This window comes from Microtus pennsylvanicus, chromosome 21, assembly GCF_037038515.1.
Source record: "Microtus pennsylvanicus isolate mMicPen1 chromosome 21, mMicPen1.hap1, whole genome shotgun sequence".
Lineage (NCBI taxonomy): Eukaryota > Metazoa > Chordata > Mammalia > Rodentia > Cricetidae > Microtus > Microtus pennsylvanicus.
This window is the reverse complement of record NC_134599.1, coordinates 7,535,458-7,606,052: the sequence shown is the minus strand read 5'-3', so window position 1 is coordinate 7,606,052 and position 70,595 is coordinate 7,535,458. Positions and strand designations below refer to the sequence as shown.

Sequence of the window (70,595 nt, the reverse complement as noted above, 5' to 3'; positions counted from 1 at the left end):
GCCCTTCTCTTCCCTTTCTGCCCCTCTCTTCCTCCAGCTACTGCCTCCTGTCTGAACAAATCATCCTTTCTCTCATCCCTGGTGTCCAGCGCCATCATTCCCATCAGGTCTGCTGCTCTGGGCACAAACACTGACTATTCATGTGCTTTCTGGGTGCTCCTCACCCACCTTCTATGCCATGAGCTATTTGGGAAAAAAACTGCATAGAGGAAGACTGTATGTTTCACTCTAAGACTGTGTGGTCTAGAGGATCCCCCAGCCATCTGAGTCCGTCCTTGCTAAGCAGTATCTACAGATGGCACCCTCTGCCACGCCATCTATTTCCAGCCTGGATAGTTATCACAGAGTTGTTGTAGAACATGTGCGGGTACGTCTATTCTCTGAATTCTCTTTTGAACGAGTTAGAACATCTGCCAATTTCCCTCACTGCATAAGTTAAATAAAATCTTTAATACATATTCATTATAACTGCACAAGAATCGTGATTTACTCTTTCTAAAACATTATGTTTTAACACATTCTCTTCCCATTTTCTCATACCACACAGTACTTAGGTCGGAGCCATTCTAGGCAGGGCCTGGTGCTGTAAATGCCCACGACACTGGGTAAGCGGGCCACTGGGCTCACTACTGCCTTTGAGGAATGACTTCCAGCACTCATGGTTTTTCTTATTATTACTTTTTCATCGCAGTGAAAGCACATATCTCTGTAAGTTGTTGAACCTTTAGTTGTTTTAACAATTTTACATGTAAGTTTACAAAACTTACACAGTGAAGTCATGACTTGGTTTTCAGAATGTTCGCAGAGTTGTATAGCTACCACTACAATCAGCTCTAGAAGATTCTCATTCACCACACACACAAAAAAAAAAAGTCCATTCTAAATCACCCTTCTGAGACACGCTCAATCACCAGCTACCCAGCCCTTGGAAAGCACTAATCTACCGCCTGTCTCTCTGGATCCCCTTTCTATAGACATGTCATATAAAGTGAATTGTTCACTTCTTTAACTTAATGTATTTTTAAAGTTAGTCCATGTTGTTATAAGTATATGCCCCTCTTTTCTTTTTTAAAATAACCAATTTAATCCCACTTTTGGATTACTGCATTTAGTTATTCATTAATCAATTGATGAATACTTGGGTTTTCCCACTATTTAGCTCTTATGAGTAATGCTGATGTGAATATTCAGACACAAATTCCTCTGCAAATATTTTATTTCTCTTGAACATGTAGCTTCCCTGCCAGGCTGTTTTCCAAGGTTACTGTTTATCTTCATTTTCAGCACACACAAAGAAACGAGGACTCTAAATTACCCGTGTCTCTGTCAACACTTGTGATTATTTGCCTTGTTTGTCACGGCCATTTTGGTGGTTTGTTTTGACTGGTGTTTCACGGTTTACAGGATCAGTTCATTTTTTCCCCAACCATGACTTTAAGCACGTTCCTTGTCAGCACAGTTTTTGAAAGGCTTTCTGGAACATTTGCGGAAGGGAGTTGAAGGTGTTCTGGGGCACTCCTTTGTGGGGGCTGGTGCTAGTATCTTTCCTCCTCCTTTCTTGCTTCTTATAAAGATGCCACCCTCTGTCACTACCAAGACCACCATTATCTATAGAGGGTCCGTGCCTTCTACCTTCGTGTGCGACAGTGAGGGGAGGGAATTGGCCTCATGCTCATTTATAACACCATTTTAGAATCATAGAATTGACATGTATCTGATTTCTTCCTCTGTGTCAGCTACACAGGATCCTCCAGCTTAAGAATATTATCTCATGTCTCCATACCCATGAATACACGCAGTCCATTTTATTCAGTATGTTGGAAGGAGGTGGAAAGGCATGGATGTCGGGAGAATTAGGGGAAGAGTAGAATGATTATGATCAAAATACAGGGTATGTGTATGAGAAATTCTTAAGGAATTAATATGTATTTTTTGAAAGAGCACATTCCCAGTCTCAAAAGAAAAATGTGTACACTTCTTTTTCTTCCTCCTCTTTCCTCAGATGCGATCACCTATCACTAAACCATCATCTAATGCACTGATAAGGGCATAACCCACGCATGACTGAGAAGCTTGAGACACCTGAGAATCGCTGACACCAAGACCTGCCTTAGCAACAACGCTACACTGTATTTATGATCAGATTGCCATGTGAGAGAGGAAACCTTTGTCTTAACTCTGGGTAGTATAGCTTGTGATAACTGACCTCGGTCCCCAAACACACCACACACACACACACACACACACACACACACACACACACAACTTCCTGGCCCACTTCTGAACTCCCTAAGTGAAGTTCTGCCCACCATTCCAGTTTTGGAGACATCTTCAATGTTCGCACAGACTGGATCCTCCTTACCCTCGATCGTTGTTTTCAATTCTTTTTCTATTGTTTGATGTGGTAGTTTTCACTAAGGCAAACTGACTTTTTGTCTTTCTTGAAGCATTTCATGAATATTTTTCTTCCATGAGGATTTCTTTCAAAGGTGTTTTCCTGTCTCCCAAAGTGACTAGTAAAAGACAATATTCAGGACACTGAGTGACTTAGCATATGTACTAGGTCAACTGGTTTTCTTGAGCCAGGCTCTTAGCTTGGATGACCTGGAACTAGCTATGTAGATGAGACATCACTTAGGTGCATTGATAAATAAGACAGGAATTCATAGCAAGCCTCATGAGAGCTCAGTTTACTGATGTGTGACACACACACTATACATACAAACACCACACACATGTAGACTACACATGTACACAGATTACACACTCTCCAGGACTGTATTTGAAAACGTTTATTAAAATAAAAAAAGACAAATCCTTCAAATGTTCTGTCAAAATGTTCCTTTTTCCAGAAGTTTATAACAAACATGAGGAGCTGGGTAGCATGAGCTAAAGCCCCCTTTGGCCCTCACAAGTGATGATACTTCTCTCCTTCCACTCAGCGCTGATAATGGAGAGTGAAGGAAAAAGCTAACACACATAAATGCAGTCCCTACTTTCCCTTAAATTGATGTAAGCATTAACTGGCCTTCTACTCAAGCCAGTACTGGAAATCCTATATTTTCTGTTAAATTTACTTACTAACTCTATAGAAAAGGGCCCAGCAATGGCCTTCGCCTGAAAAACTCCCTTCAATGAGAAACTACTTCCATTAAAAGGACTGTGTCTCCTAAATACAGTATTTTAATTGAATGAAAATCAAACACGCACAGATAAATTAACATTTATTTCCTCAAATGTATAGTGAATGTGCCAGTGATTCAAGAAAACCATCTTCACAACTAAAAATAGCAAATGCCTCAAAAAGCAGCCGATCAGGCTGAGAGCTGAGACAGGAACAATCTGGGGTATGGAGACAAGCCTTCCAAGCCACTTCAAAGCCGGGAGAATTCTACATTTCATCCTCACGGTCAACAGGCTTATACTGAAATAGTGGAATTATACTTCACAGTGGACTCGCTCCTCAACCAAGAAAGCCTTGGGGAGGGTTGATGGCTCCAAACCACTCACATTCGTGAGAGATGCTGCTTAGACCCCAGCACACAGAGAAAGCGGTTTCTTATCTACTAATTCTACAGCTGTGCCCTGTCTTACATCACACCAGGGCTTTCCAGGATGAAGATCCACTAGCTTTAAGATCTTCAGCATCCATCCTTATCCTATACATTATCATTTTTAAAGAAAGCTGTTTAAAACGTATATGCCTCGTATGTATGTGTGTCTGTGTGTATTCATGTGTATGCACCCATGTGTGCAAGTATCCATGGAGAACAGGAGAGGGAGTTAGATCCCTGGAAACAGAGTTGCAGACAGTCACAAGTCACCCAGTGTGGATTTCCTATATATACACACACTGAATTATATACATGATTTCCAACATAACAAATGTGATTCACGCCAAGATTCTCTTATTGCAGGGCTGGAGAGATGGCTCAGCAGTTAAGATCTCTTGCTGCTCTCACAGAGGTCCCAGGCCGGGTTCCCAGAATCCACACGGTGGCTCCCAACCATTGCTAACTCCAGTTCTCGGCGATGTGATGCCCTCTAGTCTTCTGCAGACACTGCGCGTGTGTGACATGCTTATATGCAATGAAGGCAAAGCATACACCACACACATACTCTCTCTTACACACACACACACACACACACACACTCACATACACACCCACACACTCACACATACACACACCCACACTCTCTCTCTGTCTCTGTCTGTCTGTCTGTCTCTCTCTCTCTCTCTCTCTCTCTCTCTCTCTCACACACACACACACACACACTCACATACACACCCACACACTCACACATACACACACCCACACTCTCTCTCTGTCTCTGTCTGTCTGTCTGTCTCTCTCTCTCTCTCTCTCTCTCTCTCTCTCTCTCACACACACACACACACACACACACTCACATACACACCCACACACCCACACTCTCTCTCTGTCTCTGTCTCTCTCTCTCTCTCCCTCTCTCTCTCTCTCTCTCTCTCACACACCCACACACTCACACATACACACACCCACACTCTCTCTCTGTCTCTCTGTCTCTGTCTCTCTCTCCCTCTCTCTCTCTCTCTCTCTCTCTCTCTCACACACACACACACACACTCACATACACACCCACACACCCACACTCTCTCTCTGTCTCTGTCTCTCTCTCTCTCTCTCTCTCTCTCTCTCTCTCACACCCACACACTCACACATACACACACCCACACCCTCTCTCTGTCTCTCTGTCTCTCTCTCTCTCACACACACACACACACACTCACATACACACCCACACACTCACACATACACACACCCACACTCTCTCTCTGTCTCTCTCTCCCTCTCTCTCTCTCTCTCTCTCTCTCTCTCTCACACACACACACACACACACACACACACACACACACACACGGTTAAAAGGGTCTTGTATCTCACACCTCACTCTTCTCCCTCCATTTAAAGAGACAGCGGCACTTTGCTGAGCTGTTGTGAGCAGCCGGCGACAAGCTGCAAGGGAGTCTGGTCTCCATCCCATTGTGTACTCCGGACCACTCAGCCCTATGCAGCCTTAACTGGGAAGTGGAGAACATCACAGACTTTAAGTTCTAACACTGGAAGCAGGAGACTAGGCAGAGATAGCTAATAGAGGTGCGTGTCCTTGACTCTGCCACAGGCAAGAGCCAGGGAAACCAAGGAAAGACTCAGCTCCGAGAAGAGCGCTGGGAGGAGGGCTGTGAACCAGCAAGTAAAGAGGGACGGCAAGGAGAGGCAGAAGGGCAGCCGAGAGAAGGAACTCCAGCCCGCCTCCTCTGCAATCCATCCTTTCAGGAACAGCTAAGAGAAGAAGGCCACCAGGAACCCTCATCCTAACAGCAGAACAGGCATATTCCCTGGTCCTCATGGGCCTGACATCCACTTTGGGGGAGCTGCCTGGTCTGAGAGCAACAGCTCAGCTGCAAACAAGGAGCTCACACCATGCCACTCCCAGACCCAAGAATCTAATCCGCAGCAACAACCACCAAAGGTGTTATCTTGCCTTCGGGGCTGGTAGCTGTCCCTCTCATGTCGTCAGAAGCCTTTGGGCCTGTACATGCCTCCTTCCGCTTCCAGAATAAAGGCTGAGTCATGCCTGCTCTTGACCATCATCCCCAGACCTCAGCTGGAGCTACAGCTCCTAGTGAAAGTCTGGTTCCACTTGGACCTATCCATCAGAAGCTGGTTGAGGTCCTAGTTGCATCCCATGGCGCTGGGATGGTGAGTGTCAAGCACTGCAAGCCTCACCCCATCCGTGCTTTCTTCTGTGCGCATTTCCACCCACATCTTAAAATCCCAGGACCACAGACACCGAAGACACAAGACACAGCACAAACCATATCCAACCTGATATGTCCCCCACCTCCAGGAGTGGACATTCCAGCCCATAAGGGCAAGTGCTAGCTACATGTGTCACGAGAGACAGAGGGAAAGTTTTTTTAAGTCCCACACAGTTGGACCAATAGCTGTTGCTGCTACCCAAAACCCTGACACACGTGATTTATCCCTTTAAGACTGGAAAAGGCGTCATCTGGGTCCCACAGATCTGGGAAAGTGGCTTCCAGGGCTATAAAACCCAAAGCTTAGAACTGTCCCTGTGGGACCTAAGCCAAGTTTTTCCCCCTACATTATATAATCTTGAGAGTTCATGATTAATGATGCCATAGACTCCAGTATTACCTGTGCTCATTCATGGAAATCCACCCTGTAGCTACCGAACTATGTTATGGGGTCTCCATCTCCCTATCACAGGGTCCCAGGGAAGGTTTCCCTTGCATTCTGTGGTTCAGAGAGCCCGACTGCTGGTGTATCAAATTACCATAATATAACCCACAAAGGAGCAGATATCAGGTCCCAAATAAATGAGTTTTTAAGAAGTTAAACTAACACCCAGGTATGTTTGGTTTGATTTTGCTTATTGTTTGGTATGAGGATCTAACCCAGCTCTTCGAACATCCTAGGCAAATAACCACTGAGCATATCCCCCGCCTCCAAAACACACTTGAAAATCAACTATTGTATCAGAGCCCGAGGTATTTAACTGGGTTAAAGCTACATATGGCCCTTCAGGTTCAGATCTCCATCGAAAACCACATCCTTTCCCAACTTGTAAAACCTCAATGGACTATTGTCCTGATTACTACTTAGTAGTCACTTTGACAAACCCTTTAAGAATGGCTTTAAACAAGCTCTAAAAACAGGGCAAAGGTGATTCATTAATACAGATAAAGATTGTTGTTTAAAGTTTTCCGAACCTTTCATAGCAGCGCACCGGAAATTACTTAGGTTTTCTACTAAAACCAAGTGCCATTCCTTCTGTATCACCATAGTGTAGCTTAGGTGGGAGGTTAGAGAGGATGCGAGGGAATCACAAATCAGGCTGCAGTTGCTGATGCAAGCTGTGACTCAGGCAAGTACCAGCATCGCAACAAGACCACACTTCTTGTATGCAGCTCGTCAAGGCAATTGTGAGATGAAGTTACCAGCTGATTGCCATAAACGGAGCTGGTATCAGATAAAAATGAATCAGGATGTTCAAGGAAGGAAAAGCAAATATCAAAACAATCTGCTGGGAGTTATGAAAGCATGCTGGTAGTAAGTAAAACAGACACACACATGCTGACATATGTTTTTGGTTACAACAGGTATTCATGATATAGTTTATGTCCCCAGAATACCTGTTGTAACCAAAAACATATGTTAGCATCAATTTTCTTTAAAATAAGCAGATGTGGCCAAAAGAGAGAAGGAGAAGGGAAGAGAGAAACCAGGAAGGATGATCTGGGATTCATGAGGCAAGTAAGGCGATGCCTGTCTCTGAAGGGAAGAAAATGTCTCCGGCACAGCCCTGCTGGCCAGCATTTCTGGATCCAGGAGCATTGTAACTGCAGCAGGGCCACCCAGAATCGCGCTGGTCTCCACTGTGAACTCACTGCCCAGAATTCGCTTCCGCAGAGCAGCAGAGCCCCCAGTGTTTGGTTCTCGTCCTCACCCTTGTCTTCCGGTTCACCAAACTCTTAGGGAAAAGTATTTCTTCAGCTTGTGCCCAAACCCTGAACTTTGGCTGTGAACCGCTCCGTGTTACAGGAAACCCAACTCCAATTGACATCTGAGCACCACAACGCCTGCACCTGAGGCTCAGGGAACGCTGCACTAGAGGGAGAGAGAGGGCTGTGAGAGGCGGCGGACCAGGACCTCTTCCGGGATACACGCAGCAGAGAAGCCGTGGAAATCTCAACAGTACAGTTGCCTAAACAAGACCTAGGCACGGATAACACCAGTTGACGTGTTGACACAAGATGGATGGGGGAACCTCAGAGGACCCCATCCCTAGATGAAGAACTACAGACAATTAGTGACTGGTCAAAGACGGAGAATGAGGCTTCTTCTAGGATGAGCACCCTCATTTGGTATCCAATCCCAAGCCATCAGCCCTAAAAACATACACACGCAGGCAACGCTGAATAAACTCAGCATGTTGTATTTATGTGTTGATTTGCTCATATATAAATAAACAATAATAACTTAAAAGAGGCCATGAAGCAAGGGGGAAACTATGAAAATACAATACACATATATGAAATGTTTAAATAAGATAAGAATAAAAACTATTTTTAAAACTAAAAAAAAAAGTAAGTTTAAGGCTATTTTTAAACCATTACCTTTATTAAATTGATGGCATATTCATTAAAAATAAAATAAAGAAGGGACAAGATCATTCTTAAGGGCATTTAACAAGTGTTACAAAATAGCCTTTAGTCAAAATTTTAAATTATTCTTCCAACTTATTCATTTAAAAAACAAAAACTATTACCGAATGCCTTCTTACAAACAGGCTCAACAGAGATGGTGTTAACCATATAATCATCACACTAAAGAAAAACTAGTTGTAATGAGTTTTGAGTGTACGAAAAAGTCTGAAACCTGCATTCCATAACTAAGCTAAATCTTCCTGGAAGTTTTGAAAATCATTTCAAACAGCAATACAGATATTGCTGCATAACTTTTTTCACAGTTGAGGCAAGAGAATGTCGTAGAGAATTTTGAACAAAAAAGAAAATAAATAAACAAAGCATAAATCCTTAGAGATTCTTCCCAGGCACAATGTTTGATTCTATATTCCTTTAGATCTTAATGAAGGATACGTTTTCTGCACTCCAAAAAACAGATCAAGTCTGCTTTCACGCAGAAACCCTCCGCTTAAACATTCCTGGCCATAACAGAACCGATACCGCGGGTGTAGAGCGACATCTCGTGGCCATCTGCAAATTTACACATACCCGTTCTACACCTCAACAAATGCTGTTAACTCTCAAAGGAATTAGCACATGAGAACAGAAGACACGGAGCAACCTTGAAGCGGGAAAGGATCGTCTCCAGAGAACAGTCTGGAGAAAGCTGACAAGAGCTAAGAGAAAAACACTGGGCACCCCAAAGGGGGGGGGGGGGAGTGATGGCGCGCTGCATGTTTATGGGGGTGTGGAAGAGGGGGGTGACTCAATACCCAGGACAATGCTGGCAATAGCAGAAGCTAGAAAAAAACCTTGGTTCTGGGTGTTCAGCCCCGGCAAGCAACAGAGAAGATGCAAGAAAACATTGCAAAATGATTTCTGTTGTTACATCGTCTTGGCAGCCTGAGACCTCTTGGGAATGGCAAACCAAAAATCGTGGGTGATATGCACCGAAGCCTGATAAACAGATCTCGAGAGACTGCATAAAAGAATTTCTGCAAGTTGAAAAGCTAGTGGGAACCAAAATATAGACAGTACCTTTCCCAAGGACTCCAAACAGCAAGCAAGACATCGGCAAGATCTGCATAGGGGCGGGCCAGCAGCTACCCAAACCTTAAAGGTAATCAATCGCAAGTGTGACCAGCTGCTGGGGCTGCCTGCACAGCACTGCCTGTCTGCCAATACAGCAGTGGTTTGTTTGTTTTTCAAGACAGGGTTTCTCTCTGTAGCCTTGGCTGCTCTGGAAGTTGCTCTGTAGACTAGGCTGGTCTTGAACTCAGAGATCCACCACCACGGGTATTTGAACTACAAAGACACAGAGGGGAGAATGGGACTCTGAGAAGGACGCTGGGTTCTAAGAGGTTGGAAGGAATAGTGGAATCAGAAAGAAACACAGGAATTAGGCCAGTCAGTTCGTTTCCACAGCCTGCATCTCCACCCAGATCTGTCCATCTTCCTCTCAGGGACCTACATCAAAAAAAAAAAATCAACTAAACTACTTAATGATGTAGATTAGGGGTCTTAGGAAAACAAGACCATGCCAAACACAAAAGCAGTAGATATAAATAAATAACCCAAGAATTGGGAGCTACAAAAGAAATATACCAACTGGTTTACAAACACAAGCTAATCAGAATGGCAGGAGACCTTTCCTAAGAAATCCTAAAGCCAGGAAATTCACTGCTGTTTCAAGCTCTCAAAAGAAATAACAGCCAGCCAAGATCGATTGATTGATTGATTTTTGGTTTTTCAAAACAATGTTTTTCTGTGTAGCCATAGCTATTCTGGAAGTCACTATGTAGACCAGGCTGGCCTTGAATTCACAGAAATCCACCTGCCTCTGCCTCCCAAGTGTTGGGATTAAAGGTGTGCGCGACCACAGCCTAGTCAAAATTTCTATATCTAATAAAAATATCTTTTAAAACCAATGAAGATCTAAGACCTTCTAAGATAGGGACAAGGAAAATGCTAAGACGACTCATGATCACTAGACCAGCCTCAAGACATGCCTAAAGAACTCCTATACAAACAAGAGGAAGAAACCCAGAACTCCTATACAAACATGAAACCCACACACAGTGTTAAGGAAAGAATAAAATCCATGGGAAGGAGTCGATGAACAAACTGAGAAATAGGAAAAGACCAGATATGCTCAACTCAGTAAGGGAGCCAATTCTTAAGATAAATAAGGATGAAGAAGAACAAATACTATTCAAAATAACCATGAGAAAACACAAGAAAACTGCAAAACTCGGAGCCGTCAATAACTGAATGACATCATAAACACTAATGGTCCACCGTTACTATGAACGGGGAAGTCTAGTAATAGATTGAAAAACACAGTCCGACTGCTGGTTGTCGGCAAGAAACCACCTTGTGACAGAGGCGCATGTGAACAGAAAGGAACAGTGAGTGAAATGGTTTAACAAGGAGGTGGAAGCTGAAACTGATCAGAAGCAGACTCGTCTCTCACCATGTAGACTTCAACTCAAAATTCATCAAAGAAGATAAAGACACTGAGAAAAGGAACGACCCATACATATTTACAATTTTTATATATTCTTGGTGGGAAAATTCAGAAACAAACACACAGTGTTACGTCCATATTATCATCTTCTTTTCTATGTCTACCGTTAATGGTTTCTTTTCCATGTTTACTGTGTGTATGGGGACACATGAACGCCATCATGCAAGTCTGGAGGCCAGAGGACAACTTTGAACAGTCAGTTCCCTCCTGCCATCATTAGGGTCGCCCGACTCGAACTCAGGCTGTCTGGCTTGGTGGCAAGCACCCTTTCCCTTTGAGCTACCTGGCCAGCCTCCCTGGATCTATTTATCTGTTTGCGATGATAAAAGAAGGTTTGGAAAGGGGGCTGGGGTATGTCTCACGCTTGTAATTCCAGCACTGTGGGATCCAGCCTATTCTTGAAAAAGGAGCCAAAAACATATATTGGAAACAAGAAAACCTCATGACAAACAATACTGACCAAACTAGATATCCACATATAGAATAATGAACCCATATTCCTGTCCCACATCCTGTACAAATGTCAATTCAAAGGGGATCAAAGTACGTAAGGTCAAAAACCTTGAGACTTCTTAAGGAAAGCATAAGAAGACACCTCGAACATGTACATAGGCGATGACTTTCTAAATAGGACTTTCACTGCTTAGGGAACTCTAGCAACAATTGACAGGTGGGGCTGTGGGGAAATTAAACGGCGTAGCACAAGACAACTAACAGAGAGAAGAGCCAGCCAGAAGAAGGAGAGACACGCTTTGCCCGCTCCTCATCTGGGAAGGGACCGATATCCAGAGCACATAAAGAACTCAACAATAAACAACGGAACAGAGAACCGAGCCAACAAATGAGCACATGGATTAAACAAACAGTTCTGAGAAGAAGTACAAGTGGGGACTGGGGAAATGGTTACTCTCTGTTGCTCTGTTGAAAATACCAGCACAAAAGCAGCTTATAGAGGGGAGCGTTATTGGGGCTTACAGTCCAGAACGCTAGCAGTGCATCAGAGCAGGCATGGTGGCTGGAGCAGGAAGCTGAGAAACCACACCTTCAATACCAAGCAAAGAGTGATCTGGAATTTGGGCACCGCTATGAACTCTCAAAGCCCACCTCCAATGCATATGTCCGGCAGGACTGCACTTGCTAGACTGCCCCAGATAGCACTACCAGCTGTGAACCACATGTTACTACCCGAGTTTATACGGAACATTTCTCATCCGAACTCACATGCAGTCAAGGGCCTGCTGTGCAAGCAGGAGAACATGAGCTTGAGTTCTGGGCCCTGCAGAAGAAGCCAGGGGTAGGAAACATACTCCTGGAATCTCTCCACAGGGGAAATGGGAGGAAAGAAGCCTCAAGCTCACTAGCTAGCCAGCCTATGCGAGATAATGAGCATCAGGTTCAGTGAGTGGCCCTGCCTCAAATAGAAGTAAACCAAGAAATAAGGAAAGCAGTTGAGGAAATACACCTGCTGGGGACCTCAGGGTCTCCAAGATAACATGCAAATGGATAACACATGCACATACACACACACACAAAAAAAAAACCACTACAAATAGCTAATAAACACATCTAAAATCTTTAGCCATAAAGCATATGCAAGTCACTGATATTCTACCATGGCACAGCCAGTATGGGTATCAGTAAGAAACTCCAAATTCTGGCCAGGACACTGGAGGAAGAAGACTTCATACACTGTTGGTGGGGGCATAAGTGGTCGCTGTACACATAAGGATGGAGGTTCTTTAGAGCAAAAATAGAACAGGCATGCAGTCTATTGGCTGTATATGTTAAGGCCTCAAAGTGGGTATTTGGGGAATGTCAAGAAATTAGCTGGAGCTGGGGAGAGGGTTCGGCTGCACAAGCATGGGGACCTGAGATCAAACAGCCAGAAAAGAAGTAAAAAGCCAGGTGTGGCCTCTTGAGTCCATAACCTATAGCCTCAGGATGAGGTGTGGCCTCATGAGTCTATAACCTATAGCCTCAGGATGAGGTGTGACCTCTTGAGTCTATAACCTATAGCCTCAGGATGAGGTGTGACCTCTTGAGTCTATAACCTATAGCCTCAGGATGAGGTGTGGCCTCATGAGTCTATAACCTATAGCCTCAGGATGAGGTGTGGCCTCATGAGTCTATAACCTATAGCCTCATGATGACGGAGCCAGGAGGATGCTAGAGCTTGATCCAGGTTCAGTGAGAGACTCTGGCTCAAGAAAATGGGGCAATGGTATAGAGGAGGACACTGTAAGACTTTAAGACAATCCTGAAGCCATTTTTGACAATTCTGAATCCTCTCAGCCTCTGTGCCATAGTGCTTCCCCTCCTCCCCTGGGAACCAAGGACCTAACAGCTACACTCGCAGGTACTCAGTTCCTGAACAATTACCCATATTTGTATGCTTTGATTCAGTCCCCTGGGAAACGGGGTCAAAATGACCTCTTACCTCATCTGATCTGGCAACAGCTCTCCAGTCAATTATTGGTAATAGCCCTTTCGAATAAGCCAATCAGAATAGTCAAAGAACAACCCCCCTTGCTTCTGTGGCCCCTTTAAAAGTAGACTGTACCAGCTATTCGAGGTCCCTCGGCTTCCCGAATGCTGGAGGATCCTGTCATGACAGAATTAATAAAATCCTCATGCTTTTGCATTGGCTGTGGTGTGTGAGATGGTCTCTGGGGGCGACTCCTTCTCAGTGCTCGGACGCTAGAGTCCAACAACACCAAATGCCCATCCCTCACATCTACTACATGTGTGCATGGCTGTGTGTACTCATGCATCTGTGCACATACACCACACTCATATCACACACACAAAGATTTTTAAATGAAAAAATACGTATTTTTTAAAAGTATGCAGACAAAGGAATGTTAGAAATGATGGCATTAAAATGCATGCCAAGATGACTTAGTGGTGACACTTTGGCATGGACCCGAGGTCTCCCTCTGACAGACTCGGAGCTGTTGGATACTCTTAGTCTTCTCATAGACAGAAGGACCTCCCACAGAACCCAGGCATGTTGCCATTCATTAAATCTAAATGTCTTGTAATTCGGTCTGACCTGGTCTAATTTGGATTATTGCATTGGTGGTGGAGAGGGTTGTCGGTCAAAAAATACTTAACAGAGTCTAGAACCGAATGTACAGATGTTTACAGATGCCAAATTCTAAATCTCCACTTCAGTGCTCTAATTCCTGACTGTGTTAGGGTAGCTTTTAGGCAGCATAGCATCTGAGAACAGCACTGCCCAAGTCCACTGTTGCGGTTCATTAAGAACACAGAAAGGAAGACAAGGTCCCTGGAGAGGCAAGCAGAAGCTCTGCTGGATTCTCCCTGCACTTGGTCCCCAAGTCCTGAGCATGGCTCTTACCACTCTCGTCCCCTGGGAAACGGGGTCAAAATGACCTCTTACCTCATCTGATCTGGCAACAGCTCTCCAGTCAATTATTGGTAATAGCCCTTTCGAATAAGCCAATCAGAATAGTCAAAGAACAACCCCCCTTGCTTCTGTGTCCTGGTTAGTTTTTATTGTCAAGTTGATACAACAAAGAGTGTCCTGGGAAGAGGGACTCTCAACTGAAAACCAACCTTCAGTTGGTCAGATTTACCTGTGCGCATGTCTGTGAGGCAATCTGCTAGACGGATAAGGATGGAGGGGAGTCCAGGCCACTGTGGGGGCCACCATCCTGAGCTGCATAAGGAAGCTAACAAAGTGGAAGTCAGGAGCAAGCTAGCATTGTGTAATCCCCTTGGGTCCTGTGAGGGATCCAGAGTCTGGGGGATTAGAAATCGATGCCACTTCAATTTCACCGACTCTTCTCCGAGTGACAGATCTGGGATGGTCCTACAGAAAAGAAAGCTCTGCCTTTGGGGGCTCTTTCAGAACATGCAACCCCAAATGTGCTACTTCGGCATAAGAAGTATTTCAAGCTGAAGCCATGAAACAAACAGCAGGTTCAAGAAGATCGCTCTGATACGTGCTGCTTCCAAAAGACAAAAATGGAATTCCCTTTCAGAAGACAACCCACCCCACCTAACCCTTATTAAGAAGACAATGGTGTTCTTGTCGTGACGAACAAACCCTTATGTTCTTGCTCACTTCTCTGCCTAATTGTCTTTGCTTGCTGTCTTATTTAGGGTTTCTATTGCCATGAAGAGACACCATGACCACAGCAACTCTTACAAAGAAAGCATTTAATTGGTTTGGTTCACTTACAGTTTAGAGATTCAATTCATTATCATCATGACAGGGAGCATGGCAGCACGCAGGCGGACTTGGTGCTGGAGCTGAGAATGTTACATCTTGTAAGTAATGGGGAAAGTCAGTTGATACACTGGGCAGTATCCTGAGCATAGGAAACCTCAAAGCCCGCCTACACAGTGACGTATTTCCTCTAACACGGCCACACCCACTTCAACAAAGCCACACCTCCTAATAGTGCCACTCCCTATGAGATCATGGGGGCCAATTACATTCAAAATACCACACTTGCCTTATCACAGTTTCACAGATCACTACTTCCCATCCAAGCCAGCGTATGTGGATTGATGCTTCTTTAAGCTCCTCAGGAAGGCGCCCTCTAGGTAAAACTTGCATTAACTACATTTGTATCATTTTCCTCTGCTGAGCTATCTTATGTCACTTTAATTCAGGTCCAGCTGTGTGAGGGAGGTCTGAGGTAAAGATTTGCCTCCCTTTGTACAGGTTCTTTGGACACATCCCCTTCTTTTTCGATCTGTTTATTTTTTCCTTACTTTCTGCACATTAATCTATTCTACGGTCGTTGTGTATTGGTTTCCCCTCATCTCTTAGTTCTCCACAGAGTGGACTTCAGGTACCAAGACCTGAGCGTGGGCTGTGTTCGCTATTGCAGGACATCTCTTCCCGGAGTCAGTAGACGGAGCTCGGAAATGCATGAAGACCATGTGCGGGCAGCCACACACACAAACCCTGCATTACTTTCTCTCCAGGGCAACAGAACCAAGAGAATATGATCAAAACCATGGGTTTATTAGCATGATCAGAGGAGAGATGATCCCACGGAAGCTGCCTACAGGTTACAGCTACAGGAAAACCAGAATAACTGTGGCCAAGAATGCAGCGCCAGACCCAGGCAAAGCCTGACATCTCTAGGGAGATGATGATGCAAGGCCACAGCCAACAGCTGAGGAGTCTGGGTCACAACAGCATCAAAACTGTCCAAGGGCCCCAGTTGAGTCGATGCCAACTTTCTGCTTCTGCTTTCTTGCTCCACTGTGGCCCTGCCCTGCTGGATGGCTCCGCTCACTGAGAGTTTGTGCCAAGGACCTACTGCAAACACCTTCACAGACATGCCTAGAAAGAGGGCTTAGCTCATTTCCAGATGTCCCTTGGTCCAGTCAAGATGACAACCAAAACACATCTATATTTCTCTACAAAAAAAGATGCCACGAGAAAATGTTGACACATATGCTCCAGCCCAGTGCCAGAATTGGTCCTAACATTAGCCCTTTGCTCATGAATGACTTCTTTCTCTGGCGGGGAGAAGCTCAGATCCATTATCTGAAATATGCTGGCTTAGATTTGGGGCCCTAGCATGTGATAGTTCTGCAAGTTTGTGAGAATCAACCTACCAACTAGAATTTGGTATTTTATATAAAGTTCTTTTTCCTCTCCAGCCATTTAATCTCCAAATCTGGGCAAACTGACCCGGATTAGCTCCTCCCTCTTCGTTATACATCTATTTAATTTTTACATTCCCATTGACTGTGGGTGACAATTCTACTTACTGTCTCATCTCTGTTAGTCAGCCTTCCATCACTGGAAAAGAACGCCTGAGGTAGTCAACTTAAACAAAGGAAAGGGTTTTTTGTTTTGTTTTGTTTTTTCTCACCACTTAGGAAGCTCTGATCTATGGCCACTGCCTTTGAAGCGATGTCAGGGCAGGACAGCATGGCAGGGCCCTGTGAGGGAGGAAATCTGTTTCCGCATAGACAGTGTGAAAAAGAGAGAGGAGAAGGGGGGGACTCACAACCCACTTGAAAGGAATGTCCTCACGACCTGCTGATGTCCCACAAGGCCCTGCCTCTTAACAGCTCTGCCATCTCCCCTGTTGTTTGCAAACATGACACAATTTCTGATCTCTCTTATTTGTGGAAGTTCATTTTATTGCCCTGAATAGGTTCTGTTCGGTTGAAAATTCCATGGGAAGAGAGTGTTCTGGCCGGGCTGTCTCATAAACACTAGTAAGTCAAACTGTCGCTAGTATTGCTCAAGCCATCTGCATACAAATTTGATTGTTTTCTTCCTGATTGCTCTACCCATCACTGAGAAAGTGTTAAGATCTCCGACTACTACAGAGTATTTTCATGTTTGTGACCTTCCAGCACTTTCTGTTTTCCTCCATGTGTTTTGAGAAACTTTTGTTTACTGCATCATCTTTGGGAAGTGGCTTCTCCATCCCTTGAGCCCTGGTGACAGCCTTTGAGTTGAAGTTTACTTTTCTAATGCTAACATAGATTCCTCTGATGTTATTTGATGCTCGTGTTCTCTTATTTTTAACCTACTTCTATTTTTATTTTTAAAGTGGAAGTTCAGAGGCATCATATAAATGGGTTTCATTTCTTAATACTCTAACACACTATGTTTTTAAATATTTTGACCATTTATTTAATGTAGTTATTGCCACTGCTGAATTAAAACCATTATCCTGTAGCTCTTTTAATCTTTCTAGGTTTGTCTAGCGGGGTTTTTTTTTTGCCTTATTTTCCATTTATTAAGTATTTTTGTGATTTCATTTTGTCACTTCTCTTGAATTGCTATTATTAATTTATGGTGGTGGTGGTGGTGGTGGTAGTAGTGGTGGTGACAAAATCCCACTGTTCAGCTCTGGCTGGCCTAGAGCTCACTATGTAAACCAGGCTGGGCACAAGCTCATAAATGTCTCCCTGCCTCTGCCTCTCTAGGATTAAAGGCCTAGTGTGTTGACTTATTTGTATCTCTTTAAAAAATTTTAAACATCATTCGTATAAGAGCTATACATTTTAATTGGTAGGTATGTTATTAAGTAACACTGAACACATAATTTAAGGCTCCAAAAACATCCAAACCCCACTTTTCTGCTGCTATGTATATTACATTTATTTCTGTGAAATGTATCTCTCATTATATTATATATCTAACCTATTTATCATCTGCCTGCCATCTGTCTGCCTCTGAATTAAATGGGAGATTAGAGGAGCTAGAGCCAGGTTTTATAAACAACAATAAATCCAAGTAACCAGATGAAGAGCACAGTGTTAGGAGAGTGACGGGGAGGTAAAAGCCTTCACTCCGACATAAGCCACAGGGGGCAGCAACGGGAAGAAACATCAGTGTCTTATGCTAGAGCGGCCTTTGTGGTCTTTTAAGACTAATTCATGGAGCTGGGGAGATGGCTGAGGGGTTAAGAGTGCTTTCTGCTCTTCCCCAGGAACCAAGTTTGGTCCTTAGCCCCCACATCAGCCCACAACCTCCTGCAGCTCCAGCTCCAGGTGATCTAATGCCTTCCTCTGGCTTCCTCTGGTCCCTTCCGTCACGTGCACAGAATCTCACAGATATACATTGCTGTGGTTTGAAAGAAAATGGCCCCCAAAGGCCATGGCACTATTAGGAGGTGTGGCCCTGTTGGAGTAGGTGTGGCCTTGCTAGAGGAAGTGTGTCACTGTGGTGGTGGGCTTTGAGGGCTCATAATATGCTTAAGCCACGCCCCCGTGAGGCAGACCACTTCCTGTTGCCTGCTGGTCAAGATGTAGAATTCTCAGCCACCATGTCCCACGATGATGATAACAGACTGAGCCTCTGAACAATAAGCCACCCCAATTAAGTGTTTTCCTTTATAAGAGTTGCCATAGAAACCCCAATTATGACAGACACACGCATAACAAAGATAACCTTTCATGAGAGCTGACTGCACTTGTCCCCATCGCCCCCGGCACTGCTGGTGGTGAGTTTGTCGCAGTGAATGACTACTGCTCTCCCACCTCCACTCTCTGCTTCCTCTCCTCCCCGTCCTGATCCCTTCTCAACTGCACCTTTATCTCACTTCTCACCTGCTTTACTCATTTCTTTTCACCCTCTTCTGATTTTAATTAATTGACTTTATTAAAAATCAGCTTTTAAGAATAGTCTTTCTAAAACTGCATTTTGCTTTTTCTGTGTACGGATGACTTTGCCCCCACTGCATGTCTGTGCACCATATGCATGCAGTGTCCGCAGAGGCCAGAAGGAGGCACTGGGACTAGAGTTACAGATGCTTGGGAGCTGCCATGGGGGTGCTGGGAATTGAACCCGGATCTTCTGGAAGAGCAGCCAGTGTTCTTAACTGCAGAGCAATCTCTCCAGCCTCAACAGTTTAAATTTACAGAAAATCTGAGGGGAAAGGTGAAGGCGTCATGGCCTCCTCACCATGGCCTCCAGTTTCTCCTGTCAGTAACATGTTGCATTAGTGTAGCATTGTGCTGTCAATCAAATTATATTCATATATTTTATTAACTAAAGTCTATAGCTTTACCCCAGGGGTCTCTTTTGCTGTTTTGCATTCTGTGGGTCCTGACAAGTGGATGGTAACAGGAACCCACAAATTAGACAGATTATCTTCTTACCGAGAGATTCTTGTAATGGCTATTGTGGGTTGTCAGCTTGGCTATATCAGAAATGAACTGCAATCCAGAAGCAGAGGGCACACGTGATCCAGATCTTGAGGCTGGGAGACGCAGGCTTTTGATTCAGCTCTTGAGGTGGGTGACACACAAATTTATTCCAGATCTTGATACAGGAAGACACAGCTCGTTAAGGACAGTGGGAGAGGGAAGGTTTCCTTCTTCTTTGCCTGCTTACCCTCCCCTCGGCAGTACACCCGTCCCTTCACGGCATTGGAGCCTGCTGCTTTGGAGTTCCAACATGTCCTGAAGACTAGCTGAGACGCCCAGCCTTGTGGAACTGAGGAACTACTGGACTCTTGCTATTCACAGATAGCTACTGTTGGACTGCAGTCTGTCATTCTGATAATGACACACACACACACACACACACACACACACACGGACGCACTCGCACACACAAATCTCTCAAAATATTGTTTAACATTTTCAGTCTAGTCCAGAAGCAAAACAGCAAATTTAAGAGGTAACCAGCAGGGGGCAGTGTTGGCAAAACATTGACAACAGTTACTAAGTAGCATATTTGAACTTAAATGACAGTTTCTAATTCTTTCATTTCTTCCCTATACCACTTAAAAGTTTTGAAATTCTCTCTCTCTTCCCCCTCTGTGTGTGAGACACACACACACACACACACACACACACACAGAGAGAGAGAGAGAGAGAGAGAGAGAGAGAGAGAGAGAGAGAGAGAGAGCACGAGAGCGCCTGTAAGGGCACATTGTCAAAGAAACAGTCACAACAGCGTGGTTAGAGCAGCGAAGGCCAGGAACAAAGGCAGCCTCACTGTGCTTCCTTCAGCTTGCCTTTCCCTAGGGCACAGACAGGTGTGGCTCGAGGTCATAGGCTTCTCTTTACGGCTCTGATCCACAAGGATTGGCCTGCAGGTGTTAAGGCTACTGAACCTAACTTCTCTGAGGAGGCCCTGTAAGGCCTGGGCGGCTCTGAAACTGTCAGTAGCATTCCCTTCCCGTGTATGACATATTTATAAAAACACACACAGAGGCGGCTTTGAAAGCTGGCCTTGGGTGGGAACATGGTTGTGAAAACCCACGTACATTATTTCTATTTTAGAGATGATCTTTATTAATTGGCAAAAATAAGAGACTGGACAACGTTCTGGAACTTGTTGTGGGATATTCTCATCACACTCTGGCATTCTTGAGACCACCAATAAAGTTTACTTTGAATCAAGAGCAGAGCTAGCTGCTAGTTGACTAAACTTAGCTATAAACGTTTTAGAAGACAGAGGAAGGAGAGAGAAAGAGAGAAGGTCACTGACTGCCTCTCTGCTGCTCCCCTGTTCACTCAGGTTCTTATCCTGATAGCTGACTCCCAAATTTTTATTGATAAAAATAGATACACACTTCAACAGCTGAAAGGAGAAATGCCTTCTTACTGGGTCACAGCCTCCACCTCACTCAACATAATACCCACGATTATCTCAAAAGTTAAAGTTGCATTCGAGAAGGCTTGTGGAAGTCAAGCCTGGCTTTCCCTGCAAAATGCTTCTTGTGTGTGTCCCTGCATGGGAACACCCTGCTCTCCACACTCAGCTGGGGCCCGAGTCACTCATATCCCACCTTCCTGCTTAGACTTTCTTAAACCATCCGAACTTGGGACTGAAGGGATGGCTCGGTCGTTCAGATAGTCTTTATCACTGTTGATAGCTCCAGTTCCAGGGGATCCAGCAGCCTCTCTGACTTCTGCAAGCACTAAGCATGTGTAAAGGGCATTTACATACATGTAGGCAGAACACTTACACAGAAAATAAAAACAATTATCTGAACTCAAACATACCAGGAAGTGGGGGTCCTGAATGGCTTTCCAGAGAGGAGATCTGGCTCACCCTAGCAATCCTGAGCCCAGCAGGACAGCAGGAAGGGACAGAAGGGACCTGGGATTCCCTAAATGCTTGTTGCTTTGCCTAAATCAGACCACTGCTTGGGTCACTAGCTCCATGGGTCCTGTGGAGACGAGATCTGACCAGGTGAGAAAATCCAAGCTCTGTCCTCCCACATTCTCCCCAGAAGCCAGGGGACCATAGCCTGGCTCAAGCGTGGTACCCGCTGGTTTGTCCAGTGGGCCCCGGAAAGCCTCTTTAGTCTCCACTGTAGGCAGACGTGAATGCAGGGGCCGGGAGATGCACGCTCTCTGCCTGGCCCAGAGGTCAGAAGCTGGAGGCTTGGGATGCTGTGCTTCTAGACTTCTCTACTCTCTTAGTCTTGTAGAGAATGAGTCCTTCACAAGAGCATCTCAGCGGTGTGGGCGACGAGGGTGGGGCAGGAAAGAGAACTGGCTTTTATTTAAAAAAAAAAAAAAAGCAACCTCTTTCCCCGTGGCCCTCTGAGCACAGCTTTGTCTAGAAACCTGTGCACACTGCTCCTTCCTGTGCCCCAGGGATGACATCTTTCTCCTTCTGGCAGACAGATTTTGTGAGCCGCTTTTTCTTTCTTCTCATAGCTCTTGTATTTTCATGAAGAGATTGAAAGCAAATGTGAGAGACTGCCTAGGACAGGAAGGGGAGTCACAGCGCGTGTAGACCTTGAATTGAAAGATCCTCCAGCACCCACCAGGTAACAGGGTGTGTGTACATGTGTGTGTGTGCACGTGCATGCAGCATGTATGTGTGTGTGTTTGCATGCGTGCGCACGCTTTCCTCTCCCTGGCTCACTCTTAAATCTACCTGTAACAATTAGTGTCGACCTGAAGGGCAAGGCACTTGATCTCTTTACTATAGGAAAAGTTGGGGAGCCCATAGCATCTTGTGCCCCAAGGATTCTCCCAGAGGACTTCTGGCCTGTCTGTGGAAGCTCAGTGGGTTTTCTCTCTCAAGATGACAAGCCTAATACCCGACTAGGGGCTCAGCGGAGGTGGACTCTTAGAGACTCTGTTTCCTGCCAGGAGTTTCCAGGGAGGGAGAGGAATGGGCTTACTTTCTAAAGTAATTTCCCGTGACTCTTCAGCCAGGCTGTGTTGAGTGTCTGGAGGCTAGGGAGAAGCTGGCAGAGGGGAAGTCACTCTTCAGGACGGGGCAGCCGTACTTCCTGTGACCTGGGAAATTAGTGTCGGGGCTGGAAGATGGAGCACTGGCCTCATGAGTGATTTGAAATTCCCACACTAACCATGGTCCAGAAGGAATTCCAGACTCCCTTAGGAACATCTGCTCCATCCAGTCTGGGGCAGGAGCCCTTCCATGGGTGAGAAGTGCCCTGAAGCTTGGGTTCTCACTGCAGGAGAGCGGGGACATCTCACCTCATCTTCTATCACTCTCCACCTGCATTTGACACAGGGGCTCACTCGAGTGGCTTCACCACCACTGCCTAGATTGGCTAGAGGGATCTAAAGGAGGCCAGGGATCTGCCTGCCTCTATGCCACCTCGTCTCCCAGTGCCAGGGCTGTGGATGAACACAGTCACACTCATCTCTTATGAGGGCTCCGAGAACACAAACTCCACTCCTCGTGTGTGAGCCTGAGGCGTCCCCCAGTCTCTCTATGGTGTCTATGGAGACAAGGGCCCATGAATCCGGTGCTCACTGATTGGCTGGACTGGGTGTCCCATCGCCCATCCCCTGGAGTTTTCATCTTATTTCTTTCCCATTGCTTTCCTTTCTCTTGGTGAGTGTTCACAGTGCTGGACAGGAGGGAAATGCCTTTCATTTTAAAGATGGAGAAGGTGTCAGGGTGCTACTCAGGTTGATCTGTTCACATAAAGCATTCGATTTTTGTGTTTTAGTTAAATTTTTAAAACTTGTGTTTTAGATACACTTTAAAAAAAAAGATCAGACAAAACAACCAGAACTAAGTTTTAAGCAGGAAAGGTTGCTCCTGGAAGTGACCCCTATGACCTTTGCACAGTGGTTTATCTTCACAGCCCCTCGTGTTTTTCTGATCAGGGACCATTTCTCTTCAAGATACAGTGATCAAGGACACAGGAAAGAATGATATAATTCCTTTTGTCAGATGAGACTAAGATAATCCACTCCAGGCCAACATTTGCGACCTTCTCACAGTATTTCCAAGAGTGGCCTAAACCTGATCTCTCCTCTAGTCTCTCCCAGTCCTGGGCAATGCCAGGGAGCGCGCCCTAGGAGGGCACTGGGAAGCCCTTCCAGTTTTGCTAGCTCTGAGGTCCAACCAGGGACAGGAAATACCGGATGCACACCCACCAGTCCTTCCACTGACTACTTAAAGATGTGCGGAAGGACTGACGGCTGTGAGGTGGGTGGGGCGGGTTGATGACTGGCTTCCAGTGGGCTGGGGGAAAGGCACAGAGCTGTCCCAGGAGGGTGGTGACTTAAAATAAGATCCCCCAAGGGGACAGAATGCAAAGAGGGTGAAACCTGGAAATAGAAAAGGTGACCTTCGCTGGAAGTGTGTGGGTTCCAACTAGAGAAAGCACAGGAGAGGGAAACTCTGAGCATTTGAGACATCCTCAAGTCTAAAGAAGGTTTAAGAAGTGGGAAAGCCCCTGATGCTCCCGCCCTTGCTTTCATTTCCCTTTCTGATCAGACTGGATCCTGAGACGGCAGCAGTTTAAGGCTTTCACTTTGGGGGAATGACCCGCTACCTGTTGCTTCCAAAGGTGCCATATGAGTAGTCCTGCCTGAGAGAGCACTGGTCAGCACCTAGGGACAACAGGCAGCACGGAGGGAGACCCCATCCTATCAGCCTAAGTTGGGGACACACTACCCAGGAAGCTGTGGTTGTATCACCCTTGCTCTTTCGTGCAGTGTTGTGCGGCCTGGTTTCGCCCATCCTCCAGAGTCTTGGTCTCCTCGCAGGACTGTAAAGCAGCACAGGGCCTCCAGGGTACCCAGATCTTGGCTTAGAAAGATCAACACCACCCCCTTCACTCCTTTCTGTAGCTGGCTGCACATGCGCCCTCCTACCCTTAAAGGTACTCACCTCCCCAGCCTCTTACCTGGGCCTTGCACTTCCCAGCACAGCTATAAGGTGATCTGCATACAACAGCCCCCATAGCAGCGTCTGCATTTCTGAGTGATCAGATTGCTGGCCCAGCAGCCCCTGCCAAGCAGAGATAGACTGACCCTCTCTGAAAACCCCCGAAAGGGCAGGACGACAGCTGGTGCTCAGGGCCAGGTGAAAGTCCTCACCTGAGACACACAACTAGCAGTTTTTCTGAGACCTGTGAGAGTTCTGGGCATCCGTGTGACCAGATTAGATCAGTTTCTGTGGGACTGGCTGCCAAGCAGAGAGGCCAAGAGACAGGGAGTTGCTGGCCCAAAGGGAAAAGACCCAAGAAATGGGGAGCATGACATGGTCACAGGGACAGACTCAGAGTCAGTGCTGTGTCTCCCCTGGAGCTAAAACATCTTCAGCACGAACGACAAGGAAGTTACTGAGATGAATGCTGGGTTCTGGCCTTCAGTATCAAAATTAAAGGATCCCAAATTTATTATGTTTATTATGCTTAATATGTTTCTTGCCCAGTTGGTGTCTGGCCAGTCTCAGATTAGAGGGCACCTAGGAAATGCATCTATTCCCAAACGTGTTTTGTTCTAAAAAAAATGTGTTGACTCACCAAAGACGTGAGGTTCTGTAATTAGAAGTTCACTTTCAGGCCTATTTTGGTGATTCTTGGTTGTCAACTTGACTACATGTGGAATTAATAAAACTCAAATTGCTGGGCACACCCTTGAGGGATTTTTTCTTAATTAAATTCTTTAATTTAGATCTGATCTGGATCTTTGAGGTGGGAAGGCCACCTTTAATCTGGGTCACCCCTTCTGCTGGCGTCCTACAGAGAGGACGTGGAAGAAGGAAGCTCTCTCTTCGCCTGCTGGACCCCGCTCTCGCCTAGCGAGTCCATCCCTTCGCTGGCCTCAGAACCTGCGGCTGGATTCCAGTGTGTACGGAAGACCAGCTGAGACATCAGCCTCATGGACTGAAGAACTAGTGGATTCCTGGGCTTTCCATTGTTAGACAGCCATTGTTGGACTAACTGGACCCCAGCATGTAAGCCATTCTAATAAATTCCCTTTTTATTCCACATATACATAACATATGGGATAGAATATATGTTTAATGTGTATATGTTTGGTAAGTTCTGTTCCTCTAGAGAACCCTGAATAATACGGCCTGCTCCTGGAACCTGGCTCCAGGACACAGAAGCTTTGACCAAGCAGGGCCCTGCATTGTCGTGGAAGGTCTGTGCAGGTACCTTCCAGCAAGGAAGCTGGGAAGTCGTTTTACTGTGATTCCCTGCCTAGTACAGGAAGTAGGGAGAGTGGGGCAGGGCAAGGATCAAGAGAGGCTTGTGAGGAACTTGACAGAGGGAAAGGAAGGGCCCTGCAAGAGAGGTACCCTCAGGGTGTCTGCAGTCCAGGACTGAGCTGGAAGCAGGGCCACTATGACCTTGGGAGCACAGGGGCCACTATGACCTTGAAAGCACAGGGGCTGCTTTGACCTTGGGAGCACAGGGGCCACTATGGCTCTGGGAGCACAGGGGCCGCTATGACCTTGGGAGCACAGCGCACTGGCTGTGCAGCTGCAGGGCTTAGCCTTTCTTCCTGTGTCCTGTGTGCACCCATTACTCCCCAGTCTGACCCCACAGCAGACCCCTATTCCTGGGTGAACAACTGGTCCTGGTTTGCCAGTTTGGACAAAGTCCTGCGGTCTGGACTCAGCTAAGCTCTGGGCAGGGCAGGAGGGACCGTTGCCATGGAACAAGGGAAGAATTACATTTGTCTCTTGGAGATGCTGGGGGCAGGGTTCCCACAGAACCCCAGACATCCAAGTGCTCAGTAGGAAATAGTGACCAGTGTCATTAACTGTTGTTGTGGGTACACAGCCCACTTTCCTTCTGCCTGTGGGCTGAAGACAAGTCATGGTGACGATGCCACGTGATCGCATTACACGTACCCTCTTCGTGGGTCTTTCTCCTTTGGGTCATTTAGAGCTACCCGTAAGGACATGCATGTGACTCCAGCGGTTCCTTCTTTGGTCTGATGTCCCTTTCTACAGGATATTGTGTTTGGTGTTGCATATCGTATTCAAATCCAATATGAACACTCTCTGTATATTTTCTCTTCTAGAAATAAAAAAATGGAGATGCTTCAGACAGGTGTAAAAGGTAACTTCCCCACAGGTAAGACTCCTGCTGGGGGTGGGACTCTTTTCAACAGTCAAAGACCATGGCTCAGTGCCTAGACAGGGACGGGCTTCCCTTCATACACCCACAGCAAGGCAAATGAACCACCAGATAATTGAACGTCTTAGGCCATTAGCTGTCATGCTTCCCAAGGCAAGGGCAAGTTCCCCAAGATAAAACCTTACCATCCTGTAAAAGAGACACCAGGGATGGTGGGAGGAGATGAAGATAAGGGACAGACAAACAGAATGGCCAGCGCTAGACTGCCCTGAGCTATCTGCAGGGGCTCACCACTTCAGACCTGGACAGAAAGAAAGTCCTGGAAGAATGGTAGGAACTGGGTTGATGAATCCCTGGGGGAAGATGCCCTGGCCTCTGACCGCCAGGAGCATGGATCCCTAGGGGAAGATGCCTTGGCCTTTGACAGCCAGGAGCATGAATCCCTAGGGGAAGGTGCGTTGGCCTCTGACTGCCAGGAACATGAATCCCTAGGGGAAGATGCCTTGGCCTTTGACAGTCAGGAGCATGAATCCCTGGGGGAAGATGCCTTGGCCTTTGACAGCCAGGAGCATGAATCCCTAGGGGAAGATGCCTTGGCCTTTGACAGCCAGGAGCATGAATCCCTAGGGGAAGATGCCTTGGCCTTTGACAGCCAGGAGCATGAATCCCTAGGGGAAGATGCCTTGGCCTTTGACAGCCAGGAGCATGAATCCCTAGGGGAAGATGCCTTGGCCTCTGACTGCCACTTTATCCCACAAATGCGTGTGTGGTGTGTGGTGGATGTGAGTGGTTAAAACAGGGGGCGAATCCTGATTGGTTTGCATTAGTTCCTGTTGGTTTTTTGTCCTCTTCTTCATGAATCATTTCTGACGCCTGAGCTTCCCTTTACCCCCAAAGGCAGAAAGGAAGATGGCTGCACCCCAGGGTCAGGGCCCCTGAGGATCCTCCTGGTGGGTCTATCTGGCTGTGGAAAAAGCGCCACAGGAAACAGCATCCTCCGCCGACAAGTGTTCGAGTCCAGGCTCAGAGGCCAGTCAGTGACCAGGACCAGCCAGGCAGAGACGGGCACATGGAAGGGAAGGAGACTGCTAGTGGTAGACACGCCCCCCATCTTTGAGTCAAAGGCCCAGAACCAAGACATGGACAAGGACATTGGAGATTGTTACCTGCTGTGTGCCCCAGGACCCCATGTGCTGCTGCTGGTGACCCAGCTGGGACGCTTCACAGCTCAGGACACCCTAGCCGTGAGGAGAGTGAAGGAGATCTTCGGGGCAGGAGTCATGAGACACATGATCGTCCTTTTCACCCACAAGGAAGACCTGGCAAATGAGACTTTGGATGAGTTTGTGACCCACACTGACAACCACAGCCTGCGCAGCCTGGTCCACGAGTGTGGGAGGAGGTACTGTGCCTTTAATAACAGGGCCTCAGGGGAAGAGCAGCAGGGACAGCTGGCAGAGCTCATGGCCCTGGTGAGGGGGCTGGAGCAGGAGTGTGAGGGCTCTTTCCATAGCAATGACCTCTTCCTTCATGCCCAGGAGCTCCTTAATGGTGGCTACAGTGAGTACCAGGAAGCCTACAGGTGCTACCTGGCCAAGGTGAGGCAGGAGGTGGAGAGGCAGAAGCGGGAGCTGGAGGAGCAGGAGAGCAACTGGGTCCTCAAGCTCCTCCTCCGAGGCAAAGCGTGGATGGTTTTGCACTCTGGGACTTGTGCTAGTTTTGTATTGGGCATAGCAATCCTCATTGTTATTTTTATGCTCATATATTCTAATGTTTGATGCTTTGTACTTTATTGAAGTTTCTAAAGTGTCCTGCAGGATTCCCAGCTATCAGCATCACCTTCAGAAAACCACGCTCCAGGTCTGCCAGACTTTGCTGCCCTGAGCCTCTTCTGTTTCCCCTTTAGAATTCTGGTTGGGATTAGGCAGAGTTGGGGGAGTCCTGCAGAACAGGGGCAGGAAGGATCAGAGGAACCAGTGGAGTCAGGAAACACAGCCCATAGAATCATCTGACGGGGATTCATGGGGGCTCACAGAGATCAGGGAGCCTGTAGGGTGTCTGACCTACCTCCTCTGCATATATGTTATGGCTACATAGCTTGGTGTTCTTGTGGGGTTCCTAACAGTGGGAGTAGGGGCTGTCTCTGACTCTTTTATCTACCCGTGGGACCCTTTTCCTCCTACTGGGCTGCCTTGTCCAGCCTTGAAATGATAGTTTGCGCTCTGGTCTCACTGGAGCTTGTTGTGCCATGTTTGGTTGATCCTTGGGAGGCCTCTTCTTTTCTGAAGGGAGATGTGTGGGTGGATCTGGAGGAGAAGGGAGGTGGTGGGGGAAGAAAAGGGGGAGGGGAGTAAGGGGCAACTGTGGTTGGAGTGTATGAGAAAAGAATAAAATAAATAAATACAACTCTATGACATACTTTTAGCATACCTCCATATTCCCTATCTTTCTCCTCCCATTAGTTCCTCTGCTCCCCTAGAAAATGTCACTTCTTCCATGTCAGATAGATACACGTGATTTTTATTTATTATATAAAAATTTAGAATCCACAAAAGAGAAGATATTCAATATGAAACTGACTTAATTTAATGAATGTAATTAACTCCAGTTGCATCTATTTCCTGCAAATGACACAATGTCATTGTTTTTCATGGCTAACTAAAATCCTGCTGTGATGTCCACAGGTGTTGTGTGCAGGTCTTGCTTAGGGAACCGTAGTGTACTAAGAGAGAGGCGGTGTCCTCCAAGGATGAACTTCCCAATAGGTTATCAATCCCATGTGGTCATCCCTAAACACATACACATATTAACCACGATGCATGGACTCAGCAGGTAGTACTTATGTGTGCATGTGTGTACATGCGGGTATATAGGTATAATACAGGATAAGAGCTCATGAGGTTGAGAGGAAATAGGGAAGACACGGAATTAGATGATGTAACTATAGCTGTCATACTAGAAATTCTCAAAAATATAACGTGAAAGGGTTCCATTGTGCTTATATATTATCACATTTATTTTTCCATTCTCCCATTTTAGACCACTTAGGGTGTTCCATAATTGATCTGTTGTTAACAGTGCTGCCATAGACACTGATGTGTGGCTGTCTCTGTGGTGTGTTGACCTGGAGTCTTGGATGAATATGCTATTGTATATTTCATGTCTCAACTTCCACCACACTGTGACACACAGCAACCATTCACATTCCCAAAGGAAGAAGCGGAGGGCAGTATGGAAACACTGGACCCAAACTGAGGAAGTCAGGTGTATTTCATTCTATACGCTATAGCTGGATTACATGCGCTATCTATTTCTAGTGTCTTGAAGACGCTTCATGCTGATTTCCGTGGTAGCTGGACGAGTTTACATCCCCACCAGTATCCGAGGGTGTCAGGTCCCATGGCCCTGGAGCTATAGGCAGCTGAGAGTGAGTGCTGGGAAACCAACTCTGGTCCTCTGAAACATACACTCAGCCTCCGAGCCATCCTTCCAACCCCCAAGAAATTTGCGTTTCTCAAATGGTTAGTGATGCAGACATTTTTCTTGTGCTAATTGGTCATTTGTAGCCCATCTTGAGAAGAGTCTGTGTGTTAGCTCATTTATCAGCTGTGCTGTTGGATTTCTTTCTATCGAATTCTAGCTGTTTCTAGGTATTCATCTGATTTCTTCCTTTTCTGAGTTCTTGGTACATCTGGATCTTAATCCTACGGCAAATGAATAGCTGTGAAGGTTTTGCCCCACTCAGAAGGCTGTCTCTACTCACACAGTGATTGTTTATTATACCATACGGAAGCTTTTGAATTTCATAAAACCCCATCTGCTAATCGTTGGCACCATTTCCAGAGTGACCAGAGCCCTTGCAGAAACCCCTTACCTGAATCTTGAAGTAGTTCCCTTACTTTTTCTAGTTTTAGCTCTTACATCAAGACCACGCAGTTTGAGATGATTTCACAGACTGAGAGGCAGGGACACAGCTTCATTTCTCTACACAGGGACACCCAGCTTTCCCAGCATCACTTGCTCTCTTTTCTCTGATGTATGGGTTTGTTTTTTTCTTCTTTGTCAAAAGTCACAAAGTCACATGTGTGGGCTTGTGTTGTGGAATATTAGTTGATGATGTGTTACATTTGTTTATGCTATGAAACATTTGTTTAATGATGCATTTGTTTAACCCTGGGATGCTGTGTTACTTTGCTTATCTAAAACACCTGATTGGTCTAATAAAGAGCTGATTGGCCAATAACAAGGGACATAGGACTGCCAGGCAGAGAGAATAAATAGAAGGAGAAAAAGAGAAAAGAATAGAGAAAGAAAAAAAGGAGGAGAGAAGATACCCAGGGCTAGCCACCCAGCTACACAGCAAGCCACGAATAAGAAGTAAAGAAAGTTATATAGAATAGAGAAAGATAAAAACCCACAGGCAAAAGGTAGATGGAATAATTTAAGAAAAGCTGGCTAGGGCTGGAGAGATGGCTCAGCAGTAAAGAGCACTAACTGCTCTTCCAAAGGACCCAGGTTCAACTCCCAGCACCTATAAGGCAGGTCACAGCTGTCTGTAACTGTAAGATCTGACACCCTCACACAGACATACATACAGGCAAAACACCAATGAACATAAAATAAAAATAAATTATAAAAAATTTAAAAAGAAAAAAGAAAATCTGATTAGAAATAAGACAAGTTAAGGATGGGTGTTCATAAGAAAGAATAAGTCTCTGTGTAATTATTTGGGAGCTGAGTGGTAAACCTCCCAAAGAATAAAGGAGAAAAAAAAACCCAGAGATTTGTGTCTGGGTCCTCTATTTTATTCCATTGATCTGTGTGTCTGGTTTTATGGTAATACCATGTTTTGGGTTTTGTGGGTTTTTATTATTGTTGTTACTCTGCTTCTGTAGGATCATTTCAAATCAGGTTATTGAAACCCCCAGCACTGTTCTTTTGCTCAGAATTATTCTTTAACTCTCTGGAATCTTTTTCCTTCCATAAGAATGTTATTTTTTTCTACTTCTTTGAAGACCACTGAACTTTTGATGAAGACTGTATTGAACCTGTGAGCTGGTTTTGGGAGTATTGACATTTTCACGCCATTCATTCTCCCAGCTCGTGGATATGATCCATCCTTTCATCTTCTGGTTTCTTCAGTTTCTTTCTCTGTTTTACAGTTCTCATTGTCGAGTTCTTTCATTGGATAGCTTTATTCCAAGGCATTTCTCTCACTGACCATGGGGCTGCCTTTTCCATTAGACTGGCTGGCCAGAGAGCCCCGGGATCCACCTGTCTCCCTCTCCCCCGCCCCCCCCAGTTCTGGAATTACAGACGTGCACCGCTGAGCTTGGATTTTATGTGGACACTTATTTGGCAAGCACTTTGCCCACCCACCCTGAATCCATCTTCCCACCCTGCTTTTCACATTTTTAAGTTTGTGTGTGCACATGAGACTGCAGTGCCTGTGGAGCCCAGAAGAGGGCGTGGGATCACCCAGAGCTGGATCACAGGCTGTTGTGAGCTGCCTGGTGTGGGTGCTGGGATTCAAACTCCGCTTCTCCAACAGAGCAATATGTGATCTTAAACCCTGAGTAGTTCTCCAACTTATTTTCACCTTTTTCTAATGGTTGAAGAATTCAGGAAAATAATGTTCTAGTTTCACACATGAAAATTACATGTAATTCAAAATTCAGTGCTCATCAAGTTTTATGAGCACACAGCCTCTTGATCATAGTGGCTTTTGCCTTCATGTGGTGTCGAGCAGCTATATTGTACTCTCCAGTCTTCCAAGCCCAAGACACCCACCCACTGGCTCTCTGTATTACTGAACTTAGACTTTCTGGTTTCTGTGTTTCTTGACTGATGACCCTGCAATCCCTGGGGTGAGACCCACCCTGATCCTGTAGCCTCTTCACTCCGTTCCCCACTCATGCCCAGGCCTCTTGACTCCATTCTCTTGTATACCTTAGCTCCCCCTGCTTCGTAAACACTGTCCTTATCCTTTCTTGGGGCTGGAAAGAGGACGGAGACCTGACTTTTACAGCTCTAATGAGATCAGGGTGGACTTATGACTAAAATAAGATTCTGTCCTCAGCTTTGTGTGTTAACATCCCCTCTGTAGGAAGTGGGGCACTAGGTGAGACACGCCCATTGCTACACAGTCCAAACACCCTCCTTTTTGAAAGTCCCCAGTGTTACAGTTTTGAAAACAGAGGGAGAGTCACACCATACAACAGGGCTCACATGGGAGGCTTATTTGAAGAGGAGAGAAAAGGGACAAAAAAGGGGACAGAAAAGGGGGCAGAAAGTGGGACAGAGATCTATTTCTGGGGGCAAGAGTGGTGGAAGAGGAAGAGACAGGAGGTGGATAAGGCCTGCCTTTTATAAGGAAACTTAGCCAATGTGCACAGGGTGCTCTTAGTGCCTGCAGCTGAGTGTTGTAATAGGAGCGGCGTGGCTGCGTCCCCAGCACCCCAGCCGCCTACTAGCTTATGCCCCGAAATAATTACACAGACACTGTATTCTTTTAAACACTGCTTGGCCCATTATATCTAGCCTCTTCTTGGCTAACTCTCGTACCTGGACTAGCCCATTTCTAATAAAGTGTGTAGCACTGAGGTGCACTTACAGGGACAATTCTAGCCTACGTCCATCCTGGGCCGGAGCTTGATCGCGTCTGCCTCAGAGAGCAGAGTTATCACGTCTGCCCGGGAGAGGGAAGCATGGCGTCTCTGAGCTCACTTCCTCTTCCTCCCAGCATTCTGTTCTGTTTACTCCACCCACCTATGTTCCAACCAATAAAATGGGCCAAGGCAGTTTCTTTATTTTTTAACCAATGACCTTCCTCCATCAGCTGAGGGTGCATCCTGTCATGACCCCAAGGGCAGGCCAGTCCAGATGCCTGAATACTAACATTCCTCCTTCTTGTTTATTATAAAAAGGTGAGGAGTTAGAAAGGGGTAGCAGGGATGAGGATGCCGTGTTCTCGAGACTGCTTCCTGCTGACCTGGGGGGGGGGCGTCGGTCATCTTTGGGGAACCTGGGATATCTGGGGTGTTGGCCATGTCCTGGGGTATCTGTCTGTTTCACTTCACTGTCCAGTCTCTGTATAACAGTCAGGCACCACGTGGACCTGGCAAAATGCTGTTTGAAGTGGGTTTAAGGCGACTCCCTGGAGCTCACGAGAACTTTGAATTTACGCAGAGATAAGTTTTAGACACATTAGAAAGCAACCAAAGGGAATTTGAAACCCTGAGCTTGTGGCTGTGATACTATAGTGGTAGAGTATAATGTTTAGTGCTCCTCCAGAGCTAGACTGATAGCTTACCAGAATTCCATCAATTAATGTCAAGATTGTGAACAGTAACAGAGCGCACGAGAGAAATCTGGAACATGTTTTGGAACATCTTTTATACATCTCAGATGGCTTTCTCCTTGTCAGCACTTAAGCTTTCCTGTCTTCACATAAACAAACCTGAAAGCCCCTGGTCCTTCCCCATCCCCACAGCATCAGCTCACACCCTCTTTCCATCCGATACCAGGAGACAGGTGGTTGATGACTGAGGGCAGTCAATAGTAAAAAGTGGAACAGAACAAATTTGTGCCACACTCATAAGGCTGTCTCCTGAGAAGACAAGGAAAAGGGACGGGAGAGATCACCAGGGCCACAGGGAAACAGGAGAAGGGGGCCTGTGAGCAGGGACTGAAGGAGCACAGAGGCCAGCATTGCCCTTGGCAAGCCATGGGGGCCTCTGCCCAAATGCCCAGCTCTGGGAAAAGGACCCTCTCGGGAGACCAGACACTCCATTATAGAATATATATCTTGTTAATCAAATCTTATTTATCAAACATATGACATCACTTATTTAAGTTCTCTGGAAGCTTGGTGTGGAACACTTGGCAAAGACGTAAGTACTTAGGTGTAAATCTCTAAGTCAGCTTTTGTTAATCTGAATAGACCTTAATTTTTTTAACTTCTTTTAAAGTTTCATTATTGCTGTTCCTATTAGCATATATAACTTATACATAATACTTGGTTTATTATGACATTTTCATGCATTTTTATAATACATTTTGTTCATTTTCAGTCCCCAACACCATCTCTTATCCCTCCCCACTCTTGTTCATATCTTTCCTCTTCTCAAATAGTTTACCTTCTGAATAGACTTTTATAACCTTAAATTTTTATCACGATATAGAGTATATTCTAAACCAGAGTTAAAACACATATAACTTTACATTTCTATCATCATACAAAGTCCTTACCAACCCAAAATGTTTGAGGCATGTTGTTTTCTTAGTCTAAAAGGAGATAAAATGAACAGAGGGTTCAGGAGTTCTGAGGTGATTGATTGAGAAGGCAGAAGCTGGCCAGTGAGTCATCACCCAAAGGTCCAGGGGCCATGGCACCCAGAGACACGTGGGTTGCCTGATATCAGGGCTTGTTCCAGAGGTGAGAAACCAGGGCGGAGAGACGAATCCTCACTCTTGTGGAATGGCCAGACAAGGGGAGGCTCACCAATCACGCCCATTATGGTAGGCGGGGCTCAGCAACCTGTTAGTTGGACAAGTGAGGCTGTCATCTGTGGACCGGGATCTGGGGTCTCGGCATGCCTCAGGCTGCCAGTGGGCAAGAGGAAGCCCAGAAGAGCTTGCTGCGGGTCCGACGCCAAGATTATAGTTTAAAAATCAGCAGGAAGGAGTAAAGCCAAACAGCAGGGCTCACCGTGGAGATTTATTGGAAGAGGAAAGAAGGGTCAGGAAAGGGGGCAGAGAGAGGGCCAGAGACTGGTCCCTGGGGACAAGAGTGGTGGAAGAGAAGGAGACAGAAGGTGGACGAGGCTTGACTTTTATGAGGGAACATGGCGAATGTGCATGGGGGTGTTCTTAGTGGGTGCACTTGAGGAGCAGCCTGTCAGGACCCTAAGGGCTGGCCAGGGCAGATGCCTGAATATTAGCACCCGGGCCTTTCTGATGGAACTACTTGATTCACCCTCACGACTTAAGAAATATGTTCTTTTTCTTTCATACTTGATTCAAGGGATTCAGATGAGCGTGAAACTGAGGTACCCCAGTGCAGACAGGAATGCGAACCTTGGGAGAGGGCGCTGATGGCAGAAATCACCTGAAAAGGCTCAGCTCCACCGGTTAACATACAAGTTAATTGAAATGCCAATAAAAATCAAACCACACCCAATAAGAAGGGCGGCTGCTGCGATTTGGAAGCACGAGCATGTCCTGACTCTGCAAAGCATCTTAGCCACCCAGCTGTCCTCCTGCTCCTCCAGCTCCTGCTTCTGCCTCCCCACCTCCTGCCTCACCTTGGCCAGATAGCACCTGTAGGCTTCCTGGTACTCACTGCAGCCATCACTAAGGAGCACATGGGCATGAAGGAAGAGATCGTTGCTATGGAAAGAGCCCTCACACTCCTGCTCCAGCCCCCTCACCAGGGCCATGAGCTCTGCCAGCTGTCCCTGCTGCTCTTCCCCTGAGGCCCTGTTATTAAAGGCACAGTACCTCCCCCCACACTCGTGGATCAGGCTGCGCAGGCTGTGGTTGTCAGTGTGGGTCACAAACTCATCCAAAGTCTCATTTGCCAGGTCTTCCTTGTGGGTGAAGAGGACGATCATGTGTCTCATGACTCCTGCCCCGAAGATCTCCTTCACCCTCCTCACGGCTAGGGTGTCCTGAGCTGTGAAGCGTCCCAGCTGGGCCACCAGCAGCAGCACGTGGGGTCCTGGGGCACACAGCAGGTAACAATCTCCAATGTCCTTGTCCATGTCTTGGTTCTGGGCCTTTGACCCAAAGATGGGGGGCGTGTCTACCACTAGCAGTCTCCTTCCCTTCCATGTGCCCGTCTCTGCCTGGCTGGTCCTGGTCACTGACTGGGCTCTGAGCCTGGACTCAAATGCTTTTCGGCAGAGGATGCTGTTCCCTGTGGCGCTTTTCCCGCAGCCAGATTTACCCACCAGGAGGATCCTCAGGCAGCCTGCTTCTGCTCCACAGTAGGCTTCCCCGCTCCCTGTGGACAAAAGTAGGTTTGTGCCTCACTCAGCAAGTCTTGGGCTTTGACGTCCTGGGTCCTTGCTGATATCTCCTGAAATCAATTGTCCACATTTCCAGAAAAAAATAGGTGCCATTCAAATGCTCCCAACTGTTTGCCTGTAATTTTAAGTGGTCCTTGGCTTTCATGAAGTCCCTGTTGGGAGCCCATTCTAGGACACATGAGCAGGGGGGAGCAGGGAGTGGGACTGCCACAGGAAGGAGAGGCTCTGTTCCATCTGGACCACAACAAATGTGCCGTTGCTGAAGAAAAGGTCCCTGTGCTCTCCCCTGGAGGATGCTCAGGGCAGCTCCCCAGAAAACTGGTTGTGAAATAAGTATGCGTTAGTTAAGGAGAAGGCAGAGATGAAGTCATGGCTGACACCCACCTCTTTTACCCACGATGCTCCAGACATACTGTGTGAATGTGCTCATCTTATCCCCGCCCCCTCACCCGGAGGTTACTCCAGGTGGAAGAGCTGCTGTGGCTCACACTCAGAGACAGCTGGATTAGCCTAGGAAGCAAAGGGGGTACTTGGATTTGAGGTGGGGGACAGTGACAGTTAACATCAGGGAAATGATACAAAGTGGGTGGGTGCAGAAGGGTGGGAGAGAAGACAGTTAGAATCGGAAGCAGACATCTATTCCTGGGCGTGGCCCAGGGCCTGTAACAAGAGGAGCGATGGAGGGACACCATGAAGACAAGAGCTCAGATCTCCAGCCTTGAAGGGGTGAGGATCCGGGGCTGTCCCGTGAGTCCAAATGAGTTTTAAGTGCCCTGTACACTCCTAAAAATCTGTCATTTGGGGGAAAGCTGAGGGTGGCTCAGTGGTAGAGTGCCCATCCAACATTGTAAGGCTCAGGGCTCAATTCTCAGTATCACAGAAAACAAAATCGAGCTGATTCCCTTTACTCTGTGCTGGTTTTAATTTCCCTTAGTGTTATGGGGGGGGGGGGGGTTCTGTAAAACATAATCACTTTAGGGCAACTTCCTTCCTTCCTCCCTCTCTCTCTCCCTCCCTTTCTCCCTCCCTCCCTCCTTCTTCTTCTCTCTCTCTCTCTCTCAGCTGAGAGGAGATGAGGGAAGAAAGAGAAACTCTGTCGCTGTTTAGTTGCAGGCCCTTCTAACCCTGAACGTGTGTCAGAATCACGTTTCACCACATCATGTGGAGGAGAGTGTCACCGTGGAGTGTGTGCACGCATGTGTGTGTTTGCAAGCATGTGAGTCTGTGTGCATGTGTGTCTCTGTGCGTGTGTATGTGTATGCCTGTGTGTATGCCTGTGTGTATGTATGTGTACATGAACACAGTAGTGCCTTGGACACAGAGATCTGGAGACACAGGGAACAAACGGCAGTTGTCTTCTCCTTCTTGATCTTGAGTGTCTGAACGTGTTTTGGGTCTCGGTCCCTTCAGGACCTTGGTGCTTTCTTACCTTCAACTATGGCTCCATATGTGGTCTTCCGGAGGCCTTCCATTTCTTCTGGAACCAAAACAGGAAAGAATTAAAGTCATGTCCACGTGGGAACTGGTGAGGCGCTTTGACTCAGGTAGCTCGGGGTAACTGTCCTCGCATGGCCATTTCCATGGCTAACTCTCGCGCCTATGTTGACTGCAAACATCTGTAAGTAACTGGCTGGAGTGAGGCAGGGGCATCGCAGCACAGTGTGCTATTGCTCCTCCTCACTCGTGGGGAAGCAGGCGTTTCCTGCAGATGAACGAATGATCTTCTCCACTGTTGGGAGCTGTGAAACCCCAGATCCTGAATTTCTGGTAAACAACTTGTAATGCTTGCAGCTGCTCTGAGCGCGAGAACCTCAGGAGTTCCTGATGGCAGGGGAGTGGTTTCTGGTGGGTTTGGCTGGGGCGTGGCTATCTGTTAAGGATCCCTATATAAGCTGCCCCTGGCCACAATAAAGGGGGCATTCTGGCCTCGAGGATGACCTGTGTCTCAGTCTGTGAGTGTTTGTGTGTTTCAATCTCCAGGCCCTTGCCCGGCTCGCAAATGGTCCTGTAGTGCGGTGCCTTAAGACAGATGTAGGGTTTCTACACTCCACCAAGCTGGAAGTATAAAATATGTGGAGCATTCTGTTATGGGCAAGAACTAGACTTAAAAAACCTGAACCAAAGTAGATGAACCTGCCAGGATAGAGAAAATAATTGCTGTGCTGTGAATAACATTGGTTTGTTTGAAGTATAGGGCATTTCCAGCGTGGGAAAATGTTCCAGAGGCAAAGAGACAAATACAACAGGCTTTCCCTGGGAAGATGGCGACTCCTCCAAGAACTGACCTGAGAGGAAGGAGGGCAGGAGGATTGGCAAGGCTGCCCAGAGTCACACATTTGCCTTATAGCTAACTCTCCCCAAATAGCTCTTTTTGCCTGTGTCTCTTGGACTTCTCACCCAATGGGGAGTTGGGGGAGATAACCCCTAATAAATCAATAAGCCTGCTGTCCTGGACCCACCTGGGGTGTCTGTTCTGTTTTGAAGGATTTCGTTAGAACCTGGCTTATGTGCAATGTGGCTGTCACAACCCAACTCAGCAACATGAGTGGGGAAGCTTCTGAATCAGACGGACTACAGGAGACATATGTCCCACTAAAGGACAAAGTCGTTGCCAGATATGAGCCAATGCCCACATGCCCAGAGATGAGACAGGGCACATGAGAAGAAGACACTGAAATGGTCACACAGGAGAGAGACTGACAACAGCCTAGGAAAAGGAAGGGGAGGGGCGGGGCATGCGAGGGACAGGAACTGATGCTGTGGCTGTCAGCCTGCAGAGCACACACAGTGGGGTGATCAAGAATGGACATAGATTTCTGCTCCAAAAGGAAAATTCTGCCAGTTTCGGAGGTGGGTGCAGAGGCCACGGGAGATTGGCAGGCAGCGTGTGAGCGGCAGTGGGTGACCAGGGGGCAGGTGTCACTCAGGGAGCAGGCAGAAGCTAACACACGAAATGAACATTCTTGTCTGAAGCCAGCCGAGCTGATTCACCAGGATGCTTTATTTTACCCCGCAGTGAGAACACAGCTCAGGGAGCCACTTTCTGAGAGACGGTCTTTCTGGCTTCCTGATGCGCAAGAACCAGGCTGGCAGCTGTGACACAGGGGCAGAGCAAGGGCTGCACAAGCTGAGGACTTGACTCTGAGGCCCAGAACGCTAGTGAAAAGCTGGAGATGCTTGCCTGCATCTGCAATCCCAATGTCTCCCACAGCGAGGCAGCCGGTGAAGAGAGGAGACATGGCCAGAAGTGGTCAGGCCAGCAAGCCCATGGTGTAGCAGCAACAAGAAAGATGCTGTTTGCACCAAGTAGAAGGGCAGAAGTTGCTTCAGAAAGCTGACCTCCTGCCTCTACAAGAGTTCCGTAGCACCAGTGTTTGCTGCACTCTCTGACACAACTAAATTAAACAAAAACATCTTCTGTGACATCTGCTCCACCCATCGGCTTCTCCCCTCACCTTTATATCCAGGTCCTGGAGTCACAGAGCAGGTTGGTGACCAAGAGTCCAGGAAAACCACCCTCTCCCGTAAGATTCAGCTAACAAGGGGAGCGCTCACAGGAGTCTTGAACTCACGGCTGTTGGCCTGCCACAGTGTCTTGGGCTGTGTTATAGGAAACGTGTGGGCTACGCAGACTGGAAAGAATTAGGGTGGTTTCAGAATGAGGTCAGGAGATAGAATTCACTGACTGGCCTTCTAGGGGAGGACTGGATCATGATGGAGGGAACACGGAGATTCCACTCTGGTCTGTAGAGCCTTAAGGCCCCATGCTGACCTCCTAGGGGTGAAGCCTGTCTGACCTGAGTGGGCTTTGAGGAGTCTGAGGTAAAAATGGAGAAGGGTTCGCCACCTGCTGGGGATCTTGGGAAAAACCTATGGGAGCTGGGACTTTAATTTCCCTCCTGTAGAAGAGGAAAAAACATTGGTTCAGCTTTGTTAAACTGAGGGTTTCAGAAAGGCGCAGGCAATGGGGCGGAAAGTTCCAGCATCCCCATGGGTCTGGGGATGATGACATGGAAATTTCAGGGCTCTGCCCCACCGTGTGCTGTCGCTGATGCTCACTTCACTGTCCAGGGGACCCAAAGTACCAGAGCTCGCCTGAGGGCCCGCTAAAGAGGAGCAGAACGTCCCCGTTGGTCCTCCCAGTCCCCAAGTGGCTGTCAGAGCCTCCTCCTTACCCGGGCCAGCAGGGCTCAGCCTCCAGTCACCAGCGTGAGTCACTTGCAGGCAGGCAGAGGACCTGTGCCTGCTGGATGATGCTCTCACAGAAAGGCCACTCGCAGAGCCGTAACTCCAGAGTCAGGAAAAGAAGAAAAAACACGGTGACGCAGCACAGGCCACTGCCCCGCAGGCTCTCCCCTAAAGTCGGGGAAAAGGCCTTGAACGCTGACCTGAAATCCGCCAGAACACAGCAGAGCTGCCGTGGTAAATGGCCGCTTCCTGTGGAAAGCTGACAGGCCGCCCTGCCCTACTCATTTCCTCTTCGGGAAGGTCTGAGCACACAAAGCACTGGTAGTCAGAAGCTTGGCATGGAGGACAGCCCCGTCCCCCAGGTTCCAGAAAACCCTCTTAAGACTGGAAAATGCTGGGCCCTGGATTCCCCCTGTTAGCTCAAAGGTGAGCATCCGCTCGCCCCCAAGACCCTGGGCACCACGTGACCACTTTGTCTTTAGACGGGTCCCCTAAACGGGGGCAGAAAAGCACTGCTGGTCCCAGAGGGCCTGGACAGCCCCCTCAAAGAGCATCTGACCTCAGACATGAGACTGGGCGCTGACTGCCTCTTCTCTGCTGTGCGGAGCATTTCTTTACCTGACTGCACCTGTTAAGTATTGAATCTTGAGCATAAAACCCAGCTCTGGCTTATGCAGGTGGTTCTCATCTCAGAATTCCCCCATGATGCTTTCTGTTGACAGGAAGTGTGCTTGGCTTTAGATTATGGATACTAGGATTTCAAGGGAGCTGAGGAGGTGACACGCTAAGAGACTGCAGTGAGGTGGGGTGGTGGGGAGAGTTTAAAACCAGATAGGTGCAGCCCTCTGCATCCATTTTCAAGAGGAGACATAACTCAAGCTGAGCATGGTGGCTTTTTCTTATCATTGTTTGTCAGGGAGCTGAAGCAGGAGGATTGCCTTGAGTTAGAAGGCAGCCTAGCCGTAGCTCTTCCTCCAGAGGATGTGGTGGCCCCGTTATTAGTGTCACTGTCCTTTCTCCTAATTGGTAGTGACCAGCTGTGTCTTTAGCCGGAGGGAAATGAGCTCCCCACGTCCTTCGGGCAAGAGGAAGGTCTGCGATGGGAGGAGAGGGCTTCAACCTAAGTTAGAGCCCGTGTCCCTGAGGAGCAGGGTCTGACCTTCCCTGATGTTTGCATTCCACCAGCTCCTTCTGCTCTTCACCTGGAGAGGAAAAAAGGATTTAAAAAGATAAACGTCTCAAAGCAAAGGGGGATAGGAAGGACAAAGGGGTCTAAGGGCTTCTGGTGTTTGTTTTTTTTTTTAAGAAAGAGAGAGAGAAAAGAAAGAACGAAAGAAGGAAGGAAAAGAGAAAGAATTCTGAGGGATGGTTCTGCTCCTGTTAGAGTTTTTTCTTGTTTTGATATTTATTCACCCCTTGGCTTTTACATTTTCATGTAGTTTCAACCTAGCAGACAGCACTGGAGTGAATTTGGTTCGGTTTGTTAGGGCAGGGTGGGAGGTGGGAAGGAAATCAACAGACCCTGATCCCTCCTGGAGTTGTAACTCCAGACAAAGCCAGAATCTATCAGAAACCTAACTGTCAAGAGTTCACACATTGACACCCCCCCCCAACTAGAAATTGAACCCAGGTCCCTGAGCTAGGAACACCTGATCCTCCTGCCTCTGCCTCCTGAGTGGCAGGCATGTGCCATCAAGCCCATCGTGAAATAATCCCTTTGTTTAAAGAAAAAAAAAAAGAAAAAAATTTGATAGCTTCCAAACTCGATATCTATTTTCACAGAGAAACAAACTAAGCCCAAAGAAGCCATGTGCCTGTGTTCTCTAGAAAGCAGGCAGTGACCCTTCTGTCCTCATGACTGTTATTTAGGGAGCCAGTTTCCAGACCCTGGGCTTTGGTTTGAGCACAGGGAAGAAACTCCTGGCCGCCATCTTGTTAGAGATCTCTGTGGAAGGGAAGGCAGGGGGACCCTAAGAGCCTCAGCTTCTGGGTGACTTCAGGAAAACAACTTTCTAGACACAACAGGGCAGGTGCACACGTGATCACAGAGGCTGTGGCGGCATGCCCAACACCCGAGCAAGTGCAAGCCAGACATAAATGCCTCCAACCAAGAAACTAGTCACAAATTATAACTCCCGGGGTAAGGAAAATGGATTCTCTTCAATGAAGTGACACTGGGTATATCAGCCACACCCCAGGGCAGGCCTCATGCTCAGGAGTATTGGCCAACAAATCCAGCTTCCTGCTGTTAAGACATAAAACAAACAAAAAATAAAAAATGAAGTTCTGAGAGGAGGAAAGTGGTGGGGACTTGGGAGGACTTGGGGAAAGTGAAAGAATATGACCCAAATTTATTATATGAAATTACCAAAGAATAACTTTTAAAAAGAAAGGAAAATGCTTGTTCTCTTTGTACTGCGATTTTGTCCCCATTTACAAACTACCAGGAGTATTTGTTGTTTTAAGCGGAAAATGACCCACAGGGATGATGAAAAGGTCTAAAGGAAAACTTTAGTTAAACAAATTTTATTTTTTTAAACTCTGAATCAAATAGTTAAAATTAAAACTCATCACCTCCGAAGCCTTTGCAAAGCTGATATTGTGTTTCCCGCAGTACTGCGAGCTCTGAGCAGAGATCTAAGTATTCCTATTTTAAAAGATTTTCTTCCTAGTTAAAACATCTTCTAAGACCAGCATTATCTGCTATTCTGGTCCCCAATGGTCTGAGGCGCCTTTCTGTAGACCAGCAGGTAGATCAGGAAGGCCACACCCAGGAAAATAGCCACGCCCCGTCTCCAGCTCTTCCTGTAAGATTTCTGCCAGTCCCACAGCCCAGTTAGCAGCCTGGTGCGCAGGGGCCTCTGCATGCGTCTTGCCACCATCTCTGCCACCTTGCTGACTTGGTCCTGGGGGTTAGAGCCCCGCAGGGTCCTCACCAGATCATACACTTCATTGGAGTAGTACGCGCCCCCGTGCTCCCTCACCAGGCCAGCGACCAGGCCCAGCAGCTCCTCAGCTTGTGCCTCGCGCTCGCGGGCAGTGGTTCGGTTGTTTAGGGCGCACACGCGGCCCCCGCACTCAGCCACCAGCTTCCGCAGTGCGCGATTGTCTGTGCATCGCACGTAATCCTGCAGAGACTCTCCTGCCAGATCCTCCTTGCGAGTGAACACCACCACAGTCCGCGCCATTACCTGCTCCCCAAACACCCGCTTCACCCTGGCCAGCATCTGGCTGTCCTGAGTGGTGAAGCGACCCAGCTGGGTGACCAGCAGCAGCGCGTGCGGCCCGGGCGACGTCTGTAGGAAGCAGTGGGCTGTCTCCAAGCACTCAGGGTCGGTCTGTTTGACCTCAGAGCTGAAGACATCCGGGGTGTCCACCACCTCAACATACCAGCCGGCCCATTTCCTGTTGGCCCAGGAGCAGGATCTGGTAACAGGCACAGCCCCCAGCTTGGATTCGAAGCATGTCCGGCCCAGGATGGTGTTACCAGTGGCACTCTTGCCGGTTCCGGTCCTACCTACCAGGATGAGCCTCAGTGGGGGCCCCTTTGGGACCTGTGAATCCATCTCCAAGCCTGAGGACCAGATAGGGCAACATTGAGTCAGAGACACGGCTTTTCCCTGGGACTCGCCTATGTTCTAAACTTCAGCCCGAAAGGGAACGAACCGCAGTGCCTGCTCCCCTTGGAAGCTGGTGCGCCCATCTGCTCTGGGCTCTCAGAGCTCAGGCTCCTCTCCGTCTTCCCTCTCTGCCCTTGTATTCTCTGCACCTGTAGATGCTCCCGCTGCCTTTCAGAAAGAGTCCATTATAACTCCTGGGTCTACCAGGATCTCAGGTCCTGCACACGCAGGCCGACCTGATGCTGATTTGACCCTAATGTTTCCCCCACAGATGCTGGTCATCAAGCACAGGGGAGCCCCTCAGCCCCAGGCACAGGTTGGATGGCAGCCCACCAAGTGCTTGGCTTGTGTAAGGGCAGGAAGTGCTCAGGCTAGGGCACACCTCTCCTATGGAAGTGGAGACAATGTGGGCCTTTCCCTGGGCTGTTAGAGAGGAGAGTTCACCTGCTTCCCTCTTTCTCCTCTCTTGTCTTAAGCTGGCTCCTTAAAGAGAAAGCCCTGCTTTAGATAATATTTTGTTACATTTTATCTATGGGGACGCCATATCACTGTGTCCTGTGGAGGCTAAAGGTCGAGTTTCAGGACTCAGTTCCCTCCTTGCATCGGTGGGCACAAGGGTTGAAGTCAACCCATCTGTCCTGGCTGCTTGTGCCTTTACCCACAGTCATCTCCCCGACCCCCCAAATACTAAATATGCAGTTAGCCCTCTATTCTAACACTGGAGACCTAGTAAGTGAGGCTCACTTTAGTCCTGGGTTTCCCATCCTCTGTGTCATTTTTGTGAAGACCAGAGTAGGTTTAGGATCCTCCTTCATGCTGTGGGAACCAGTGATGGAGGAGGGGGGTCAAAGCTGTGAGCTTCTCTCAGCAGGGCAGGGGCAGAGACACAGTCAAATGGGTTCTGCTGTTTCATCCCAGGGGCTCCCAGATCTGAGGAAGCTCCACCCACTTCCTACCCTTAGCGCCCACACCAGCCGGGATGCATTGAGAGAAGGGCTGTTACCATAGGTGCTTTCCTCGTCTCTTGCCATCTTCCTTCCTCCCATGCTTCTCAGGACTCTCAGTCACGATTTCCTCATTCATGCGCTCATTCCTGCAGACGGGCAAAACCAGCCACAATGTCAGGCTAAGTCTAAAGAGCAATGCAAAGCAAGGCTTTAGGGGCCAGGTGAGCAGAGACATGGTGGGTGCCTTTGTCCACCACAGGAAAATCTGCTGTTCCTTCTTATCGAGAGCATCTGGATTTTTGAAGAATAGTTTCTGGGGGGACCAGAAAGATGGTTGCAGTGCTAGCTTGACAACCTGAGCTTGCTCTCCTGAGCCCAGTAAAGATGGATGGAAGAACCAGCTCCATGAAGTTGTCTTATGAGTTTCTGAGCCCTTCTCTTTAAGCAACTTCCCTTCCACCAAAGATGTTCTGACTGCACAGTTATTTGATACAGCCAAGCACGCTCTGGTCACGTGTGCCTGGTCCCAGGAGTCCCTAAGTACAAAGCACGGTGTCCCCTCAGTCTGCTGCTCCAGCCTCATTTCCAGTGAACAGGCCTCGGTCTGTGACTGCACAGACCCCAGATTCAGTCTCTCCAGCCCTCGCTGGCTTTTCTCTGGCGAGAGCTCTGCTCCCACATTCTCTCCTGAGTGCTTGTCTTCATTTCTCATCATTTCAGAATCTGTCTCTTTGTCTCCACTCTAGGTGATGGGTTTCCTCCCACACTCCCCCCTGTGGGCACCACACACACGAAAAAGGAAGATGATAACTCAACACCCTGTCTCCCTAGAGGGGCTTTGGGAATAGGTTGGGTTAACACCTCTTCCCTCTCCCCAAAGCCTTTAGTAGAACTCACTCTGTGGTTCTGTGTCTCTGTTCTGGGTGTGGAAATCAGCAAATTCCCACAAATGATGCAGAAATGAAGAAGCAGCCACAAGACTGAGAGCAGTGAACAAGACTTCTGCAGGAGCTTGAAGACCTTGTCCTGGGGGAAATGAACTGTGTGCATGGACTCAGGGGAGGCCAGGGCAGGCCCCCAGGACTCCCCGGAGCTCAGAGTGGAAGCCAAAGAGAAAAAAAAATGAATGAAATCTTGGGTGACAAATGGCTTTTATTATCTGGGAATATAAAACAAGAACAGTTCTACATGCTTAAGAGAGCTCAGGAGTTATCTAGTTTCTTTCTTGCCTTGGTGTTTCTCGGAAATATTTAGGTGTTCCCCTGGACATCGCATCTCTTGGACCCATCCTCAGTGGTTCTGCTAGAACAAGTGGATCGTTCCTCATGAGGTTAATCCACACCCAGCATTTGAAAATGAGCTATTTCTCCAACTCCTCACTGTAGACATGAAAAAACTGTGAGGTCCCTATAGTTGGAGCGGGACAAACTTCATTCAGGAAGCAAAGGTTTAAATGACAGGTGGGGACAGGGCTTGATGACCAAGTTCCATTCCTCTGAGGTGTGTTAGAGCCCCTTCCCCATGCACACGCATACAGGTGTGAGATTAAGAGACTTCAGAGGGGCGCAGACTTGGCACATCAAGACTGGCCTTGAAGGCATGGTTTATAGAGACATAGAAGCATCTTCTGCGTTTGTTGAATGTGCAGTTTGAGGAATGGTATCTTCTAAACCGCGCTTTGCTCCTGGAATGGGATCTAGAATAGGTTTCTCATACTGTATGAACGAAGTTTGGGAAGAAACAAGATCTGCCCATCAAAAATCTGTGTACTCCTAAGACTTCCTCTGAACTTGCTCAAGTTGAAACCCAGACCACCCCTCAGGCGTCTGGACGCCGGCTCTTGCCTGCGCCGCATGCGCTTGCAGGGTATGCTCCTGCGTAGTGCTTTGTAAAATGCCGGTGTGTAGGCAGCAGACACTTTGGTCTCACAGCCCAGCCCCCTCTCCACCCTGCTCACAGGCTCAGGCTCACCTTTCTTGGTGACAGACTTTAAAGTGGCCCAGAGAAGCCCCAGAGAACTCCTGCCTTCCCTTCAGCCATGAGTAAACAGGTCTCTTGGTCTTTCGGTGCTTAGCAGAGAGGAAGTCACTGGGCGGCCTGGGTCCCCGAGATCAGGAAACCCAGAGAAAGGCCGGATGATGACGGCTTAAAGAGACAGAAACATTTGCCATGCAGCTGTGGTCTTGGCATTTCCCTATAGAATCAAGCACTGTGACCAAGGGTGTCTGTGTCCAGCGGGGTCAGTAGCATCAAACACGCTGCCATAGCCAAAGGAGGGAAGGAAGATTTAGGACTCCGAGGTCTCACTCTGTCCTAGACTTGGTTCCTGCTAATCTTCAGTTCTCTCTTGCTCTTTAAGGATTTCTCTTACTATAAATTAGTTTCCAGGCTGAGACAGTAGGATGACAAATTTAAGAGCATTCTAGGGTACTTAAGAACACTCACCAGGTGTGGTGGTGCATGGCTTACTCCCAACACTTGGGAGGCAGAAGCAGGTGGATCTCTGTAATTTCGAGGCCAGCCTGGTCTACAAAGCAAGTTCCAGGACAGCCAAGGCTACACAGAGAAACCATGTCTCAAAAAAAAAAAAAGACCCTCATCTCAAAACAAGACAAAACACCAAAGACTAGGGGTGTAACTCATTGATAGAGCATTTACCTAGAATACCCAAGGTCCTGGGTTCTATGCCCAGTACTTAAGTAAACAAAAAAGAAAAATTTAAAAATATCACTGAGGCTGATATTGGCTATTAGTGATTAATTTTTAAATCATTGCATGCAGACTTCATTCATTCCTATTTCACTAAGTAAACACTTTTTATTCAGAGGTGTGAGCTATTTTTAAATGTGTTTTAATGGTGATTGGAATAGTTACATGATTTTTTTCTTTTGATATATTAGTATTGCAAAATATGCTGTTCCTATACGTGTATTTGTGTGTGTATGTATCCTTGTGCACGTGTGCGTGTGCATGCGTGTAAAGATGGGGTTCCAAAGCTTATGGGCTGTTGAGGTGGGAGACAGAGCGGTGATGAAAGGAGCCACCAGGGAGTCGTCTTGAGATTTATGGCTGAGAAGGGAAGGAAAGAACAGGATTGGGCAAAGACAAGTTAGACTGAGACACAGTCACAACAAATGGTGACTCCACAAGGCACTCTACAGTTTGTACTGATCTTGAGACTGAAGAAGAGGGGATTGGATTTTATAACTCTATCATCTGGTTATTAAATGTAAACTTCCCCTGGAGAAAACGCTTAACCTAGAGGCATCTCTCTTCAGCAGATGCAACCTCTGGGCACAGGCAATAGCCAGACACTGGGGACTGCCAGCGGGCTGGTTGGAGGGAAAGCCAGTCTCTGGGCTGTTCCTATAGGTTGGACAAGCTGGTATTTCTCTTATTCCACCCTTTGAGCCTGTGTCTCAGCATAGCTTTAAAGATGTCCCCAACAATTACAGACATGTCCAACTCTAGGGAGATTGAGGCAGGAAGTATTGTGAGTTTAAGGGCAACCTAGGCAGTCCCTGCCTCAAAATAAAAACTAAAAAGGGGCCAGGAGATATAGCACAGTGGCATAATACTTACCTAACGTGTGAGGTCCTAGGTTCATCCTCACTAGACGGGTGGGAACCTCCTCAAGGAACCTTCTTCCTGGCCCACCCTCTCCAGTCTTGCCCCTGAAACACCACACTTAGAAGGAACCTTGACCCTGTGTCCTATAGCACCTGGCCATGTGGCCATAGAAGTCGACACATACAAGAGAGAAGTGAGGAAGAAGGACCAGAGCAAGGCTGAAATGAGTCAGCAGGGCCTCTGTGAACTTCTGATTCACAACAGTTCATCTTATTCTGTGGTGCAGAGCAATTCTGGGAAATGATTCAGACCACAGACATATTAAGATACTATTGACAACCGTCTTGTGGTTTCTTGCACAGCCCTTGTTTGTGAAGAATTTCTGCTTTATCGCGCATTCTGCGATGATAACAGTGTACCCAGGGCTCGTGAGGCTCCGATGTTTGGCTGTGTGACTGGAGTGACAGGAGACTATGCTCTACAGTTTAGTTCAGATGATTAACTATGCATTCATGTGGCCAGTAGCTACCGTTTGAGCAGCAGTTATATTTATTTTCAGTGCTGGGGATGGAACCCTTGGCCTAGCACATAATGCTAGGCAAGGGCTGTAGCATTAAACAACTGTATCTCTGGCCCTCTTTTTTTTTTTTAAGATTTAGTTATTTAGTTAGTTATTTATTATGTACACAGTGTTCAGCCTCCATGTATGCCCGCAGGCCAGAAGAGGGCACCAGCTCTCATTACAGATGGTTGTGAACCACCATGTGGTTGCTGAGAATTGAACTCAGGACCTTTGGAAGAGCAGTCAGTGCTCTTAACCTCTGAGCCATCTCTCCAGCCCCTCTGGCCCTCTTTTTACCTCTCATTTGAAGACGATGTCTCACTGAGTTGCCCAACCCAGCCTTGAATTTGCTCTGTAGCTGAGGCATGCCTTCAGCCTGCCATCTGCCTGCCTCGGCCTCTCCAGCTGACTGGCATCACAGGCCTGCATCACAGGCCTCCAGGCTTGGTTAAGGCAAAATGATACAGAATACTGTAGGAGGGAAGAGGCGCAGGTAAAGATACGATAAAAATTGCAAAGCAAAAAGATCAAATGGATTTAATATTTATTAAAATCCCAAGCCGAGATGGGAAGGCGTGTTGCTGACGAGTTTTCCAGGGCTCCCTTGTAAGCTTCATTAGCCTGCTGCCCCTTGGGGAGGCTTAGACTTGGCATACTTTGTGAGGATTATGAGTTAAGAGGGTTTTAATCTGAACACACCCCGAAAATATCCAGACTCTCACAATAAGATCAGTTGCTATAAGCTGCTCTCCCCCCACCCACTCTTCCAGAAGAAACGCCGCAGCAGCCCGGGTGGCGGTGCTCTCCAGAGAAGGCGGCTCTGTTGCCTGTGGTGGGAAGAGGATGCAGAATGCACACAGTCATCCCCCTGCTTCCTCTGCGAAGAGTCTGCTTCATGTCAATTTGGACTAAATTTGCTTTGAATCCCGAGACTTTGCACGTTGGGAAGTAAAACGGTTTTTCTATGAACGGACAGTTTTTTGCTGGCTGTCAAAGTTTCACAGGAGAGACAGGTGCAGAGCCAAACACCCCCAGAGGCAGTTGTGAGAGCACAGTGACATCACTGAGAGGCGGGTGCTGCCAGCACAGGAAGCACAAAGATGTGTCTCTTGTGAGTTTTCCATCTGTGATGTCGGGTGTAGGTCACTGTCCTTTTCTTGAGAGTCATGAGGTAAAGACAGTGGCCACTTCCTTGGATCAGCACGGACGAAGCTTGGGCAGGGACAGTGCCATGGCCTGCTCCAGGGCGCCATTCTCACGCTGCACAGCCAGCCATCTCCTCCTCAGCACAAACCTCTTTAAATGAGTGCTCAGGAGTGGATGAACACATATTCGGTGGTCCTTTTTCTGTGTGAGTTAGGGGCTGGAAAGATGGCTCATCAATGAAGAGCACTTGTTACTCTTGCAGAGGAGTGGGTTCATTTCCCAGCACCCACATGATGGCTCGGACCTTTCAAAACTAACTATTCATAACTCAGTTCCAGGGGATCCAATGCCCTCTTCTGACCTCCACCCTCTCCTGACCTCTGCCCTCTCCTGACCTCCACCCTCTCCTGACCTCTGCCCTCTCCTGACCTCCACCCTCTCCTGACCTCTGCCCTCTCCTGCCCTCTGCCCTCTTCTGGCCTCCACCCTCTCCTGACCTCTGCCCTCTTCTGAGCCCCCTACCCTCTCCTGCCTTCTGTCCTCTTCTGACCTCTTCCCTCTCCTGACCTCTGACCTCCACCCTCTCCTGACCTCTGCCCTCTCCTGACCTCCACCCTCTCCTGACCTCTGCCCTCTCCTGCCCTCTGCCCTCTTCTGGCCTCCACCCTCTCTTGACCTCTGCCCTCTTCTGACCCCCCTACCCTCTCCTGCCTTCTGTTCTCTTCTGACCTCTTCCCTCTCCTGACCTCTGACCTCCACCCTCTCCTGACCTCTGCCCTCTCCTGACCTCCACTCTCTCCTGACCTCTGACCTCCACCCTCTCCTGCCCTCTGCCCTATTCTGACCTCTTCCCTCTCCTGACCCCTGATCTCCATGGGCACCAGGCTTGCATGTGGTTCACATATGTACATGAAGACAAAACACTCAAACACATTTTAAAAGTCTTTATTTGTGAGTTAATGTGATGTCCTTCTTCATAAGAACCCACTCTCGTATTGAGTCTATTTTCTGGATGCTTGCAGAGGTGTAGTAGAAAAGATGCAGGCATTTAAGCCATCACCCACTGCAGGCAAACTTGTGAGTTTAGTGCTCATCCGATGGAGGTAAGTGGTAAACTCTTAGGCTGGCATTTAATTGCTTACACTTTATAGAAACCCTTGATAATTTCCTTATACTTTATAGAAATCCTTGATAATTTCCTTACACTTCATAGAAACCCTTGATATATCAGTAGAGTTGCTTGAGACTGATTTAGAGAAGTTTGGATGGAATTTTAGGGCTTTGCAAAGGCTGGGGAATGCCATGATGGCCTCCTTTCTTGAGACTACAATGTAGGTCTTCTCAGTCTGGAGTTTTGCTATGTAGCCTTATGTTGGAAGCCTTCTGTTCAGAACAAGGGGTCCTCTAGAGTGAACTGCGGTGTAGTGGGAATGGAGCAGGTTTGGTGGGAGCCGTGGATGGGTCAGGGCTTCTGTCTGCAGGGCTTGCAGACAAGTCCTTAAAGGAACATGCGAGGTGGTGCCTCTTACAGTCCCATCTGAGCACATTCAGAGCCCCTACTTCAGTGAGTCAACATGGCAGAGCTGCTATGACAACGCAGTGGGCTCCTAAAATGACGTCTCCGTGCTACAGAGGCATTTCAGTCCATCAGAGTGGGGAAGGCAGGGCAGGCATAGGGAGCAGTGTGGATTTCGGGCCATGGCTACAGAGGCATTTCAGTCCATCAGAGTGGGGAGGGCAGGGCAGGCATAGGGAGCTGAGTGCAGAGTGTGCGACCCGGTCTGGGAGCCTGACACTGAGTCTTCACTCTGGCTCAGTGAATTCCTGGTTCTGCTATCTCGGAAGTTTGCTGGTGGCTGAAGGAATGGGACAGCAGGGAGGATGGGAGGGAGAGAGATGAAGAAATGCTTAGAATGGATGAAAAAATACACAGACTACTTACGAAAAATATGCCACACTTTCAAAAGAATTTTCTTAATTCCTTCAACAATCTGGCTGAGTATGCTATTCTCTGCTTCTTGTCTTATCTTTTGGTCATATTTTTCCCTAATTGCCTGTACCACCTCCTCTTTTTCCTGAGCGCTGAGTTTCCCGAGAGCACACTCTTCCTCTACTATTCTAACTTCATTCCGTTTTTGCTCAGTGTAAAGTCGCCTCAGGAGCGCTACTCGGCTCTCCAGCCTTTGCTCTGCATCCTTGTAGATGGCCTCAGAGAAGTAGACGCCGCCATTGCTCTGCACCATGGCTTCAACCAGCTCCACCAGCTCCTGCACCTGCGTTTCCTGCTCAGCCTTCCCTGCTCTGTTGTTGATAGCCAGGCAGCGGTTGCCACACTCCTTGATGATGCTTTTTAGGTTTGTATCTGAACTTTCTAGGAAGTCCTTTAGGCTCTGGCCCTCCAGCTCATCTTTGCGGGTGAACAAGACAACCATGTACTTCATGGCTGCCTCCCCAAAGATAGCCTTGATCCTAATGACAGTTTCTTGCTCTTCCTCCGTGTAGCGACCCAGCCGCAGTACCATGATGATGGCGTGAGGCCCAGGGCAGGACTGGAGGACACATTTGCTGATTTCAATGCAGGTGGTTTCCAGCTTGACCTTGGTGTCAAAGAGCCCTGGGGTGTCAACAATCAGGAGTTCTCTCTCCTTCCACTTGCGGGATGCTTTCTGACAGGTCTTAGTGACAGCATGGGGTGCAATTCTAGAATCAAATTTTCTTTGCCCCAGGATAGTGTTTGCTGTGGCACTTTTCCCACTCCCTGTCTTCCCTACCAGAACAATCCTCAGAGAGTTGTCACTGGGCTCAGCCATGATCTTCTCAGAAGGTTTTGGACTCCAGGGGTCTTGAGCACATGTCAAAGGGAAGAAAATGGTTTAGATAAACTGGAAGCCACACTGACCCTTGCGACCTTTCGATCTTCCCCATCTGCAAAGGTTCTCAAACTCAGGGGCAATAGCAGATACCTGTGGGTTTAGCAACACAAAGTGTTTGGAGTTGACTAGCTCAGGAATGTAGGTGACCATCCCACTCTAAGGAGAAAACAGAGATGCTAATGTCTGGATTTTAAATCACAAGTGTAACTGTGCAGAAATATGCCCTTTCAGGTTTGAACCACGTGGATGCAGACAGCGAGAGAGTCCAGGGAACCATGAAAGACATTGTAAATTACTTCTTAGGCTCCCTCATCAAAATGCTCAGCTTCCCATAGTGTCTCAGAACAATTTTATTAGTGATATTGAGCCTTGGGTGACTGGAGAATTCCAATGCTATTCTACTCTCCAGAACCCAGGGAAGGAAAGAGCTTCCATATGCTTTCTGGGAGGCAAAGGAAACTCACTGGCCAAAGCTGACAATGATTGAGGGAAAATGCAAATAAATCTCACATACAATTATCGTTGCCAAATCCTAATAGAATATTAGCAAGCTAGAATCCTGTGGAATTTATAAACATGGCACATTATGACAAAGCGGGGCTTTGCCTGGGCTCAAGAAGAGGAAGTTATTGCCATAACCCACAGCCCGAATTCACATTGTAGGACATTGTAGGATATGTGGGCTGATGCAAGCTTCCCATATGTTTATCCTTCTCTCTCTGTCTCCATCCTATCCACTGGGTCCCCAAGCTAGCAAGTTAGTGGGGAAAATCTTTTCTACTAGAGTCCAGATGTTTCCACCTCACTTTCCCTAAGTATTTGAAGAATTAGACAACTCAAATAGAGAGAACGAGAAACAGAGAGACAGTTCCACTGTCCACTGGAAAGCTGCAGATAAAATACTCTATCAAATATTAGGCTGTACCCGGCATTCTGATCCTTGCAGGTATACGGATCAGCATATAAAAAGTAGCATTGAATAAATGCCTAAATGATTTACAAATATAATGAATAACGATATCATTGAAAAGGGAAAAAGTTAAAGTCAACCCTGAGCACTAGAAATTATATAAATACAGTACTCAGATATGAAATTCTCAAAGAATTAAACACGCATGCACATACAAAGAGTGTAGATGGTAAGACAAGAGGCTGGCGGGATACCTGGGTGCCTTTCCTGATTCTGCCTGCTAAGCCGGAGCAGTAAAAGCAAGCCCATCAAGAGATCTGGTCTTGGTATCTAAGGTCCATCACTTAGTGGAAGGTCCCTAGATAAGGGGTAAGCCCAGCGTATATTTCTCATCCCTACATTCAGCAGAAGTCTGGATGAACAGCAGCACATTCCATTGGTACAGTGTGGGGAGGGCAGAAACTGTCAGAAAGCAGATGGGAAAGCCAAGCCACACAGCTCTGTGAAAGGCCATCACTGAAGGATTTGCCCAGGGTACCACAATGTCAAATCTGAGGATGTACCCAAGGACACAATGAAAATCTCGCTCGTGGGAGTGATAGCTATAAAAGGCAAAACAAAGAATGATCCCATTTGCCCTGACGAGGAGACTGGTGGACTAACTCACACGCACACCGAGGATGTGCTCTGTCCCATGGGACGTCACAGAGCAACTGCCCAGGACCCGGAGGTGGGGAAATGGGCACCTCACCTTCTCTGTGCGTGTGTAGTATTCTCTCTAGTAAAGAGTTATGGGTGTGTATGCATTCTCCAAGTACATTTCACTATGCACTGCTTCTCTGTGCGTGTGTAGTATTCTCTCTAGTAAAGAGTTATGGGTGTGTATGCATTCTCCAAGTACATTTCACTATGCACTGCTTCTCTGTGCGTGTGTAGTATTCTCTCTAGTAAAGAGTTATGGGTGTGTATGCATTCTCCAGGTACAGTTCACTATGCACTGCTTCCACCCACGTGCACACTTCGTGGGAGTCTGGATGGGAATCGATTTCTTTCCTGGTTCTATAGGTAAGAAAACTGTTGTTCCAACAGGCCCAACACCTGCCCTAGGGCCCCATACTCACACTGTCCATGGCAGGCACTGAAGGCCAAGACCCTCTGACTCCATCAAACTCCCTCATAACCAGGCTCTAAGTAATTGCTTCCTGGGTCATCCTCAGGTCATGATTCTAAAGGCTGGTGGCCATCACACCAGATGTGCCACCAGGAACAAGAGGGGTGAGAACAGCCCTCCCTCTAGGAAGTGGAGCTGTGCACGAGTCTACACAAGTGAGGGCCACCCATCTCTCAGGTTTTTTTCATATTAACAAGCCAAGCTTGGGAGACAGAAACACTCATCTCAAAACTTTCTAAAATGTTTCTAGGAATACCCCGATAACCTGAAGCTCAGAAGTGAACAGAGAAAGTCCCTAGAAGACTACAGAGAAAGAGATCAGGGCCTAGACCACTCTTGAGAATCCCTAAACCTGTTGAGATGCAGTTCCCTCCACTTGTAAAGGGACTGTGCAACCAACCCGTCAGGCTGGCTCTGGGCTCCACGGGGCAAGTTCTGTAAAGGTCGCCTGCAGTGCTGAGTGTGACCACCACTCGAGATTGAGGCACTTGCTGTGTGAGGCTGTTTGTATGAAGAAAATTCGCGAAGGGCAGAAACCATAGCTCAGCGGCACAACATTGGCCCAGCATGTGCATGGCCCTTTGTTGGATTCCCCAGCACCATGAAAGAGGACCCAGACTGCAAACACTGCAGCTCAGAGGCTCAGTCGGAACTACAGGCACACGGGTCCTTTAGCACAGCCTGTCCTGATCTAGAGCTCACATCCTCCACTACAGCCCCCATATTTTCAGGGTCATGGCCTCTTTCCTGAGAAGCACAAGGTGGACCCAGACGTGGAGTCAGCAACAGGATTTCAATATTGCCCACTTTGATGTCCCTCTGACAGTCACTGGTGCACTGAGATTTGATGTGGGCAATTGAAGGGAGTTAGGGCACATTCACACTTGGTGACCTGCCTCCTAGTTCTGAAGATCTGCCTCAGAGGCAGCAGTGACATCTTGAGGAAAAGTGATGGGTTTTCTGACAACCGCAGCTAATGACATGGGTAGAAACCTCCTATCAAGCAAGTCTTTCTTGTTAGTCATGAGATGATGAACCGCATACTAGGCAGTCTCAGCATCCTTCCAGGGCCTCTCAACCTCATGCACTGAGTGCCTGGGCTGCACCATGGCCATCACACCCAGCCCCCATCCCACATGCTCTATGCCCTCCATCCCATGGCTCACCTTCTCCTGCAGGACCGTTGGGTTCCCACATGTCCTCGAGGAAGCTGGCTGCACGGCCACTCCTGCTGCAGTCCTGCAAACCCTGAGCGTAGAAGCTGGAGGGGTGGGGCCAGGGCAACAGGTTTCAGTCTGAAGAACAGAGGAAACGGCTCTGTGCTGTGGTTGAACCTTCAGCTTAGGGCTAGGTGAATCTCTTCCTTTCGGACTTGCTGTGAGATGGAGTCACAGACAGTGATTATGTTTGGTGGCGTTGGCTCTGAAACCCCGTTCAGGGGTCCTCATGCAGCCTAGGACACTTTATCATCTGCTGCAGGACTGCATGCTGCTCTTTGCAGAAGTGTGGCCCTGATCTCCAAACCGAGAGGACTGCTAACAACTGGTAGGGCTCAGATGAGTGCCCACCAGCCCTAGCCACACTTGAGGTTCACTCTGACCTGAGCAGTAACCTCTTGAAAGGTCATCCTTCATGCTCGGGTAGCTCCTAATCAATGATTGGTCAGCATGGAGACAGAAAGGCACTTCCTTTAGTGCCCTTTGAGACAGGGCCAGAGTTGCACCTAAGCTCCCCAGCTCCGACTTAACTGACTCTCTGGGTCTTCTTGGCACTAAACACAGCCCGGTGTCTTCTATTTACTTCAGTGGCCTAAAGTGTTGGCCCTAGAAGCCATCATCAGTCCATTGTGCACCTACGTATCTCCATGTAACTGTCTGTTACATGTGTTAGGATGTGTACTCATCCTAGGAGCTCCAGAAAGTTCTATCTAACCATCTCATCTGAGCTGAGGGCTCAGTTTGGGGGAGGGTCCAGGCTTAACTTTTACTCAGGTTGTGGTACTTAAGGCAGTCCAGGTGACGCCAGTGATTTCATCTTGCAGTGTAATTATTCTAGTCTTTTGAGAAGCTGGCTCTGTTTGTGGGTTATATAAATCTCTACGCTTGCTATCCTTGTTTATTTATGGTAGGTGTGTACCCAGAAGTAGAACAGCCAGAAGGCTGTGCGTGTGGCTGTTCCTGGATAGATAGGAACAAAAGCTTTATTCGCCCCAGATAGGGCACCAATGACAGATCACAGGAAGAATTCCAATCACAGCTCTTAGTTGTGTTTATTGAAGTTTATCAAGGTCCCTTACAGGAAGATGGGCAAGGACTGACCTACAGGAGTATAGATGACTCAAAGGCATTTACCTCACTGAAAAAGCCCATCCCATCATGTGGAGAAAGCTGCATTCCTGAGGCTCTCTGAAAAATTTTTCATCAATCCCTCAGAAAAGTTTGCTCTTTCCAGTGAGTATTGTGGCCAGCACAACCTTGAATGGACCTCCAGGAGTCTTGTTAGTTTCAGGATCTTCCTGTGTCTTGTAAGTTGTTTTGTTGTTGTTTGTTTTACTTCCTAGATCTTATCAGCATCCCTCCTCCTTCCCTATGGAAACTTTCAATTCAGAGGAAATTGTTACATCACAGAGGTTAAAACTCTGACAAGACCAGAAGCCAGGCTAAGGGGAAAAGAAGAACTCACTCTTGTGCAAGAACTTGCTCTAGGGAGAACATTCTCAGGTCCCAAAGCTACCTTAGTACTTTCTGGGGACACACTCCCAAAGACTTAAAAATCCTCCCTGGCAGTCTGCTCCCCTCTTTTATTAACAGTTTACACACACACCTTTCAGTTGTTCTTACCCCTCATGGCCTCTCATTCTGCTCCCTCTCTCAGTGAAGCCTTCTACTTTCTCCAAGCCCCCTCTACTTTCACATCTTCTTGCTGTGTGTGATACAGAGTTTGGTTAGAGTTGCTTGCATGAGCATGGGTTATTTTAAGGAGCTTTGGCAACTTATCATTGCTATACCACTGAAGATAATGGTACCCTCTTTTCTAGCCATCTCTTACTGCCATTAGTTCTTCAGAGAGAGGTGGGGATGAAATGTTGATGAGCACAGCCTTGTTCTGTGCAGTGAATTCATGAGTACAAAGGCCATATTATGACCAAAAGCGTTTTTCCCCATCCTCTGGTACTTATATTCTTTCTGCCTCATTCCATGAGCCTTGGAAGAGACGATGTTGTTCTTCTATTTAGGGCCACGAATTCCATTATCGCTCATTCTTGATGACCAGCAATGAATGCACACACTAACTGTTGTCAGGGAAAATAGAAACTTCTCTGACTGAGGCTGAGATAAACTTGAGTATTTAGAGACAGCTGGGCAACAGGACCATTTAGGAAAACCATGGTAGAAAGCTTCCCCAAGGCCTGTGATCTTGTGTGCCACAGTTCTGGCCAGCTAAACACTACCTGGCGTAGGTTTTCTCATATGGAGTGGGCCTCAAACCCAAGGAGAAAGCGTTTGGTGGCCCTGATAACAGTCATGCCGCTTTCACATCGGAAGGCACATATTGCCTGGCAGGTCGTTACTGTGGACTGCAGGATCCATAGTCGGCTTTGTCTCTTAAATGTACCATTACCTGTTAACACCTTCACTCCAAGGACCAAACTTCCGATGAATAAACCTTTAGGAGACATTTAAACCATATCCAAGCCTTAGAAGCATCTAAATAGATGCTCAGACTATATTTCTTTTGGTTGACCATCCACCATGAATCTTACTTGTAGATGTCCTAATATTTAATTACCCTAGCATTCTTACCTAGCAATGAAGGGCTATTCGGTTAAAGAATTGTGCTGCTATTTATTTATCATCTTTGTGTGTGTGTGTGTGTGTGTGTGTGTGTGTGTGTGTGGTGTGTGTGTGTGTGTGTGGTGTGTATATGTGGTGTATGATGTGTGTGTATGTGTGGTGTGTGTGGTTGTGTATGTGTTGTGTGTGTTGTGTGTATGTGTAGTGTGTGTGTGGTGTGTATGTGTGGTATATGTGTGTGTTGTGTGTATGTGTAGTGTGTGGTGTGTGTGTGGTGTGTGTGTGGTGTGTATGTGTAGTATGTGTGGTATGTATGTGGAGTGTGTGCAGTGTGTGTATATGTGTGTGGTGTGTGTGTGATGTGTGTATATGTGGTATGTGTATGTGAGTGTGTGTGTATGGTGTGTGTATGTGTGGTGTGTATTGTGTGTATGTGTGTGGTATGTGTGTGTTTGTAGTGTGTGTATGTGTGGTGTGTGTATGGTATGTGGTGTGTGTATGTGTAGTGTGTGTGTACATGTGTTTGGTGTGTATGTGTAGTGTGTGTATGTGTAGTGTGTATGTATATGTGTGTGTGATGTGATGTGTGTGTGTGTGGGGTGTGTATATGTGTGTCCATCAATGAGCCTGCCATTGCTGAATCAAAGCAGTTGGTGTATTTCATTGTTTAGCTTCTGATGACCTGCATAAAGGGATCACAGCTTAATATAAAATGTTGATCAAGATTCTTTTATGAGTAGGTACTTTTCTTGATAAGCAATTGATAGCAGTTTTCCCATCATTAGTGAAGAGAAGTTCAAAATGCTTAAGAAACTGAAATAATTCCAGCAAGGACAAAGAACCAACATAGAGATCTCAGCCAGTCTTCTGCGTTGTAACACAAACCTGTAAGAAAGATGTCAGCCAACAGTCCCGCCCACTGCAGGAAGAAACAAACAAGCAAACAAAAATGGAATAAACACAGCCAGGTTAAACTGGATCCTTGAACAGAGAGGTGATAGACCTTGCCAAAAAACATTTAAGACAGTGAATATGAAGGAGATCCCCAAGCCCTGTGTGTGAGGGCACATGCGCACACAGAGGGGGCTTCCTCTAGGACCCTGGATTAGGTACAAATGACACCAAACACCTGTTTTCACAGAGAAATCCTTTATTAAGCAGGGAAGAAAAGTTAAAGTGACTGCTCTCAGACTTAGGCAGGAAACAGCAGCAAATGACCTTGCAGGTTCATTTTTTAAGAGGAGAAAAGGGGAGGGGTCTGTGATAGAATGGACTTGGATGTGGTGGTAAAGGAGAGAGGGGACAGGGGAGAAGGGGCAGAGGTGGGGAAGGGGCAGGGATATTTGTTCTGGAGGGACAAAGGACTGCCTCTGGACAGAGGGGAGACTACGCAGCACATAGAAAATGGCCATTTATAAAGGCAAAGGAAAAACCCCCATGTTAGGATGAGGTGTTGAGTTTTGATTGGGCATGTTAATTGGGTGAGGCAAGGGGGCTTTTGGTTGCTGGATGGACTTTAGTACTTGGTAGTGGACCTTGGTAGTCAGCCTCAGGAAGAGGAAGGGGCCAAATAAGGGAATAGACCTCGGTGGCTAGCTTCAGGAATGTGGTCTACTGGTTTTCAGCAAAGCAGAAGGAATAGGAAAAAGAAGGACAGGCCTATGGGAGCCACGTGCTCAAGTGGGTTGGTGTCCCTCCAGCTGTCAGAGAGTTTGCTGAAGATGGAAAGCTCTTCCCTGCGCACAGGTTGGTGTCCCTCCAGCTGTCAGAGAGCTTGCTGAGGATGGAAAGCTCTCCCATGCGCACAGGTTGGTGTCCCTCCAGCTGTCAGAGAGCTTGCTGAGGATGGAAAGCTCTCCCATGCGCACAGGTTGGTGTCCCTCCAGCTGTCAGAGAGCTTGCTGAGGATGGAAAGGTCTCCCATGCGCACAGGTTGGTGTCCCTCCAGCTGTCAGAGAGCTTGCTGAAGATGGAAAGCTCTTCCATGCGCACAGGTTGGCAGAGTTAACACTGTAAAAACTGCAACATTGTCCAAAGAAATCTACAAAAACACAATCCCCGTCAAAATTCTAACCACACTGGTAGAGGTGTCCCTCACCTTTAATCCCAGGACTCCAGAGGCAGAACAGGTGGGTCTCTGAGTTCGAGGCCAGCCTGGTCTACAGAGTGAGCTCCAGGACAGCCAGGGCTACCCAGGGAAACCCTGTCTAGAAAAACCAAACAGCAACAAATTCTAATGGCATCCTCCACAGAACAAGGGAAAAAGGGAAAAACTTTCTATGGGAGCAGAGAAGATGAAGCCAAAAGAGCAATGGGGAAGACACCACAGAACCTGATTTCAAACCATACTAAGAGCCACAGCAATGAAAGCAGTGCGGTACTGTCACAAAAACAGACATGTAGATTATGAGTTACAGCAGAGGACCTAGAAATAAACTACACAGCTACAGCTCATATTTTGAGAAAGGTGTCAAAAACACAAATTAGCAAAAACCCACTTCAGCAAACAGTAATGACGAACTGCCTATCCTCACACAGAAGAATGGCGTGTGGTACTTAACTCTCACCCATAACAAATTACAAAATGAACCAGGCGGTGGTGGTGCACACATTTAATCCCAGCACTCGGGAGGCAGAGGCAGGCAGAGCTCAGTGAATTTGAGGCCAGCCTGGTCTACAGAGCTAGTTCCAGGACAGGCTCCAAAGCTACAGAGAAACCTTGTCTCAAAAAAAAAAAAAATTACCAAATGGATGGAAGGCAGTGAGAGAGCCAAAGCCTGGAAACTACAGAGAAAAGCTGAGCTCTAAGACGGTGGTGTAGCAAGAGCGTCGGGAAGGTCTCTCAGCACAGACGCAACCCGGGACCCGGCCAGGGGATCAACCCGGGACCCGGCCAGGGGATCACATGAAACGCAGTCCTGCAAGTGCGAGGAGCAATTAAAAGAGTTAAGAGGCAGCATACAGAATGGGAAATAAGGTTGAGCTGCAATCAGATGGGGTTAGTATCTCGAATAGATAGAGAACTGGGCCATCTGATTATCTTCTGATGCTGAGCGTATCTGGCCAAAACCACACACCCGTGTACAAACCACGGAAAATGGGTTGATGGGGGTTGGTACTGTTGACCACACAGTATCCGTCATAAACTACTTCCGAAGCCCGGGGCTCAATCCCGAGTTTATTGCACTGGTGTCTGGTTTGGTTGGGTTTTTAACAGAGTGAGCTGGGCCCGGCTCAGCAGCTCTAGGCTTCTGCGGTTCTGTGGAGCATAATAGAAGAGAATTAATAGCAGCTGTACCTGTATCTGTAACTCTATCCTGACTCCATGTTTTCTATGGACCCAGATCTAGTATCTGATCTATACTGAACGTCCAGTGTGCCCATGGGTTCAGCAGCCGTGGACTCAGTCAAATGCAGATAAAATGCGGTTAGGCCTACAAGGCTTGATCTGTCCTGAGCATGCACGGTCATTGTTTCTTGCGGTTCTTCTCTGGCCTGCACAGTGTGGCAGCTACTGACAGAACCAGCCACTGTGCTGTTACTGTGGGTGACCTGGAGATGAAGTGCAGGGGGACTCTTTGCAGTTACATGCAAATTCAGGGCCCGTTGGTATAGCGTCCTTGAATAGCCCCAGAAATCCCCTACAGTGACCAAGGACAACTGTATCTCCGGTTTATCTTTATCTGTGCTGAGAAAAGGAGATAGAGATAGATAGATAGATAGATAGATAGATAGATAGATAGATAGATAGATAGACAGATAGATAGATGATAGATACATAGATGATAGATACATAGATGATAGATAGATGATAGATAGATAGATAGATAGATAGATAGATAGATAGATAGATGATAGAAGATAATAGATAGATAATAGAGATAGTATATAGAGATAGATAGATGATAGATACATAGATGATAGATACATAGATGATAGATAGATAGATAGATAGATAGATAGATAGATAGATAGATAGATGAGAGAGAGAGAGAGAGAGAGAGAGAAAGAGAGAGAGAGAGAGAGATTTTTAAGGAGCCATTTCACACAACCATAGGAAATCAAAAGGCCAAATACAGAGGCCAGGCAGCAGGCAGGATCTAAGCCAGGGGAGGGAGGGCACTTCTGACTGACCAAAATCCACTGACCAAGCCCAGGATTGGAACTGAGGGGAGTTTTCTGTTTCCCCTTTGTCTCTTCTAATTAATATTTTTAGTCAGCGCACAGACAAGTGGGTTTCATTATGACATTTCATGTCTGTCATTGTACTTTGCTCATCCCCCACAGGTTTGCTGTGCTAATCTTGAAGCCAAACTTCTTTTGGGGAAAGTTTTGGTCTGCTCTATTAGGACGTCAACTGATTGGCTAGTCCTGCTCACACCATGGAGGGTCTCTGACTTGCGTGTGTGGAACACCCAGTGAGTCAACCGCTCAGGAGAAGGCCACACACTCAGGAATATATGGGCAGCATAAATTGGACTTGATGAGTTTTATTTTTAAAAAAAACAGGGTAAGACATGGAGTTGGGAAGGGGTAGAGGTTGGATCTAGGAGGAGCGGGGATAAGTATAATCAAAACACATCGTGTGCATGTATAAAATTCTCAGAAGATAAAGATATTTTGTTTTCTTTGCAAAGGAAAAACAACGTCAGCCACAGCTAACTAATACACAGCAACCCCAGCCCATTGCTTGGATGAACACCTGGGTCTGTCACCTAGGCCAGGTGACGTTTGTGTTACCTCTATAGAACAGGTGGACTGGTCAGGGCAGCTCTGCTCCATGTCAGCTGCCCTCCTTCTGAGACCTGCAGACTAGGCAGGACGCGTTTCCACGTGAGTTGTGAGTCTGCGAAAAGAAGACTTTGTGCCCTAAGTGCTGGCCCACGGGTGTACAAGGCCTGAAGGGCAGGATCTTTATGGCAGCCCAAATACAAAATGGTGTCTATTTTGTGCTCCTGCTCTGCACAGAGAGCACATGAAGACACACGACTGTCGATCAGCAGCCAAATGCTCTAGTCCTGGGAATAAAATTGCTGGAAGAAGAATTTTTTCTGTTTTTTTTTTTTAGTCTACTTGGATTGCATGGTACTTCAAGAGCGATCTCATGAAATTATATTTGACGCTTAATAATATGGGACATTAAGCATGAATACCAAAGGTCAAGGCTAGCCCAAGAAGTTTAATGAAAGTCTGTCTCAAAAAGAGGGGGTAGGGGGCTAGGGACATAAGTCAGTAATAGAGCACCCCAGTGGTGTATGTGAAACCTTGGTTGAATTCAAGTATTGAAAAACTAATTGTTAAAAAAAAAAAGAGTGATCTCCACTGGAATAGGTACAGGGGAGGGGAGTAACCGCAGAGCAAATGAGCCAGAGCCAGAGACTGCTGAGGGTCCCAATGTGAATCTGGGACTTTCAAGGGAGTAGACCCAAGCCAAGACCCCTGTGGGTCTGGGTGTGAGTCTAGGACCTCCCAGGAACTAGGCCTGAGCCAGGACTTCTACCAGTCTGGGCGTGAATCAGGAACCAGAGTGCTCTGTAGGACCAGGCATGATTCTGGGATCTTAGAGGGAGTAGGCCTGAGCCAGGACCTCTGTGGGTCCAGGCATTGGTCTGGGACATCAAAGGGATTAGGCAGGAACCTGGAACCTCTGTGCGTCTGAGCATGAGTCTGGGACCTCTGAGGGAGTAAGCCTGAGCCTGGTCCTCTGAGGTCCTGGGTGCACCCGAGCCTGGGACCTCTGAGGCAGTAGACTGGAGACAGAAACCTTTGCAGGACCAATTTCAATCCAGGGAATTCTGCAGGAGGGGTTCCAGACCAGGATTTACAGAAACAGGTTGAATCTGGTAACCTAGACCAAGGGAGCAGAGCAAAGCACAGGAATGCTGAGCTATCTCCAGGAACACAGAGTAACCACCGGGGTAACTAGAACTGTGACACTGACTGTACCACAAGGAACAACCATCTGACCTTTGGATTCACTGGCATCTAGAAGATTAATCAACAGAATCTCAGACAGCCCAACCACACCTATTAGAGGAAAAGATGAGGAGAAAAGGTAAGAACACATGCAACACCACAAAGAGTAACAAAACACCAGTAAAACCTAAAGACCTTATCAGAGCAAGACCTGAAACGACCAATTATAGATGAAGCAGAAGAAAATGACCTAAAAAATAACTTCAAGAGAATGTTTGAAACTCTTAAAGAGGAAATGAGAAATTCGCTTGAAGAAATGGAGGAAAAGACAAACCAAAAATTGGAAGACATCAGCAAATCTCTCAAAGAAAACAAAGAAAAGGAAATCAAACATATGAAAGAAACTATTCAAGACTTGAAAACTAAAATAGAGACAATAAAGAAAACACAAGCTGAGGGAATTATAGAAACAGAAAGCATGAGAAAATGATCAGGAACCATAAATGCAAGCATGAACAACGGAATATAAGAGATGGAAGAGAGAATCTCAAGCACTGAAGATACAATAGAGGAAATAGACTCATCAGTCAAAAAAAAACATTAAGTATAACAAAAGCTTAACCCAAAATATCCAAGAAATATGGGACACCATGAAAAGGCCAAATCTAAGAATAATATGTATAGAAGAAGGAGAAGTTCAACTCAAAAGCACACAAAATATAATTAACAAAATCATAGAAGAAAACTTTCCCAACCTAAAGAAAGATATGTATATGAAGATACAAGAAGCTTACATAATACCAAATAGATTGAATCAAAAAAACAGTCCTCCCACCACATAATAATCAAAACACTAAGCATACAGAGTAAAGAAAGAATATTAAGAGATGCAAAAGAAAAAGATCAAGTAACATATAAAGGTGGTCCTTTATATGTTCTGACTTCTCATTGGAGACAATGAAAGCCAGAAGGTCGTGGTCAAGCGTCATGCAGACATTAAGAGATTACGGATGCCAGCCCAGACTACTAACAAGATATTTCATGACAAAACTAGATTTCACCAATACCACCACAAACCTAGCCCTACACAAAGTGCTAGAAGGAAAACTCCAACCCAAGGAAGTTGGCTACTCCAACAAAAACACAGACAATTGATGGTCTCGTAGCAGCAAATCCCAAAGAAGAAAAATAAAATGCACAAATTAACATCACCAACAATGAAAACTAAATTTACAGTAGATGGCAATCACTGGTCATTAATATCCCTTAATGTAAATGGACTCACTCACCTATAAAAAGGTACAGGCTAACAGACTGGATACAAAAACAGAATCCATCCTTCTTCTGCATACAAGAAACACATCTCAACCTCAAAGACAGACATCGTCTCAGAGTAAAGGGTTGGGAAAAAATATACCAATCAAATGGACCTAAGAAACAAGCTGGTGTAGCTATCCTAAAATCTACAAAATATTAATAATAAACAAAATAGACTTCAAACTAAAATCAGTCAAAAGAGACCAAGAAGGTCATTTCATATTAGTCACAGGAAAAATCCATCAAGAGAAATCTCAATACTGAACATCTATGCCCCAAATACAAGGGCAGCCTCATATGTAAAAGAAACACTTCTAAAGCTTAAATCATATATTAAACCACACACACTAATAGTGGGAGACTTCAACACTCCCCTCTTACCACTGGACAGGTCAGTCAGACAAAAACTGAACAGAGAAATAAGAGAACTAACAGATGTTATGACTCAAATGGACTTAACAGACATCTATAGAATATTCCATCCAAACAGAAAAGAATATGCCTTCTTCTCATCACCTCAGGAAGTTTCTCAAAATTTGACCACATACTCGGTAACAAAAACAAACCTCAACAAATAAAAAAAAAAATGGAATAACCCAATGTACCTTATCAGTTCACCATGGTTTAAAACTAGAGTCAAGAGCAATACTAATTCCAGAAAATCAGCAAATACATGGAAATTAAACAATGCTCACCTGAATCATCAATGGATCAAGGAAGAAATAAAGGGAAAAATTAAAGACTTCCTCAAATTCAATGAAAATGACCACACAACATATCCAAATTTATGGGACACAATGAAAGCAGTGTTAAGAGGAAAGTTCATAGCACTAAACACCTACATAAAGAAGCTGGAAAAACCCCACAGTAGTGAATTAACAGAACATTTGAAAACTTTAGAACAAAAAGAAGCAAGCTCACCTAAGAGAAGTAGCCTGCGTGCTACAGTTCCATGGCGGTGCTAGCACATCACCATCTTGTCAGCTTCTGCCATAAACGCCCAGTGAGAATGCGTATTACTTTATAATGGGGAAAGGCTTAAAAATGTATACGAGGCAAAGCCTTGTGCTCAGGGTTCAACCTTCAGCCATGAATCCGCTGAGAATGAGTCAGCACAAATAAATCTGCTTCCCAGCAGAGAATCCTTTACATCTGTTTCTCTGTCTGAGAATCCCATCCCAAACCCTCTGAAGCCACGAAACAACCTTGAAAGGTCTTGGTCTCAAGTCCAATATGGATGGTAAGATGGGGTGTTGGGTGCTAAAGAGTTAACTGGAAGAGTCATTAGGACACCACAGACAGACAGACAGACAGACGACAACAGCATGGCTGCAGGGACACTGAAGAGAAGACTCAGGGTCTGTGAGGAAGAAGTGGAATCTCTTAGAGCTTTCTGAGCATGAGGGGCTGTTTCACGGCAGGACCCTACGGTCTGACTGAGTCCCAGGCAGGGAAGGGGGTGGAGGGCAGAACGTGGGGACATTGAAATCCCCTTTGATGCAGACTCTTCCTCCCCAGGTGAGAAAGGCTGTTAACTGGAGATTCCTGGGCAAGGCCTCAGGGTGCACCAGGCCGCATCTGTTAGCAGGGCCTGCTGTGGTTACCTGAACGGCAGTCCGCTCTGGGTACTGACATTACATTCGGACAAAAATAACTACTTCCTCCTTAGTTATTTCTGCCTTGCTCTCAGTCAGAGCAGCCCCGAGGTAGTTAATAGAAAGCTCAGCCTCTGTGGCTGTGTCTTCACCTGTTAGGCTGAGAACAGAACAGTTTCCTCCTCAACAGACGGCTGAGGGCGAAGTCAGTTAACCCAAATACAGTCCTTAAAGATGGCCGGATGTACAGCAAAGGCTACGGAATGGGGACTGTGCTTACAGTCACCACTCTTCCGATAAACCACAGTGCTTTCTTAAGAGCCGTTTATGTGTAAATGTGACTTTTTCTCCGAAAACCCCAGAGCTGGATGGAATGTCCAGCACCATCACTGTTATTAACAACGTCTGCTCCTTTTGTCTTCCAGCTGTTAGTTAGCAAACAGGCATCTAGGCTCGGAAACACAGCTGTGTTCATAGGACAAGATAAAGACTGGACTACCTTCTGCGCAGACATGCTGTGTTTAAGAGAACTGAACAAAGAGTCTTTAGTTTTCAGGAGGTGGAGGTTAACACACAGTAGTTAGACACACACAGAAATACCAGCATAACCCTGGGCACAGTGGTTCATGTCTGCAGTCCCAGCACCCAAGAGGCTAGGGCAGGAAGATGGCAAGTTCAAGGCCAGCTTGGGCCATGTGAAGAAACCTTGACTCTGGATGGAGGGAAGAGAGGAAGAGGGGGAGAGGGAAGGAGGAGGGGAGGGAGGGAGGGAAGGAAGGAGGGATAGAGAAAGGATGGGAAGGAGGAAAAGAAAGTTAGAAAGAAGGACTTTATGTTGAGACGGGAACTACGAGCTATAATCTCGAAGGGGAAGGACGGTCTCCTGGGTGATCACTGAAGGTGTCAGCTAAATCCCTGGGCCTACATTTCCTCTTAGTTGTGACTGAGATTCAATAGGGAGACTAAAGTATTCTCTGCTCAGTAGCGCTAGTTCCTCAGCTCCTGGTAAAATACAAACATTGGAATAAAAGCACCTGACTTCAGTCCCTGGGGTCCCCAAATGTCCACTCTAAACCAAAGCCCAAGGAAAGTCCCTCCAGAAAGAATGAAGCCATCAAGGACTGGGGAGTGAAGGTAGGAGAGGGTGCGGCGTCAGAATACTGCATTTATATCCTGCGTGTGCTGGGTTGGGCTCAATTATGCTACAGAAACATTTATCTCTGGCCTGATCTGCCATAGATCTGAGCAACTCAAAGCAGTCTTGCAGAGAACAGTAACTGTCAGAACTGAAAGGAGACTTTTTTCCTTCTCAGCCAGCCTCAATTCTTGATTTACACATTCTTTTACATCTATTTTAACTTATGTCTGAGGCAGAGGACATACACCTGCATTTGACACAGCACCCCTGCGACAGTCAGAGGTGATCTTTGTGCAGGTGACTCTGTCCTTCCACCTGTCCATGCATTCCAAGGACTGAACTCGGGTCGCTAGGATCACACAAGCTCCCACTGAACTTTCCCCTGCAGTTATAGGGTTTTGAGTTGGTCTCATTTTTTCACGTTTATTTTTTCCTGTGTGTGTGGGTGGGTGGGGGGTATACACATGTTCTGGCGTCTGTGGAGATTTCAGAAGAAAACAAAACCTTCCTCAGAACCCCGAACTTCCAGATGAAGGAAGGTTGATGACAGATGAGCTGACAGCTGGCCTTTTCATGGAGGATATGGAAAGGGGGCTGCTGATTTTGCAGGGGCTTTGCATGAGGTGTCACAGTTTGAATGGCATCGTATGCAGAAATGCACGCTGCCAGCTCCCCCGTGCACCAGGGGCTGTGCTGTGATTATAAAATAGTGAAGCTGGAAATCAAATGCCTGGAACCTAAGTTCAGTTCCTGGAACCAATGTGGCTGCTGCAAAGCCATCCTCTCATCTCCACACATGTCTTGCTGTAGCAATGCATGCTCATACGTATACATACACACACACAATGTCTGATTTTCTTTTTTTTGTTTTTGTTTTTGGTTTTTTTTTGTTTTTCGAGACAGGGTTTCTCTGTGGCTTTGGTGCTGGTCCCGGAACTAGCTTTTGTAGACCAGGCTGGCCTCGAACTCCCACCTGCCTCTGCCTCTCGAGTGCTGGGATTAAAGGCGTGCGCCACCACCGCCCGGCCTGATTTTCTTTTTTTTAACATTTTTCTTTTCATAATTTATCTTTTATTTTATTTGCTTTAGTGTTTTGCCTGCATGTATGTCTGTGTGAGGATGTCAGATCCTAGAGTTACACACAGTTGTGAGCTGCCATGTGGGAGCTGGGCATTGAACCCGGGTCCTCTGGAAGAGCAGCCAGTCTTCTTTAACCACTGATCCATCTCTCCAGCCCCTCAACTGATTGTC

The 70,595-nt window shown here is 47.0% G+C and overlaps 3 protein-coding genes across 9 annotated transcripts; 1 reads left to right on the top strand and 2 right to left on the bottom strand.

Annotated features, from left to right (window-relative positions):
- The first annotated feature begins 21,800 nt into the window (after positions 1 to 21,800).
- On the top strand, positions 21,801 to 32,067 carry LOC142839610 (GTPase IMAP family member 3-like). Of its 7 annotated transcripts, none has more exons than XM_075955857.1 (4): positions 21,801 to 22,027; positions 25,149 to 25,431; positions 26,511 to 26,563; positions 27,464 to 32,067. In XM_075955857.1, exons 3-4 carry the CDS (start codon positions 26,521 to 26,523, stop codon positions 28,342 to 28,344), a joined length of 924 nt encoding a protein of 307 aa, XP_075811972.1. In that variant the 5' UTR covers positions 21,801 to 22,027; positions 25,149 to 25,431; positions 26,511 to 26,520; the 3' UTR covers positions 28,345 to 32,067. The 7 variants fall into 7 exon arrangements, with proteins under 7 accessions (XP_075811972.1, XP_075811969.1, XP_075811971.1 ...); XM_075955854.1 differs by having other exon boundaries at positions 25,521 to 26,563; XM_075955856.1 differs by having other exon boundaries at positions 25,149 to 25,622.
- Positions 32,068 to 33,721: 1,654 nt separating this feature from the next.
- Positions 33,722 to 47,456, bottom strand: LOC142839565 (GTPase IMAP family member 8-like). The gene is made up of 7 exons (XM_075955787.1): positions 47,324 to 47,456; positions 45,409 to 45,498; positions 43,484 to 44,359; positions 41,945 to 41,987; positions 40,773 to 40,885; positions 38,027 to 38,074; positions 33,722 to 36,572 (listed from the first exon to the last, which is right to left on the bottom strand). The coding sequence occupies exons 2-7, from the start codon at positions 45,449 to 45,451 to the stop codon at positions 35,686 to 35,688; spliced, it is 2,010 nt and encodes a 669-aa protein (XP_075811902.1). The 5' UTR covers positions 45,452 to 45,498; positions 47,324 to 47,456; the 3' UTR covers positions 33,722 to 35,685.
- A 4,041-nt stretch (positions 47,457 to 51,497) lies between these two features.
- On the bottom strand, positions 51,498 to 56,834 carry LOC142839241 (GTPase IMAP family member 7-like). The gene is made up of 2 exons (XM_075955229.1): positions 56,751 to 56,834; positions 51,498 to 53,472 (listed from the first exon to the last, which is right to left on the bottom strand). The coding sequence occupies exons 1-2, from the start codon at positions 56,779 to 56,781 to the stop codon at positions 52,565 to 52,567; spliced, it is 939 nt and encodes a 312-aa protein (XP_075811344.1). The 5' UTR covers positions 56,782 to 56,834; the 3' UTR covers positions 51,498 to 52,564.
- Positions 56,835 to 70,595: the final 13,761 nt, after the last annotated feature.

What these genes read in the sequence shown, in the direction of transcription:
- LOC142839610 (XM_075955858.1), top strand. Translation starts at nt 26,521, where the DNA reads ATGGAGATGCTTCAGACAGGTGTAAAAGGTAACTTCCCCACAG. An exon ending in AAAAGGTAACTTCCCCACAG is followed by an intron (nt 26,564 to 27,463) that starts GTAAGACTCCTG and finishes TTACCCCCAAAG; the next exon opens with GCAGAAAGGAAGATGGCTGC.
- LOC142839565 (XM_075955787.1), bottom strand. Translation starts at nt 45,451, where the DNA reads ATGGGAGGAAGGAAGATGGCAAGAGACGAGGAAAGCACCTATG. An exon ending in TGGGGACCAGAATAGCAGAT is followed by an intron (nt 41,988 to 43,483) that starts AATGCTGGTCTT and finishes TTTCCTCTCCAG; the next exon opens with GTGAAGAGCAGAAGGAGCTG. An exon ending in GCTGAGCCCTGCTGGCCCGG is followed by an intron (nt 38,075 to 40,772) that starts GTAAGGAGGAGG and finishes TTTTGGTTCCAG; the next exon opens with AAGAAATGGAAGGCCTCCGG.
- LOC142839241 (XM_075955229.1), bottom strand. Translation starts at nt 56,781, where the DNA reads ATGTGGGAACCCAACGGTCCTGCAGGAGAAG. An exon ending in CAACGGTCCTGCAGGAGAAG is followed by an intron (nt 53,473 to 56,750) that starts GTGAGCCATGGG and finishes CATGTGCTCAAG; the next exon opens with ACCCCTGGAGTCCAAAACCT.